Source organism: Hyalella azteca, unplaced genomic scaffold (assembly GCF_000764305.2).
Source record: "Hyalella azteca isolate HAZT.00-mixed unplaced genomic scaffold, Hazt_2.0.2 contig13536, whole genome shotgun sequence".
Classification (NCBI taxonomy): domain Eukaryota; kingdom Metazoa; phylum Arthropoda; class Malacostraca; order Amphipoda; family Hyalellidae; genus Hyalella; species Hyalella azteca.
The window spans coordinates 15,686-87,774 of NW_025943454.1; the positions used below are offsets into that span (position 1 = coordinate 15,686).

At 37.9% G+C, this 72,089-nt stretch overlaps 4 protein-coding genes across 5 annotated transcripts in view; 1 reads left to right on the forward strand and 3 right to left on the reverse strand.

The window, feature by feature from the left end:
* Window positions 1-3,166: 3,166 nt before the first annotated feature.
* Window positions 3,167-20,777, reverse strand: LOC108679865 (regulator of nonsense transcripts 1-like). 2 transcript variants are annotated; one of them, XM_047883737.1, is made up of 17 exons: window positions 20,478-20,777; window positions 20,320-20,322; window positions 13,964-14,236; window positions 13,346-13,518; window positions 12,462-12,674; window positions 12,089-12,261; window positions 11,418-11,497; window positions 10,596-11,276; window positions 10,162-10,296; window positions 9,538-9,772; window positions 8,894-9,120; window positions 7,937-8,170; window positions 7,328-7,652; window positions 6,894-7,060; window positions 6,426-6,584; window positions 5,270-5,434; window positions 3,167-4,954 (listed from the first exon to the last, which is right to left on the reverse strand). In XM_047883737.1, the coding sequence occupies exons 1-17, from the start codon at window positions 20,634-20,636 to the stop codon at window positions 4,946-4,948; spliced, it is 3,411 nt and encodes a 1,136-aa protein (XP_047739693.1). In that variant the 5' UTR covers window positions 20,637-20,777; the 3' UTR covers window positions 3,167-4,945. The 2 variants fall into 2 exon arrangements, with proteins under 2 accessions (XP_047739693.1, XP_018024083.1); XM_018168594.2 differs by lacking the exon at window positions 20,320-20,322 and having other exon boundaries at window positions 13,964-14,233.
* A 710-nt stretch (window positions 20,778-21,487) lies between these two features.
* Window positions 21,488-32,401, reverse strand: LOC108679860 (EF-hand domain-containing family member C2). The gene is made up of 16 exons (XM_047883736.1): window positions 32,375-32,401; window positions 31,037-31,215; window positions 30,407-30,531; window positions 30,072-30,145; window positions 29,583-29,714; window positions 28,495-28,586; window positions 27,922-28,123; window positions 27,411-27,651; window positions 26,927-27,092; window positions 26,311-26,453; window positions 26,062-26,234; window positions 25,036-25,198; window positions 24,419-24,556; window positions 23,634-23,769; window positions 22,518-22,614; window positions 21,488-21,741 (listed from the first exon to the last, which is right to left on the reverse strand). Exons 1-16 carry the CDS (start codon window positions 32,399-32,401, stop codon window positions 21,613-21,615), a joined length of 2,217 nt encoding a protein of 738 aa, XP_047739692.1. The 3' UTR covers window positions 21,488-21,612.
* A 559-nt stretch (window positions 32,402-32,960) lies between these two features.
* On the reverse strand, window positions 32,961-33,765 carry LOC108679868 (histone H1.0). Its single transcript, XM_018168598.2, has one exon. The coding sequence runs from the start codon at window positions 33,695-33,697 to the stop codon at window positions 33,152-33,154; it is 546 nt and encodes a 181-aa protein (XP_018024087.1). The 5' UTR covers window positions 33,698-33,765; the 3' UTR covers window positions 32,961-33,151.
* Window positions 33,766-46,564: 12,799 nt separating this feature from the next.
* Window positions 46,565-72,089, forward strand: part of LOC108679864 (zinc finger MYND domain-containing protein 19) — a 30,526-nt gene continuing 5,001 nt past the window's right edge. Inside the window, exons 1-6 of the mRNA XM_018168593.2 lie at window positions 46,565-46,826; window positions 68,163-68,329; window positions 68,844-68,963; window positions 69,770-69,908; window positions 70,435-70,659; window positions 71,650-72,089. The exon at window positions 71,650-72,089 is cut by the window's right edge and continues 5,001 nt beyond it. Of these exons, the coding sequence (XP_018024082.1) occupies window positions 46,737-46,826; window positions 68,163-68,329; window positions 68,844-68,963; window positions 69,770-69,908; window positions 70,435-70,659; window positions 71,650-71,769 (861 nt within the window). The 5' untranslated portion in view covers window positions 46,565-46,736 and the 3' untranslated portion in view covers window positions 71,770-72,089. The remainder of the gene's footprint in view (window positions 46,827-68,162; window positions 68,330-68,843; window positions 68,964-69,769; window positions 69,909-70,434; window positions 70,660-71,649) is intronic.

Below are 72,089 nucleotides of genomic sequence, written 5' to 3' on the forward strand. Positions count from 1 at the left end.
CGTTGATTCAATCTGACATTGCCCGATGAGATGCTCGAATTTAAAGCTTTGCTTCCACGAATTCCCGTTCATGTCGTGAGCAGCAGATAAATATTTGCAGTAATTCAGTGGACCATCAAACACAAGTATCGATGCTATTTGGAAAAACAGTGAGAATAATAAATAGCAGGCGAGGAGCATAGCATATGTGGATTGCAATGAGGATGCACAACATAGATACACTTACAGGTCACGACCTGTCATTGCAGAGACAGAGATGCGGGTCACGGAGTCAAGGTGACACAGGTCATGCTGGCGCTGTTATGCCGTGTCACAGCTCATGCTGGCGCTGTTATGCCGTGTCACAGCTCATGCTNGCTGCGTCACAGCTCATGCAATTTGGCGCAGCTAAAGAAACACATGTTGAAAATTGGTCGCTCTGTTTCAAGTGGCATTTGGGATCATCGCTGAGCCTGCGGTTGCCGTTGTGGCTCCATGAGAGTGCGAGAACGTAAGATCAACGGAACATCAAACGCTCTCATTGGGGTGCATTTTTACTTATAAGTCAGCTCCAAACGCAGATTTTCAAGCAGTCCATATATTTTTAATAAATCGAAACGAACAAAACGTCTGCTCGCTAAACACAAATAGTTAAATGCAGCGATGTCTGCGTGTTGTTTCCTATAATTTTAAGGACCGGTATTATTGCAGATTAACTACATCCAAAAAAAAGGGTGTTTTTTTTTTTTAATTATATGTTTTTTTGGGGTGTAGATTACGAATCTGAAATTCATTTTTGGCGGTCGGCATCGGAAAACCGATTTTTTTCGCGACTTACTAACATGGGGGTTACGTAACTTACGAGCAGTGTTTTTATAGAAGTGCCTGAACTGAAGAAATAGGCCCATGCCCTGTTGCCGCATATCTTCATAGCTGATAGTTGATACAAGACTTGCATCTGGTACCCAACATGGTAATGCACGTTTCCATGATAACACGGATCATCACTTCCAGCATGTTGAAGGTAATAAGAAAGAGCTAATTGTCAACTATTATTCAATCAAAAACCTAAAATGACACAGAATTTGCTGGCCATGAAACATTAAATATTAAGTACATTTATACAGGCGTGATTACGGGAAGAATACACGTACAATTGGCGGTATTCATGCATCCAACATCGTGAACGGATCGAGATAAAAACATGAACAGCGACTGTGACCATACACTGATGGAACACAATAAACTATAGAAGTCTGAATACGTATTTCGAACAAACTTTAAAATTTAATAATGCAACTATTAAGCAGAAACGTATAATACATTTTTGGGGTTCTCACCTTAGTTTTGGGTGATCAAAGTCGTAATTCTTGATGGAGCCTCTTGCAATTTTGTGTAATGCGTCGCGAGTTTTGAAGATCACTTCTGCCTGCGCGTTGCTGTCGCTAATCACATTTTATAGTTATACTTAGGCACTGTAAAAGCCTTTGGATTAATTTTCTAGTAAGAGTTTTCGATAGAAGCTTTAAATTAAATTATTTAATAACTTGCTAACAGTGCCTGCTCAATCTCTGTGAAAGATGCAAAAACTATGCACCATCGAAACTCGTCTCGTCACTGAGCAGTTACTATCGATTTAGTTTCAATATCTTCATTCTTAACCTTAAAAACATTTTACGAAATCGTCTGAATTTATAAATTTCATAGGCCAGATAATTTGTAAAGCTGTACCGGTACTGAGTAGGATAGCATCCCGAAGTTGAACTCTACGTGCGCATAAATTCAAGCAGCATGCCAAATTCATGTTCGAATTCCTGGAACTTTTTTCGTATTCCTTGTGGAGAAATATATACGTCGTTCATGCTTTGTTGGATACAAAAAAAAAAACGCAAGAAATTGGTCTTTAGTTGTTAATGTCTTTACGGAGCATTGAAGAAGTTAGGTGCAACTAAACCCTCAATTCATAACCCAATTTAGGGAAAGGACATTAACCCAAAATTAATACCCAACACATCGGAAAAACTATTGATGAATTTGACTAATACTTCTTTCGAAACTTGGCAGTATGGCTTTGGTTTGAGTCCGAGAACCGGGAGACACCTGTCATTTCCAACCATTAATTCCATTTTTCAACACTTTATTCTACTATGTGATATATAAATATTGAAAAATGAAGGTTTGTAGTGGCGTCAAAAGTTGGTTGAGAAATGAAAAGGGTTATTAAATTAGTCGAGTAATCAATTTTATGCCACTGTCACCATAGAAAGCGGCAGATCAGAGCGCTGCGCCTTGTACACCTCTCACCACAACTTTACAACAGGTACTGAGTACCGACGCGCGTCCGCGTGTAAACGGCTACGGCCCCGTACGCGAATTTGACATTCTAACCTGGCGCTTGCTGCTATATATCCAAAAATTCACGGTTTAAGGAATACCGATTAGGCTACTGTTTTGATCCACATGATAGCAATAATTATAAATTACAAGGGAATTTTTAACTATTTTGTTTGCTTACCAATGAGCAAGCAAACTGTATTTTCGACATGATTGAACCATGATTTTCGATTCGACAGTTGAAGTTTTTTGCAAGGTTGCGATTACATTTTTCTGTTAAATAAGTATGCATGGAATTTTCATTCTTGACGCATGACAATCTCGATAACTGATTATTGCTTGCCCCTTCGAAATATGCTCGTCATTCTACCTATCAGTAGCGCTTAAAGCGATTAATTGTAGTCGTTTCTTTGCCGGTTGGCTTGAACGACGCGACAAATGGAAGCATCTCATATATATGCGGTTAGTTGAGCGCAAAGCATTGCTAAGTATGATACCAGAGGTGAAACCTACTAACCGTTGTGCTTCAAGTTCAATAGAAACCATAACCGTCCAAATCTCGAGTTACATGCACAACATTGAAATTCTATTATTTAAGCCCATTTAATTCTAGCTATGACCTTCAATGTGTAACGTGTCTGTTGTAATACTTACTGATACGATCAGACAATCCTAGCAAATCTGTGGTCCGTTAACAAGTATGAGCATGGACTCGCAACCGGTAATCAATGGCCAGTCATATAAACTTATCAATTTCTTACCTGGAATCAAAGCTGTATCAGTTTGCAGATATCAAGTTAGGCAAACAGGATTCCTACTTTAGCTTGAAAATAGTGGATTAATAAAATTCACGTCAGTTGCACTGTATATTTAACTTAGAAATCGCACATGAAGAATTCGATCGCTGCTAATGAAAATAATGCTAACTTAATTTAATTAGATAGTTATAACCGAAAAAAAGATTCTCAGTCTCAAAACCTCCAGGGCGCACTCAGGCCGCAGTTAGGAGCATGTCATGATGCGTGACTTACAGAAACGATGTCACGAGTCACCTAGTCTCAGGCTTCAGGACTAGAAGCGTTTCCGTTCCAAGGATCCTTCAGGAGCTCAACATCTACTAAGTACGCTTCCAAATAATGAGGAAATGCAGCGAATTCTCCATTAAAATTCCAGCTCGCGAAGTTGAGCGCTAGCTGGTAGAAACTTCATAAAATTAAAAGTTTACCCAGCGCTCTACAAAGCTTGACGATGACAAGAAATTAAAACAAGAATGAGAAAATCAAGAAATTAAGAATAGAATCAGAGCCATTGGCTAAGTTGTAAAAATTGAGACGATATCGGAGCCAATTAAAACGCACTATAACGAGCGTTATAGATTAACACATAGAAGATCATTCTTCTTTTTAATACCAAAAAAAAGAAAAATTAAAATTCTGCGATTTCCGCCCGGTAAAAAAGAGAGGGAAATTTGTTTATCTTGTCGTTAAACAGCAACAACCTAAAAATAAGAAATCCGCTAAAAGCTCTTAATTCGATCCTCATTAACCATGTAAATGGATGTAAAAAGAGGAAAAAACAAACCATGATGCTTTACATCGCAATCCTTTCAAAAACAGAAGAAGTCCTCGCATAACATAAGTTTAGTCAGAAAAACATAAATTTTCGAGTAACAAATTTGTTGAAGGCTTTCGACTCCTAGAATCAATGCTTCCAAATTATCATGAAAATGAAGTCGACACTAAATGTGCCTGAAACACAAGTGAAAATCTCAATTAAATGAAAAAAATATTCCCGCGCCACACACTTCCATTCATTTTTGAAGGACCCTAATCGCCTTCCTTAATTTCTTCTCTAAAGTCAGTGTTCAAGCCAAGATGGAGGAATCCTGATGGTTAATCTACTTGGTTGAGGCCCTTCGCTTTGTTCCTAAGTCCTGAGCAGAGTAGCTCATTTCATAAATAACTGCAATATTTAAGCCATATTTAGCGCTCCTGGGGTCGTAGCTGAAGTGGTACAATGTATCTGTGAGCTGCTACACCACAGCTTGTCCACCGCCCAACAAAAATGCTCACGTCTTCTTTACTATGGGTCTCGTCATCGATGAAACTCAACTGCGACACCGGCAAAATTTCCAAACAAGAACGTGAAGACCAGTTCAATACAGTTTCAGTAATCGAATCAAGGCAAGAATTCTTTAGATATCTTCGGATAAATGTTCATGTTCACCAAGTTAATGGTTCACTTGCACATGAGGAAAACATTCGAATGCCTTCATTTCGCTCTTAGGCGAGTCGAGCTCGCAATGGCCGGACATTCGCAAGTGTGGCCGGACATTCGAACATGGCGTTGTGTCGGACAATTCAACACGACGTACTAAATGTAAATCGTTCTCTCATGTGCGACCAGCTAGACTGCCAACTGCCACAAGACTTCGTAGACAAGAGTTGACCAAAGAATGACACGAGCATTTAAGTAGATGAGCACAGGCTGTAGAGTAGCAGATACGATGGGTGTTGTGGTGATGATCGTGGCGGCAATTGGCGTGGCATACGGCGGGGTGTGGCGCCGTTTCATAGCCACCACAGGCTCATCCACAAGAGCAGAGCAGCTCGATGATGGCCACCAGTGCGTTTCAGTATGGCTGCAATATTTCATTAATACATTATTTCAAATTATAAGTTCCCATCTTGCAATTAAAAAACACCACGCGTGGTCTAATTTTGATTTAGATTTAAGTTTAAATGCTAAATAATAAGCCAACAGTGCTATCAACAAGCAAGGCAAAAACTTAAGTGATTGCTGGCCATTGCAATTTAAAAAAGACCAAAGGTGGTCTAATTTTGATTTAGATTGAAGTTTAAATGCTAAATAATAAGCCAACAGTGATATCCACAGGCAAGGCAAAAATTTATATTCAAGTGATAGCTGGCCAAGAAAGGAAGGAACAATGCTTCACCTGATGGGATGAGGAGGAAGAATTGTAGCGCTGGGATTGTCCACGTGCCCCAGGATCATCCTGAGAGAGCATCATGCCCACAGGTCCGAAGCCGTCCATGGCTCCAGCATAGTCCTGAGATCCAATGCCTTGGGACAAACCGCTGCCGAGGCCCAACATGCCACCCTGAACGAACATTCACTTAATATTGAACTTTATGCGCGACTTACCATCAAATATGTGCGACTTAACATCAAATATGCGCGACTTGCCATCAAATATGCGCGACTTGCCATCAAATATGTGCGACTTACCATCAAATATGCGCGACTTAACATCAAATATGCGCGACTTAACATCAAATATGCGCGACTTAACATCAAATATGCGCGACTTAACATCAAATATGCGCGACTTAACATCAAATATGTGCGACTTACCACCATCAAATATACTCAAGTTCAAGTTTGTAGGAATTAATTCTGCACGTGAATTGTGAAGATTATCATAGGAAGATTTTATTCAATAAAAATGATCATATTACATATTAAAATGACTGCGATTCTTCAATAAGATAAATAAGCCTAATTCTGTCCATGTTTGGACAGAAAATTCTCTGATAAATGTCACCTTCAGAAAGAGATTCAATTTATTTCATACTGGATGGAATAATATTCGACTATTACGCTCTTTTTGCTGAAAATTCCATTTACAAAAATCGTCAACACAATTATATTCATGAACTCATCATCATCAAAGGAAGAGAGTTCAGTTATTATTATTAAAAAAAATACATTAAAAATTTGTAACAGTCAACAACAGCGCGGTGAGCGCCAGACAGGCTGGCTCGTTTCCAATGCAGTCCATTCACCAAGTTTGCAGGTCGCAATTAAATTGGAGATATTTCGAAACTTTTCACGCTAATCCAGCTATTCATTTCGAAATTTGCACTTTGACGAGTATTGCAAAATTGTGTACAGATTTAATACTTACCACGAAGGAGGACAAATTTGCACATCGATGAAGAAGCAAAGTCTCTTTCCATATTTTTCCCCGTTTTTGCTGTCTTAATATTTTTTACTTGACTCATTGCTGAATCATGACATGCAATAATCAGCATTCTTTGTAATTTAGGAAAAATATGAGTAAAGATGTTGATTTATTCCAAATTTCGAACCTGAGACAAGCCTTGGGTGAAGCCCTGGGAGAGCCCCTGTGAGGCGGCCGTGAGTTGTTCCTGCGACAGGCCGCCTGCGTAGCTCGACTGACTCTTACTGCCTCCGCCCGCACGTCCTGACTCTCCCAACCGTCCGTTCGTACGTCCAGAGTTGCCCATCTTCACGAAAAATAAAAAATTGTTAATTACCTATAATATCTTAGTTTAATCATTTATCAAATCTTTATTTCACGAGGCTGAAAATGTTTTCTCAGGGCCAATACATATTTGATCTAAGTTATCTGGCATAGAGGCGTTTAATAAGAAAGGCCGATTAATCGAGCTTCAATTTATTAGCAACTAAATATTCATTTTAAACAATTGTTCAACGCGACACAAAGACGTAAATTAATGAAGTAAAATTTACAACCCAGAAAAAGACGACTGAAGCAAAATGCAGCCAAAACATAGAAACGTATAATGCCAAACCTGTTGTTGCTGCTGGTACATTCTAGGCAGCGGCATGTGGTTCATATTCATGAACATGTTCACAGGCATGGGGAAGCCACTCAAGTTAGCCTGGGATGCTTCGTTGGGAATATAATCCACGGGGTCATGGATTAGGTTGCCTTTGTTGTACGCGTTCATGTGCGCGCCTGCACAAGAGAACAAGAGAAGATTAGGAGTATAATACGGCCTGGCCAAGTCAATGATCACAATAATCTATAATAAATTGGTTCATTAATTACTTTTGGAGAGCCTAGCAACACTAAGCAATTAAAGTCCTGACGGCACAATAACAGCAATATAAGCTAATTAAACTTAAACTTGAGAAGCAAGTTGTTGTTGTTGGGGTTCCCCGGTCTCCCTTTTACAGGAGACCCCTGAGAAGCAAGTAGCACGTATCGATGAAGACTGTTTACCAGTATAGAAGTGCTGGGGTGGAGGTGGGGCTCCGTGCTGCCGTTGCTGGGTCATCGCCATGTTGCCGTTCATGGTGCCATTGACAGCAGGTCCTGCAGCGTTACGCATGAGACGTGACGACTTCTCGAAAGCAGAGCCAGGCACTATCACTTCCCTAGCATCGTACGTCACTCGACTCATGAAATGACTCCCAGGGTTGGCCAAGTTCACCATGCGCTTGGGCTTGCTGAACATCATCAATGACTCCTGCAAGTTAGACAAGGCTCCTTCAACGAGCAGGTGCTTGTCTTTGAAATGATAGAGCAGGTTGTTCCACAACGGTTGCTGTTGAAGACAAATTAAAAAATAATTAGTCACAAAAAACATTAATATATATATATATACGAATATGTGTAAATATGATTTCAACGGTCATCTCAAGAGCAGTACAAATATTGGACGTGTCGAATAAAAAATTTACGAGAAAGTTTCAAAGCTGAAGGCCAGCTCAAATTTGCAATAATCATAGATGCTCAAGTCAAAAGCAGAACAAATAAATTGTCACAAAAAAAATTTACACGGTTCGAAATATATATATAAAACATATAGCACCCAGAGAATAGTTTTACCTTAGAAAGCAATTTAGGGTTTCCGATGATTATTAGTCCATATTTGGCGCGCGTGAGAGCCACGTTGAGTCTCCTGGGATCGGCCAGGAAGCCGATGCCTTGATGGTCATTCGAGCGCACGCACGACATAATGATGAAGTCTTTCTCGCGCCCCTGGAACGCGTCAACGCTGGCCACCTCCACTCGCTGGTACAGCTTTTCGTTCAGGGTTCCTTGCTGCTTCATGTACTGGCACTGAAACATGACTTCGTTAAGCCACGGCGGTCCAGATAGAATTTTCAACAGTAGTAAACATTGACAACAGTTTATTTAGCCTAAGCATTAAAATTAACTCAATTTGATTGAAAACTAATCCTCAAATGAGGTTTCATAACAAAGTCCTTAGCTTTATTAATAAAATTCATTCGGAAAGCTGAAATTTTTGCCATTTTGCAGCTGTTGCGAAGGTGAAAGTTTCAGGTGCTAATATTTGAGGGCTAAACGGTACAGATAATGAAAACCTAGCAGTATCTATTCATTGAAAAACGTTGACGCAAAAATAACTTGTTACTTACTAAATCATATGAAAGATGATAACCTTTCTGTAATATTTTCCCTAGAAATGATTCGGCAAATTTTTTTTAGTAGATAATAGAACAACTCAGATAATAGAACAACATCATACTCCGAACAACTCAGTTTCACGAGTATGATGCTTCACGCATGCTATTCATAGGATTCGGAGGACAGAAAAAAGTTCCTAATACTACGATTCTACGAATTAACCATCAATGAACGCAGCAAAAGGTTGATAACCGATTAATAGATGAAAATTTGAGCTCAACAATACGTGAAAAGTTCATTGTTGTGTACTAACATGCAATATTTGAGGTACAAACATGGAGGCGAGACTGACAGCCCGATTGATACTGAAAGAACACAGAACACGAAGGTAGAACAACAGAAGCTTTCTCTCACCAGATAGGCTCGTTGTCCCTCGTAGGGAGTGACCACGCCGATCTGATCAGGCTCTATGCCACCTTGTATGAATTTCGTGACGATTTTCTCAGCAATTGAAGCCTCAGTTCTGTTGAGGTAAGATGTACCAGAGCCTGCGATCTCTTCTTGGCCCGACATAACGTAGAAGAACATCGGGTGGTCGGGGACTGGCCATGGAAAGTTCAGGCCCTTCATCGTACGATCAGCTGCGAAAGGAGATTACGATCATTGTTACACCCCTGGGTAACCTATTTATAAAGAGATTCATTGATAACAAAAATCAGCCTAATTAAAAGAAATTTGACATTCCCTGTCCCAAAGAATAATTTATAAATTGAATTTTATCATCTTTTCGTTTCGTGCAAGATCACATTAGTTCGCAAATTTGTCTTGCCTCAAATTGGAATCTAGGGTTGGCAAGCCTGATTTGCAGGCAGGGGATGGTTATGAATACCTGTTGAAATTCGATTTGAAACTGAACAGAATAATTTTCTGGATGGAAGGGTTGTGCAATGCGAATGTCGTAAATTTGGTATAAATTCAATCACCAAATCATGAAAGGTACTGTAAAAATTGCGTTACAAACTGCAAAAGATAACCGTAATTAAGCCTGCATGACTGACCGGCGACAACGCCATTGTGGAGCGATCCCTCATAGAAGAAGTTAGAAGGGAACTGTGCCAGCAGCGGGTGCATCCTGTACTGCACGGTGAGGCGGAAGGGTTTGATGTTGAGCACCACGAGGCGTTCGAACAACGACTGCGACAGGCCCGCCTTCGCTGCTTTCTTGCACATCACGACAGGACCAAGCTGACAGTGATCGCCTACCAGGATCAGCTGCTTTGCGCCCAGAACCACCTGAATTATGTGAATTGATCCAGTTAATACCGATATACAGTGAGCCTAACTAATGTAGAACTTGAATATAAAAGTTAATAATCGATAAGCCTGTTATTATAGAATTTACATTAAAAATAGACATTCTTAATGACGATAAATTTCTTAAAAATTGTCAGAAAAACAACCACGCTCAAAATTTCTCACTTACAAGAGAATCACTATAAGCCTTTTGCAACTAAAATAAGAAGAAAAAATGAAGTGCTATCGTAGCAACCACACTTGTCCCCTTAGCCCACATTTGATTAACTAAAGAAAACTTTCCGGAAGATGATGAAACTTCCCCCCCCAATAACTTAATCAAAAACTGGGTTGTTCTCATAAATAACCAAGCCAAAAGCTGCACTCACAGGCACCATGCACTCAGGCTCAGTGGCCTGCATGGACTCGTCGATCAAGATGGTGTGGAACTTCATCCGCGACACGCGATTGTCGCCGGCACCCACACACGTGCAGCAGATCACGTCAGCAGCCTCCAGTAGTGTCTGAATTGCAGAGAAATTGTAGTTAATTCTTCAGAAAAATTAACCGGGTAAACGCGTGCATCAACGAACAATATCAAAATTGACAGGTGATGAAGTTTCCTACTCTCCAGACAGCAAAAACAGCGACTCCTACATCCTAAGTATATTAACGATTTATTCCTGCTTCAAACGACATTTGTTCAACCTCAGACCTGAAAGTTGTGCTGACATGAAGAATTTTAACAAGTTAACATTACTAGGCATCGGATAAGCTGGATGTATAAGAACAAAAGAAGCTGAAATTAACAAACATTTCTGACCTTTTCGGCTTGCTTCTTAAGCGTCCTGTAGCGCTCTTCATCGTTGTACGAAAGCTCCTTGGTCTCATCTTTGAGTAGCTGTAGCTTCTTAAACTCGGCTGAGTCCGGCATATTCCGGATTTGGTTGTGAAGTGACAGGAAGGCTACAGGCGAGTCAATGGCTTCTCGTGACTTGGCACATAGACGCACGACTTTCAGTCCTGTCTTATGAATTTTTTCAGTTAGCTGGTCAACAGCCGTGTTTGAGGGAGCGCAAACCAATACTTGCCCTGTACTTTGCTTGGCCAACTGATACACTAAACTGGCACTGGTAACGGTCTTGCCCGTGCCTGGAGGACCTTGAATGAGAGACAGCGGTCTCTGCAGCGCATGCTTCAAGGCAAACTGCTGGGAGTTATTGAGAGTGGGCAAGTTAGGTGCACTGAGCGTCTTAGGCATCTTGCAGTGCTTTAATAACACTTCTTCTGTCTCCAAATGCCCCAGCAATCGATGGTAAATGTAAGCTGACACTGCAGTATTATCCAGGGAGAACTTGCGTAGAGCTTGCTTCATGCGATCAAAGCTCGTACTCTTCCACACAAAGTCTATAACAAACTTGTCGCGGCAGCCGGTGGGAGCGTTGTGGCCAGATTTCAATTCCAGACCAACTTCGTCACTAATACTGTCTGGTATTTTGATAACCTGACGGGAAAACAAAGACAGGTGTTAGAGAATCAAGGATATAGTCTATGTGAATATTATATTTAAGAATTCTCAAGTCGAACATTCACAAATACATCTTCCACCTACCAAAAAAACTGTTTCATCTTAACCTAACCGCACCTGGCCCACTCCAGTCCATGGATGCTGAGGATCGCCCAAGTAGCGTATGCGGAGCTCATCGCCATGCATGAGGCGAATATCTGTTAACAAATAAAAAAATTTTTGATAATGCCAAAAAAGATGAAGACAAACAGTCCTCGAGATCTCAAAATCCCTCCATGGAACACGTGCCCAGAGTTTGTTTAGAGACACCAACCCAAAGCCATGATGCAAGGACTACCTTGACAGCTACCAAGCCTAGCCCATCATTAACACCAAGATATGAACTGAGCTTCCCAAAGGTCGAACCCTCAACTCGCCACTGCCTAAAGAGTAGTGCTTACCACTGTGCAACATCATTACAATAAATCACTGACAAAGAGAACTGTATCCTAAACAGAAATGAAGTTAAGTAAAAAGTAAAGTAAATAATTAAAACAATAATCGAAATCTCTATTTAGATGAATCGCCATTAAATAAGTCAATTGTCAATGAAGCTTTAATTCAGTAAAAGTTTATTTGTTGGAGGATTCCACATCACTGGTTCAAAGCAATGACTTGCTGTGTATGCAGTCCGTCAATTTTCACTACACTCGGCAAACCACTTCCCAACACAATGAAAAATATGTACAGTCAAAGACATCACAGAGTATAATATTTCAAACTGATATCAGTTCTAAAGCAATACTGACCATTGTCATTCTTGGGAACACTGAAGTAGGCGCAAATTTTCTTGTTGAGCCCAACATCCCAACGCACATCAATTTTATCCGTGGTTTGTGATTCCTTAAGCTTTTTGTCAAAGTCCGCCTCAAGGTTCAGCAATGGAGTGAAGATGCTTGCGTATTGGTAGCCACTCTCATACCTGTACATGACAAAGACAATTCAACAATATGAATAAAAACCTAGAAACAGAAATTTCCATGAAATGCATGTAGAAATAAACCTCAGTTATCTATCACACGCCCAGTCATAGTTAAAAAAAACAAATTTCATAAGAACAGCATTCTCATTTCTTATAAAAAAAACGGGAAACATCGTAGGCGAGTGCGTAGATGTACATACTTGAGACAAACATTCTGGATTTCTTCATCAACCCCAGGCTTGGTCAGATCTTCGAAGGTAGCTTTAGGATTTTCCTTCCACAAGTCTTCAATCATAGCCATCTGCTGAGGAGAGATCTGCCGAGCTCGCAGCTGCTCCTCAGTTGTAGGCACCCGCACGATCCAGTCCAGCAGGGACCTGTTGCTCACCAGAGGCCGCCACTGCTCCGGGTCCCTGGCAGAATAATAGACAAATGGTTATTTATGTGAAAATTGCGGTAATGGTCACAAATGTACCACAAAGCAGTCGCATTATTGATTATACTCGGGCCTTCTATAAAAAATTATAAAATTATATCATGAAATCGATTGTAAGTCCCAAAATGTTGTACAACTGCCCATGTAGTAAGAGATAAAACTTGAGATCAATTATTAATAATACCAAAATATCAAAGTTCAAAGTGAGACTTTCCATCAATATAATTGAACTGACAACCTTCTTCCCTGTAGTATTTTCATTGGAGTCATAGTTGTGCGATAAATATTAATTATCCTGCACTCAAATGTCAAGATGATGGTTTACAGGTAGTTTTTGGCCTGCTGTAGGAGTCTCCTCTACTTATCGATCCAAGAAGACCAGGTCACGAGTGCAATGGTAACCTTATCTGATAACAGCTGCCACCCTGCTTCTTTGAACAGAAAGGATCTGCTCTGTGGGCAAGTGATAATCCTACTAGTTCATGTCCTTGAAGATGTTTGAAATGATCTGAAGCAGATCAGATCAGATTTGATCTTTTCATTTAGAGGAAAATATCGGAAGCAGATCAGATCTGTTCTTTTCATATAGATGAAAAGATCTGAAGCAGATCAGAAAAAATCTGCTCAGTGGACAAGTGATAAACCTACCAGTTCATATCCTTGAGGTTGTTACGTCCAGCACATGGTTGACGACACATCAACACCACAACACTTTCAGCCTGGGCTGGGATGAAGCCAAGTACAAAGATGTTCTTGACGCCGCAGCAATAGCATTCCAGCACCGTGTCAGCAACCAAGCCATCCTTGTGAACACTGATCTCCTGTTAAAAAAAGCAAATTTTGAATAAATCTCAGGAATAAACTAGGTGCATTTCAAATTGAAAACTTCAGATCATGTTAACAATGACACCAACCATGAAGAACTGCGATATTGAAAGTACAAACAATATAAATAAAACAATATATCGCTACATATGAAAAGGATTTCAATCAAGTAAATTCAAATTGAATAAAAAATTTATGAAAGATTTCATAAATAAGCATAGTGGATAATTTTCTTGATTTTTTGGAATGAAGTTGTTTAATAATAGATTTTGTTACAATAAATTACCAGACAAAACAATTTCAATTTATTTCTGGTATGAATATACATACCGTATCAAAGTCACAACTGCTTGTGAATGAATCTGAATATACTACCTCTTCTTATAATTCATAATTAAGAACATATTAATCCCTCTCAAATCCATGTGCGTTAGTACAAACCTTGTGCTTGGCTCTGACAAGATGAGTGATGATGTGGGAACCAGTTGAGGTGCCCATGCCATTGCAGAACCATTTCTTGCAGACGTTGCAGTGCACTACACTCTTTGGGTCATGCAAGTTGCAGTACTGGCAGGCCCATTCAGGAAGATCCTGGCTCTTAGACTCATCTAAAGGAACTTCTTCATCTTCTTCTTCCTCCTCAAACTGGAGCTGCTTCAGCTCTTCAGTGACTTTGGCCAGGGCAAGGAGGTCATCTCCTCCATGTTGTGACTGCACAATGCACAAAAGGTTATTTCATCATGAAAATTTAGTCAACATGCACAAGTTTAGGTTGAATTGGAGGGATATAAAACATTGATTTACTAACAATGAAGAGCCCATGATGAATGCAAATGGCATACAGAAATATAAGCAGAAATACATAAATTTTCTTAGAATTTTACAAGTCTTTTAGAGGAGAGAAAGCTAATTTTAAAACTTTTTATAACAAAGGAAAATTCTTAAAGAGCTTAGTCCTAAAAACAGTAAAATTAATTTAAACCTATTAATTTACAGAAATCCTATTTATGGCATATATAATTTTAGACATGAGTAACCGATGAAAAACTTTCATTTTGATGGCCAAGAGAATTGTGAGATATAGTAAAATACAAAATTACATTTAACACAGTGGTCAGCATCTCTGAAGATTTCACACAATTGTTCCTGAGATATTAATGCGGTAAGCAAACCGATAACACAGTTGAATTTAAAATATTTTTGTATCAAGCAAGGGTTGTTGAAATCCTATTTAAAATCCATTGTATTACTTATGTATACAACCCTAATCTTAGTTAAGTTTCAGACCTTGGCCATGATAAGTGAAATTGCAATGGGGAATTGATCAACTGAAGGTACCGGTACTAATTGAAATATTTATATCATAATCATTTAGCAAGTTAATTAATAGTATACAAACTTTCTCATACTCATACTGCCAAAAATGTTTGATGGGCTGTTTAAATGTGGTTCATCAACTTCCTCAGAAACTTATCAATGGGTGGAGATCCATGAACAATTATAAACATTATCCCTTTTGCAGGCAAATTACCATACATGGTCACTTTAATGTCCTCCCAAACAGACCCAATAAGCCCCAGGTTGAGTTTGAGGCTACACTAGCATGCCTCTCCCCATCACCAATCATCTGACCATCATTTAGTACATTGCATTACCCCTACCATGCACAAGAATTTTGACTCGGTCAAAAGTTTTGGCTCAAAGAAATTGACACTTTCTACATTGTCTCTACAAAACAAATGTTGCACTATTCATTCATTGGAATCTTAGATTATTGTTCTTTACATTTGTTTTCTTGAATTTGCATTAAATGAAAATTTTTTTGGGTAGTAACCCATTTGATAAATTCTTAAGAGTGCAATATTATTGCAATATGAAAAAAACTATGACAAATACATATGAGAATATTTGTACAATATATCTTATGCTAGTTCATATTTTCCTATACCTACTGGTTTCAGAAACTCATGTTTTTGCATATTATTATGATTGCCCACAAAAGGGGTTAATATCACATGAAATCCTTTTATAAATTGAAGCCACAGTGGGTGAAGTAAAAAATAGAGCTGTGGATTACAGTACTTTGATCTAATATGATATGTGTACAGATTTTTATAGAATTTTATCAGATTAGACTTTGACAAAGAGAATTAATGATCAATATGGCAAATGGTAATTATCAATCTCTGAAAATACAAGTATAACCCCAATCACCTCATGTTGTCGTGTCATGCTACAACCTTGGCTGCAAATGATATCTGCCCTTAATTCTGCTATTTTTAGGTGCATTCTGTTTTACATATGCTGCAATTATTTTACCAGGCATTATGTATATTTTTTCCTATCAAATGCAATTCAAATGCACAATTGTGAAATGGAATTCATTTAATAAAATTATGGGAATGAAAGTACCACAAAATGGGGTAACTTAGACTCCCAGGATAATGGGGTACTTAGACCACTTTCAGTTTTTTTAACAAAAGCCCCCAAAACTCAAAAACTATTTGACATAGAAAAATTTTGTCAATAGGCATTAAAGGCCTAATACTGAGGCTACGTAACACAATAGAAAGATAAAATAATTAAGCATATCTGATAGGATGATAAATGTGTCCTGCGAAAAAGAGCTATAACTTAAAAGCCTGTCATAGAACCCCCTCCAATTTTTTCATTTTTTATTAAAATAACTCCAGGTTTTGGTGCATTGTAGTAGAACTCTTCTAGTTACATATGCAAATGACAAATTTGAGGAAAGTGTCATAGTTTGCAAATGGGGGGCGCTGCCCCCGAATGGGAGAACTTAGATCACCTAATGTCAGCCCTGACGTGGTAACATAGACTGGCTTGGGAATTAATTTAAAATTACCATATTTAACATATTTCATGTTTGATACACCTATTAATGTTTTTTGTTTACATTTCAGACTCTACAGAGTCTTACATATGGCAATTTTAACTCAATTTCCAAGCCAGTCAATATTACCCCTTCACGGCTGACATTAGGTGGTCTAAGTTCCCCCATTGGGGGATGGTGCCCCCCATTTGCAAACTATGACACTTTCCTCAAATTTGTCATATGCATATGTAACTAGAGGAGTTCTACTACAATGCATCAAAACCTAGAGTCATTTTACCAAAAAATAAAAAAATTGGTGGGGGTATAGTCAGATGGGGTAAGACAGGACCGAAATCACTTACAAGCCTGTAGCATCTATACCATGAAAAACTAAAAAACCCTAAACCTATCACAAGGTGTAGTTATGCAATGGGCTTCTAAGCTACAACTCAGAAGTTTTGCATCTAACATAGTTTTCTGTACAGATTGAAATAAGTGACCTGTGTTACCCCATTGGGGTAAGATGGGATCAGGCTGGGGTAAGAAAGGACCAACTGGTAATTCTTATGTTACAAGGTTTTTAATAAAAGTACAAATATGATATTCAATATTATCCATCTAGAAACACATTATTTGATTAAACAACCCCTTGTTACTGTTTTGTGTTGTGGGAAGTCAACTCTAATATCAGTCATATTGAAGTTTTTGTCATGAGAAAACTCTGTTAAGCATAGTAATAGTGGGGTGGTTTTGGTTCATTGTAGAGCACTGCTAAATGCTTCATGTATATTCCATTAGTGTCATTGTCTGAAAAATTTATCAAATTGGTAATAAAACCAATGGATAATAACTTAATTGTCAGACGTCATGTGTTTTCTTGCTAACTGCATTTGTGGTGCACTTCTTCAAACATAGCTCATGCCCTCTCACAGAGTTGTGATCATAATTATTTTTCATGTTTCACACANTTTAGTTAATTCTGCAGCTTCAACCAGTAAGAATGAGCATCATAGGAATGAAAGTAAAACTGTCATTCATACATCACAAATTGAATGACAATGGGATTTGATAGGTATTTTATTAATCCTGTTTATATATAAGAACGGAAATGACGCTTCTATTTCAGAATAATAGAAATGTCCCTACTATTTCAGAAACTGTTCTTGAATACACCTGCAAAAACTAAAGTTCTGTAATCAATGGAGTCATCGAAATGACAAAATCTTTCAATTTAAAATTTTTAGCTATATGAGTGAGATCATCAATCATCATAGGTGCTGTAATAAGAAAAAATTTGTCGTTTTTGATGCCAAAGATTTTTAAATTAAAAAAAATGCAATACTTGACTTTTGGATGCTAAAATTAATGATCCGTATTAGAATTCCATAGACATTATGCTTTCAGAATTAATTTGAAAAAGTTTGTACCCATTTAGAGTTTATAATTTTACAAATTGCATAATGCAATGCACAAATTCAAGATCACCTATGAGTATGAATTTAAGTCTCATGACTGACGAAGAATTCAAAATCTATTGTACTATCACGTAAGCGTGATATAAGCTTTTTGTCCTTTCAATGAAAAAAGTTTATTTAGGTTCTATTGGCCATAATGGGTAGAACAATGCGACATTTTAGCAGCTGATTAATGGGGTACAAATATTGTGGTAGATACATCGTCCAAGAATTTTGATGCAAAGATTTTTTTTAAGGGTAATAAATTGATTTTCAAAAGGTTAATCCATCTTATAGATATAAATAAACCTCATTCAATTTATTTCAAAAGCGTTTCATCATAAATGAGCATTAGAATTAGATTTCCTATGAATAAACCAAGTCAAAGTAACAAAATAATTTGTTTGAATTTTAGATTTATACAAAAATAGTGCAAACCTCTATCAGAAACAATATAATTAAGCATTCTCTTGCACTAAATATACGACTGATAGTCGATTAGGTCGGACTCGGTTACCGTCAAGTGTCAACAATGATTAACCCGCTAGATTATGCACCGGGAGGCGAGAATGAAGCTAGGTATTTAATTCAGTTGCACACAGGCTCACGTGATATGTAGTTCTGCTCGTCTGAACTCTGAATTGCGTGTTTAGTGTGCATGATGAAAAACTCTGCTTTGCAGCGGAGTTGTAATTACTTAATGAAATTCAGTTCATTGCAGTCAACTTAAGAGATAAATTTTCAACTAACTAATACTTTTTATAAGTCTAATTTTAATTGTTGAGTGAAAGGTGCAGGCATACAATTTCCAAGTGATTACTTTATAGAAGCTGAGCAAGTAAGCGTACCTACAGGCTTTAAGCCTTTAAGAAATTGATTTTTTGCCTCAAATAACAATGTTGGGTCAAAAAAGTGGTCTTGGTGAATCAAAATAATATATGAACCTTCAAAATTAGAATTCCATCCTGCTCTATAATGGAGCAAGCATGGAAAACATCTCCCTTTAGGGCCACAACTAGAGCTTTCTCACCATTTCCAGAACCACAAGATTTCTGCCAGATAAATTACCTCTGATCTAATTGTTAACAAAAATGCATGATCTGGCCAAGCATATCCAAATGTGTTAAACATTTGTCATGCCAGAGCTGCAACCTGCAAGATTTCAGGAACAACTTCAACAAGTAGGAAAATTCCAATCCTGTTAAGTGGAAGACTGGAAGCTGCAAGCCTAAGTGAAAAATTTAATTTGTGCCAAAGTTTTTGAGAGAATTCAGTCCTATAACACTTTCACAAATTTATATTTTCTAGCCTATATGACTAGCTATACATGATTACAATTCCTGTGATAGCCTACCTGGCCTTGATTTTTGTCTGCCCATTTTTAAGTTAAGACTATTATGAATTTTTTTAGCCTTTGAAAGACTTGCTTTGAGCATAAAGAATGTTTCAATCCCCAACCGNGGCCCTGCATCCAAAACTATGTCAAGAGAGCTAAAACTTTTGTTTTCTAAGTACTTCGCAAATGTTAATCTTCGTGTCATATTGGTCAGCCATTTTAAAATCGGTTCTTTTTTTAGGTACAAAGATACTCTCCCTGTGCATATGCAAGCATCCCTAGTTTATAAATATAGTTGAGCACGATGTGCATCTGTGTACGTTATGATGACGTCTTGCAATCTTTATTCTAGGGTCGCAGAACATAGGAGCAGGTTACTGTCAGTAAGAGTTGTAGAACTGGTAACTGACTGTTGCGCCCACCTCATTCAGCTGTGCAGGTTCACGCCAAGCAGTGCGATGTTCCAGTTTCTGACAGTGACTTCAAAGTTTTAGCTTCCAGTTCCGGTGTTTCTGATTTGCGCATTTTAGAATCGTTGTATAATTTTAAACAGAGGCCTAGTTAGAATTTAGCTTTTAGCTCTTACCCACTTGAAATTGTAAATAGGTAGGTTTTGTAGCTTAGGTTTTTTATTGTATTCTTGACTGTACTAATCACTGATTTATCTGTGTTCTAGAATTTTCAAACCGACGATGGAGCTGGACTACGAAAAGTTTTCTTTAAAGATACTATGAATTTTTGTGGAGTTTTCTTTGTGGTAAAACTTTAGATTAAATGCATCCAAAAAAAGGGTGTTTTTTTTAATTATATGTTTTTTGGGGTGTAAATTAAGAATCTGAAATCAGTTTTGGCAGTCAAATACGGATTTCAGATTCTTAAACAGTTTATTTACACCCCAAAAAACATAATAATTCAACAAAAAATACCTTTTTTGGATGCACTCATTCTGAAGTAATACCTTCTTTGCTTCAAAGTTTTTAGCCTAGCCTACCTATTACCTATAGATCATTAATAGTAGGTTACAAGATAAGTAGACCAGTTACAAGTAAAGTAAAGTATCCTGGAATTCATGGATACCAGCATCATCACACATAAGAAATGGGTTTAAAATTCAAGTATATAAGGAAATTAAAAATGAAAAGATAGGTACTAAAAAATCTGCGGTTGTCACTGACTGAACGACTCAACAATCACCAATTTCACCATGATAGGCCTATTTATACATTACAATTAAAGATTTCATGCGGTTAACAAAGACAAAACAATATATTTTATATTTTTATACAATAATTCCAAGAAAAAGTACTTGGGTTGCTGAAAAAAACTCACCTGTGAGTTTCCATATATATCAGTCAAGTTTTGAGTTTGACTGGCTCCCAAATGGAAATCAAATTCGGAATCTTGAGTCTCTGCTCCAATTATATTCAAATCAGGTTCATCAGGCTCAAAAAATGTCAAGCTCTGAGAACTTGGACCGTATGGATCCATTTTCAGAGTTTGCTTTGATAATGGTCGCACTTGTACCGCGAGGATTGGGAAAGAAGAAATGGCTTATAGCACGAGCAACGAACACGAAGCATGATGTTTTACGCCTAACGTAATATGCCCAGTGTTGCCATTAGCACTCGTCTCCCTCAAACCAAGAAGCAAACGAAATCACACCAAAAAGCAGTCCAAAATTTTCCCACCTACAACAAAACAATTGAATGTATAAGTTATTTTCGAGTTCTAAAGTAAAAAACGATCTTGAATGAATATGGATTATGATTCCAGTTTATTAGGCTAAAAGTGTCTCCAATCAGATATAATTAAGTGATTTCGAGTATTTAACGAGCGCGTGTGTCTTTTAACGAGTGATGGCATATCACGTCTTATCATCTTATCAGTCGTAATGGAAAAGGTCAAAAATGCAAGACTTACGTATCAGCTGTAATTAGTCTCATGTAAAATTAATTTAAGGTCGACTTTATTTCTTTATTTTTGTATATAGGGTCATGTCAAAATTGCAAACGCAAGTTGTTAAGCCGATAGGATTTTCCAATCATATAGGAGAGTAAATTCAGCATTTTTGCATGGTACATAAATTTTGAATTGAAAAATATTCATATCGAACGTATCATTTAGTAATTATTTTGTCGCGCTCTACTCATAGTTTCACAATGAAAGATTAAAAAGCTCGGAGAATTTCAGTGCGTCGGAGACGACCAAAATTATTTACGTAAGAAAAACGGTCTAATAATTAATACTTGTACCATGATATTGGTGCTTGCAGCTCAGTGCTTCGAAATCGTAAATAATTGACACTTCTTATTTTTTGGAACATTTTATTAGTACGCAAGACAAATTCTTTCCCGAGCTCATGAACTTATGGCCAAAAAGAAAACTTCAAAACCATTTATTAATGATTTAAATCATCAGCTGACACTAAAAGCAACATAATGAGCGTAAGTTTCAAATTCTAAAATTATTTTGTATTAGTATGAGCGAGTGGCTTCAGCAAATCGCGGGCCATCCCAAGGTCCTCCAGCAGAGGCCCGTACAGCACAACGTCGCGCGCTCTCTGCATCGCTGCAGTGAAGCCTGCTTCTGTCAGCTGAGATATCATACATACATAAATATTACTGTTGTTATCGAAATAATCTAATTGAAATAATTGATTATTATTATCGAAATAATTGAATCATATGAATGAAATTGATCATTTTCTTAACGGAATCATTCCATTTAGGATATGATATCCAGTTTTCTGGTCAATTGCATGCAAAGTGACCATTCGATACCTTATGATTGTTTATAATTAGCTTTAAACTACTGAAATTGTTATGATGACTATCTATTCATGATGTTACACAATACTCAATAGCATTAAACATTCCTATTGAAAGTTAAATGCATTAGAAGTGAACAAAGAATGAGTACAGCCTGACGTCGAAGCTACGCGACGAAAAATATAACTCAGTACTCACTGCAGTGAGTGACAGAGAGCGCATTTTCTCGTCGACGAAAACGTGAAGTCACGGACGGACAGACGGACAGACGGACGGACATGATAAACGCAATAGCGCCTTTTTCCATAAATGAGAAAATGCGCTAAAAATTATCATTAGACCGTCGAGTTCATAAGATACTCAGATCATGTTATTTATCGGCTGTCCTAAGTTAGTATCAGAGCAAAAACTAAATTCTTAGACCATAAGGAGAGATCAAATATCTAATAAAAGCTTCTAATTTATACATTTGACCCAGAAAACTGTGCAAGATCAATATTGACACGGTAATATAACGAACATCGTGGGATCAGCCACCCGAGAAAACATTGTTACTCCCACTGAGATGAAATTATTTAAAATAAGATATATATTTACGCACCGAACATGGCAGATTAGAATAAATAGAAGGTCGTTTGTTGTGGTCGACAGCGTCACAGAGACTCTTGTACTCCACGGCGCCCTCTTCGTTGGTCCAACTGCGAAAGAAAGGCATAAATATAGCATACGACTATACAACAAACAAATTTTCATTGGATAAATTATTTGTAAATTTCCCCTATATGGATTTAGTAATCTCGGCGCTGCAGTGTAGGCCTGATGTGGCCTGTCGCTGTTTATTTTTTTTTACAAATAAGGTTATATAGAACGATAACGCTGACGGTGACATTTCCTACTAACTCTCAATTCGTTGTAAAACGACATAATTTGAATAGTTTTAACGACATACGAACTATTATCTATCGTATATGAGTAATAGTTTCATAAGGTTATTAGCTTATAAGTGATCTCATTCCAGTGACCGGATGGCATCATGATTCAACCATGGGATGGCATCATTAGCCTGTGTGTCTATGAAGACAATTGAATTATGAGAGTGAAATATGGAACATGATTAAAAGTTCGGTTTGAAATTCTGTAATGAAGTTGCAAAAGTTGTGTTGAGGTGCCCATTATAATTACATATTTCAACTTTTGTCGTCACAAAGTATAACAAATTTATTAGAAGTGTAGCAGGATTGTACTAACTAAATCCTTGCTCTAATATTTTCAGCGAAGTTGGATACAATTTTGGAACCCGCCACTGCACGACTCCGTTACAAAAAACTTTGAAGCAATGAAAAAAACTTGGAAGTAATGAAAACTCTGCCTAAATAATTCCTAGTGTAAAGATGTGATAAAAAATAAATTTAAAAGTGTCGACAATTTCCCAAAGAATGACAAATGAGGATAAAATGCAATCAATGCTAGCTAAAATAGAGATTTCACATTGCAGCCTATAATGCTAGCAGATGAAGCGAAATGATATATACTGTACGTAACTAGCTTGCACTTTGAAAAGAAGCTTAGTGACCGACTATAATGCGAAAAGCAATGTTATGGGGTTATTTATGAATAGAAAACTGGCTATAGAAGTTAAATAGGAATAATTTCTTACAATAATTAATAAATAATCCTTCTTATAATAAATTGATAGTGTCGGTCATGAGCATCTTACGCGGTGACAAGCGCCGATGCCAGCGATGGCGGCAGGGGTAAGCGGGCGCCCCGCATGACAGCCCGCGCCTCGGGGCCGGACACGCTGCCCCGGCCTGCCGTGTCGCGGCTCAGGAACGACAGCTTCAAGTCCCCAACTATAGACACGTGATATATCCCGAGGTTAGCAGAGCATAGCGCTTTCTGCGTTTATTAGGCCGTAGGCCTGTCGCCGATTCTTAACGTCGCAGATCATTCACAGTTTGTTGCCGTCTCGAACCCACAACTCACTGCTCCAAATTCTGCTGTGTGTTAGTATACTGTATTTTAATGCAGCGTTAAAACGTGTGTGCAAAACGATGTTTCTTGAGATTCAGTGCTTTATATTGTATACATTAATTTGAACACATTTTATGAGTTAAAAGAAAAGTTACCAAATATTTATTCAAACGTTTCCAAAGATATTCTTGAAAAAATTGTATGTTTAATACTGTTCGGTCCTTTATATTATCGTTTGAGATTTCGATGTTGATTTTGCAAAATACACGAAAAACTTTTAACGGCCAAATTCATCTTTGTTCTTGTTTACGGAATGTAGATACGATCGGAGTACAATGAGGCTGAATCAATTGCACTGAAAAAATATAAATAAATTGTGGCAGGTACATAAATAATAAACATGTTGAAAGATATTAAATTATTTTGTTTGGGGTGTTCGTGAAGAGCTTTGAGTATTGAACATTCGGCAATGATTCTAGTGACATAAAAAGCTCGCACTAATTTTTTTTATTCATGGACAACTGATACCGGAGACGTGGTGTTTCTTGAGGTAGAGGGCTGCGAGGTGCGCGAGTTGCTGAGCCGTCAGAGCGTCAGGTCGCCTCGTCCTGTGACGTCGGCACAGCGCGCTTACTTGCTGCGCGCTCAGCCCGCCGCTGCCCGAGCCTTGAGCACGAGACCAAGAATTATGATTCTGATAGGGAAATTTGAAAAAATTAATTGCAGTAAATTGTGAACTACTTAGCTAACAATTATTTTGGATAAGTATTTTAATGAGTTAGTGTTTTTCTAATGAGTTAAATCTTAGATGCAAAATACAAGCAAAATTTTTCATTCATCATTCAGTCAGTACACTCGTTGACATTCGGCATCATTTTTCATGTTGTGTACTTTAGAAAACCTTGGCTTGGGAAAACTATCTTCCTATTATGTACTTTAGAAAACCTTGGCTTGAGAAAACTACCTTACCATTTTGTACTTTAGAAAACCTTGGCTTGAGAAAACTATTTTACTATTATGTACTTTAGAAAACCTTGGCTTGAGAGAACCAACTTCCCATTACTTACTTATGAAAACCTATAAATAGCGCCATCTCACTATTATGCACTTGTGTAGACCTTGACGCTAGAGTACAGTCTACGTACTGAGAGCTTGCGAGAGAACATAGAGTGCGTCGGCCGTCTCTAGCGTCCCGGAGAGCTGAGGATCGCGTTGCGTGAGCTGACGACACAAGTCGCTCAGTGACGCGGGGGATGACAGCTTCGTCTTGGCGGCGGCCAGAGCTATGGCGTAGTTAGCTTCTGTAAACTAACGAGTTGACCCTTAAAGTTTTAACTTAATAATATACGTTTAAAAATTACTTTTTAAAGACAACACTTCCAAAGAATCCAGTGTCTCCAATCTTACAGATGTACAATTAATTTCTCATTTAATTTTCGAATATTGAAAAATTTAATTTTTCAATTTTTTTAATATATAAAATTTTTAATATCTTAATTTTTTTTAATTATTTATTCTATTAATTGATTCATGCATTGCCTCGGACTTCACACAAGTGTGCAAAATTTCAGATAAATTAGACAGGTAAAAGTGTGTCAGATATCAGTTATAAGATTTGTAGCTGACAAAATTACTTTTTCAATTTTTTTGATATTGAAAAAAAAATTTAATTTCTAAAATCATTTATTTTGACATTTGATTCATGCATTGTCTCCAACTTTACGCAAGTGTGCAAAATTTCAGATGGATAGGATAAGTAGAAGTGTTAAATTTTGATTATAAGATTTGTAGCAGACAGACAGACAGACAAACAAACAAACAAGAAGTGAAGTTAAAGAGAAGTGTTGTAATAAAATGATGCGCTTGCGAATAATGTTCAACGATGTATGTGCAAAAAAAATTAGTTTAATGTCAAATGTTGTTAATGACGAATTTATTAACGTTTAAAATGGAAATTGTTATTTTGCTGAAATTAACAAAAAAAAAGTGTCGAAATAAAAACGCACCATCGGCAAATTTCAAACAAGTAATGTTATAGAATATAGAGGAACACTGTTCGTGCCCACAAAATGATGAAGAATAGAAGTTGTTCCGTTCCGTAATAAAATAAGTCATTCCGTAAAAAATTTGAACCTATTTTAACTCATTATAGCTGGTGTAACCCCACTAACTTGGTCAGCGGATTGTTCCATGTAGGCGCACGTAAATTCATCGGCTCCCGTAATCTCAAAAACATGCGAGAAAATGGACACTGTGCCGCCAATGAACAGCGATGTTGGGGCAACGATGTTGCCCTCTGCGTCGGGAACCAAATTCCTACTGAAGAACACGCCCGCACGACGTCCTGTAATGAGGTGATAAGACGCTTCAATAATATGGTTTGTATCAAAAGGGAATACTAAAGTTTAGAGTTCAACAACCTGAGTTGATACGAGGAACTTCATACACGGCGATGGTGGAATCGCACACGAAGACGCTGATAATGAAGCGACGAAGGGCATCGTTTTGATCATCACTGACAAGTCGCGCTGAAAACCGAAGAACTACGTCCTCTTTGCCAGACCTGTTACAAGTAGCTTATTAAGTAATAACTAATTAGTTATTACTTTATATATACTTTATATGTACTTTATAATACTTTATTACGCCGTACAGTATTGAATTACAGAAAACTTACAAGAATACATTACCAATAACTTATTTTAGGCTTGTGCACTCAAATTTTTTCTTTTTCACATATGCAGATCGTCAAAAAATTATGTCTCGTGGCGCAGTAAATAAAATATATTTTCAAATTAAATTTAGAAACATTTATTGACGGGTGCACGCGTGTGTTTGATACCTTATTTTTAAGTTAAAATAATAGGTCAAAATATTATAATAATATAATATATGTCAAAATATAATATAGTCGTCAAAATATTAGTTTACGATAATTCCATCACGATTCCATGTATTTCAGAATAAACTTTAGAACAACGTTTAAATTGTGCATCCGTGCAAATTCATCCGTGCAAAATGCACATCATAACTCACAGTCTGCTGACGGAGCGGTGGGTGGTGAAGGAGACGGAGGTGGGGAGGGGGTGTCGTGGGTCCTGGACCGCCTCCTCCAGCTTGGGGGGGTCCAACGCAACCGATCTCCGGGGCATGACAGGGCCAAGGCTCTCCGTCAGGTACTGGTAACTCGCAGGAGTTTGTTCTAGAAGCAGGAATAAATTCCGGTTAGTTCCATTGGTATTTGCAACCTGATATAACGACTGGAAAGGCTTCAGACATTCATGTTACAGTTTTTAAAGTTCCATCGGCATTTGCAACCNGTTTTCGATTTGGAATTTTATTATCAGAATTCAAGTGGTTTGGGATACTCCCATAGTCGCACCCACAAAAGGCTGTAAACGCAACTTTCCAGGACGGTGAATGGAATTCATATCATGAGTCTCGATTTTCGTCAAACTGATTCAAATGTACAATGTTGTTCTAATTTCAGAACTACTCGGTTGTTTGAACAGACACTTGCCAATTCCAAGCACGTCTTTGCAGTAGGTCGTAGTGAAGGAGTCGCACTCCACAAGCCGCAGGAGCCTGCCGTTGACGCAGACACACGCCCCGAGCACCAGGTCCCTCGGCCCGAGGAACTCTGGCGGTGCGGGAGCGCGCGGGCATCGGTCCATGATCGTGCGGTCCGATGAGGGCGACAGCGATAACACGGGACGGTTTGTACAGCCCAAGCTCGACACGCCACTCAAGTCGCGAGGATTCTGCACTCGAATAAACTTATTTATGTGCATAAAAAATATCGAAGTCCGCATTGAAAAATCTTTATCATTATTTTTCAATATTTAAGTTGGATTAGTTGTAGAAGTGGAATATGGGCTTCAAATTGGCAATGCCGTATTTGTTACACAAATTGATCAGTTTAGAAACATAGTCAAACAATAGCCTTTTAATTATAAATGACGGATGTTTTTCCGAGAAAAGCCCATTAAAATACTAATTTACTTTAGGCACTCGAGCGTTACACTTCTCACTTTAGGAACCAGTGAACGACGCAGTATCCTAGTAGTGCTGTCTGCGCTGCCTCCACCCGCCTTGCCTCCCGTCGCTGTCTGAGGGTGACTGCGGATCTCAATGGTCCCATCTTCAAGGTAACATCGTAGTTCGATTTTTTCATTGAAGATGGTCGTGACTCCACCTATTCGAGGAGTGCCACCCAACCATTCACCGTAAAATCTTGCAATGAAAGAAGAAATGAGAGATATTGAGACACTACTATTAACTTTTGGTCTAACTCTCTTTAACGCAAAATGCAGTTTCTCAGCTGAACATGATGCATGAGTTTAGTAACTTTCAGTACAATAATTTTTGTGACGTTATGCAGTGCAAAGCTAACTCATAGTTACTTCTAATTCGGGATATGAGCATTTTGGCTCGTTTTCCTTCTTTCTAATTGCGAAGGCAATTCTTTATCATCGTGACGAAGGCAGATTTGTTTCATAGTGACGGAGACAATGCAGTTTAATTATTTCTTATTTTTTAAATTTAAAAGTGATTATTTTTATTCAGCGCAAGTCCTAACCATTGAGTAGGTCGAAGATTCTCACCTCAAAACCTTGCCCACGTTCTGCACGTAAGTTTTCAATGGAAATTGTTTAGGCCAAGCAGGAGGGGCGACTAGACGACCGGTCTGCTTATCCTGCCGGAAATAAAAGATATGTTTACAAACAATTAAATTCAATAAGTCGCATGGGAACAATCAGCATAAATTAAAAAAGCTTTAAAGTACCACATAAACAAAATTATTATAAATATTTCAACGTGTTTGATTCGTAGCAAAAAAAACTGAGAAGTAGCACAAACACTTGCCACACTTCGAACAATATTATCCCCGAAACTGTTCGTCAAAAAATGTCAGCATGGCAGGCAACGAGATTCTTCAACAAGCTAATGATGAACTTATTTTTGGCATTTTTTTTTTTGTAATTGATGGAAAATTCAAGCTGTTAGGTTTAAGTGAATATAGTCTGGAATTTCAACAAAAAATCATTGTCCGTATCAAACGATTATGGAGTGCATACGAATGACCCAAAACACTGCACCTGATTTTTTAAACAAATTTATTTAATTATCAAAAATCTTCTTTTTAGAATTTGCTGGAGTAAATTCCACGTCACTTGGCGCAGTTTTGCAAATTCGTCAATACTTCTACGTCGATCTTTAGGGATCAAGTACCTAATTTTCTCAACAGTTTCTTCAATGTGGTATAAATGGAAGGACGGCCTGAACGAAGTTATTCACCAATTGGCATTTCCCTTCTTTTCAAGCGAAAAAAAAAACACCCTAAAACATGCGTTCTTCCTATAGCATAATCCCTGTAGGATGTCTGTAACTTTTTCTTCCTAGTTTTCCAAAGAAAGAAGCAAAATTTTATGGCAGCACGTTGCTTACGAAAATCGTAGCACGTTGCTTACGAAAATCACCCATCCTCAAAAACGACAAGCGCGCAAAACAAGTGTCACAAGAAAATTTGCGACAATGGAACACGGCCTTCTTGGGCAGCGATGCGTATAGCACACTAATGGCATACATTAGCATATGCACATAATGGGAGAATGCGGAATTACCGAATCTGCGCCCATCGTATAATAATATAATAGTGCGTCATGGGTAGGAATTTGTTGCAAGGTCTTACCTGTGTAGGAGTTGGGGTAAACGACACCACCGGAGGAGGCTGCAAGCCCAGTGCCCTGAGGTACTGGAAGGTGGAAGTGTCGCAGCCTTGCACTCTGTACTGCCTACCGCTGATGTAGATGATGTTATCTGCCTGTGAGGTGAACAGTAAACAATGCAATGCTTACCAGTGTACTCGCAGGCAGGGACCGATCACCTTCATAGTTATCGACTCTTTTATCAGCCAAATATTATTTTTAATAATGACTAGTTTGGCGGTGTGAAGGAGGATATTTGATAACAATGAAACGAAGAGTTACTTTCATTACGGTTCACGTAAACAAGGTTCAAGAAGGTACTTGATACTTGATGAAGAAGGAAACGCTATATTCATGATTTTAAAGTATTTATGAAGTACAAGTCTTTGTAATAGGTAGTGTCATGACAAACATTTTTAAAAACTAAAATTTTACAATGCATTTTATATTGTTTTAACCCTAAAAATCAGTACCTGCAAGCACTCGGGAGTGACGTAAGTCGAAGGATCGTGAATAAGCGGAATGCGTTGTCTACTCAAAACTTTTCCTGTAAGGCAGAACAAAATAAATAGATAACTTATGACAAGCCAAAAATATTTTTCTAAATTAGTGTAGGTGTGCAAATTGTCCTCATTAAAAAGTAGTAGTGCTTATGGAATAAATAAATTGATTGATATGTTACTTCAAAAATTTCAAACCAACAAATGAATGTAGAATTTCACACATCTAGCGATAAATTACAGAGGAATGAAAGTTCAGCGACACAATGTTGCCAGTACAGAAGTTGATCGTGTAAGTAATAACTAACTTCCGCTGTAGGAGCCGGTGTTGTGAGCAGGTTGTTGCAGCAGCACAGCTGAGTTGTCCTCGGTGTACAGGAGTAAAGTGTACTGTCGATCATCCAACCCAGCATGCACTCGGTCATCGCTTGATCTGTCCATAGTATAGCAGAGTAAATACAAATATGTTGAAAATACTACCGAATAGAATAATTATCATTACTTTAATTAAGAGAGAAGAAGTATTTCTTTGCTTGAATTCTGTTCAAACGAAATTCTATAGGACGACATTTTTAAGGTTGTACATATAATTCTCCAGCTTCGGTAACGTATCCAATTTCGAGCTAGTTCAAATCAACTGTGATCCGGTATGAAATCCAAGCATCTCTAAGTTCTGGCATACTTCCCTTCATTAATTTCCGGTTTAGTTGCTATGAAAACAATTTTCTTGGCATTTGAATTCTCAGTGTTCTATTTGCCTGATTTAAATTTGCATGATCTCCATAGTCATATTCTGGATACACAGCAACCATGGTGTAAGATTTTTACAAGATATATCACTATTTTCGGGTAATAAAACTGTGTGCGCATCACTATCTCATAAATGGAATCGAATCTATCTTCTCTGATTAAAATGTATTTCCTGTTGCACTACGCACGGCTGCAAGCCAGGATGCAGGCTGTCGTCCCGCACGATGCTGGTTACTGGGGACTGCGCTCGCCGTTTGGGGGGCGAGTTCCGTGCCAAATCCCACGACGCCAAGTCTGTCCCCACGCCCCATGCTGAGGCTGGGGAGCTCTCGCTTCGCGCTCCTCCCCACAAACGAACTCGAAGGATCTGTGGGTAAAAAAGTCGAATTTAGCTTTATCGTTCCATTCATTATTATGAATTGTGTATGAAATATCGTTTGAGTGCATTTATTACACATAATAATTACTTAAATATGATTTGAGTGCGAAAAAAATACATGCCTTCTGATCATTTAGATTTTAGCATGGACTATATTTAGGAAAGAAAATGTCATAGAAATTTATTTGATTGCAAAGTAGCTCTACTTAATTAAGTAGAGCTACTTTGCAATCTTAATTGCAAAGTAGCAATTAAGATTGCAATTAATTTACCGGGTGTGCAATACCAACTCTTCTAGCGAATTTTTTCATTTATGGAAAAAATGCACTATTGTGCTCGCCATGTCCGTCTGTCTCTCCGTCCGTGACTTCACGTTTCCATCAACGAGAAAATGCGCTCTCTGCCACTCACTGCAGTGAGTACTGAGTTATATTTTTTTAATGATTGCATATACTCAGGTTAAAAGCACAAGTGTTCGACGAACAAGGAGGGTAACTTCATTTTGTCGATTTGTCGGCCGAGCACATGGACTGCCTGATTTGATTTTATGTATTTATATTTTGAAAATGTGTTATTATCGCTACGTTTTCGTTCTTTGAAGTGTGTTAGATGCCAGAAAATTAGATTAATAGAGTTGTTGCTCGTACCCATTGTTACAATCGGAAGAATAAGAATTTATCATGGATATATAGCTCACAGTGAATGAGTTTCCCAGTCGGCAGGTTCATCAACATTGTACCAAAATAATGTTTCCAAAAAGATGGAGGAGATAATAATTCAATTTTGAAAAGCATTATATTGTTACTTTAAAATTGCATGAGACATAGGTATAAATTGTTACCTGACTGGACATCTGCAAGTCTATGACGATAGTCTAGACTTCGAAACTCCGCAACTTTACACCGTGAAGCGTCATCGAAGTAACCATGGCGACCAATACCATCGTTTTCTACGAAGTTCAGATCAAAAAGAATTTTGTAAGATAAACTAATTTAGACTGAAAATAATTGAAGGGAAATACGTACTACTGCTTATATTTGACACCTCAAGAAGCAGGCTCAAACTAATAACCATACCAGCGATTTTATGTTTCTCTTCTTTAATCCAGCGTTACCAAAATGGAACCTAATATGACCTAGCAGCATACCGATACTGGAGTACTGTTGTAAGCCATGTCTCGTGAATTTGCTGGAATAAATCAAAATAATGAGCAAGCCTATATACGTACGTGTACGACCAAATGACAAGTTTCGATTTATGCAAACGGTGACGTCAACTAAACTGGGTTTTGAATATACTTGATTGATAACAGTCGCGAAAAACATCTGATATGACCAGATCGATTACCCGATTCACCTCCAGTTTTGAGGGAAGTGACCTACATTCAAGCTCTTCTGCAGTAGTTGCCAAGATTTTCCTTTCACGATAAAAATGATCAAACTGCTTATTCTACCTCATACTTTTGGATTGAACATCAGTAATCTTTATTCAATGTTAGCCTTCGTCGAGGGCAATGATCTAATATCTTGAACCCTTTCTATTTAGGCCTACAGCTTTTTCATTTATTGTCAGCAATCAATCATACGTAACATCGCATGTCTCACAGTAGAATTTCTTCTAATGTTCCCATTGAATATTCAAGCTTACCGCATTTTCACATTCAAATAATGGATTTTGATTGTTCGGTCTTCCTTCCAATTGATACTAACATCGACGGATAAATGAAACGAGAGTAAGAATTCTTAAATTGTATATATACAAATAGATTTCTATCAGGTACAACACTTATGTCAGCTATTCTTCACAGAAGATAAGGCCGTGCGCAGGCCATAGCTGCTAAAATTAGTTATCAGATCGTCGTCAAGTCCGTGTTCAGTAGAGGTGCAAAATATGGATAGGTCGTGAATCGTGTACCGGTGCGAGTCTATTTCTTGGCGGCCTTCTTCGGGGACTTCTTGGCCTTCTTCACTGCGGGCTTCTTGGCAACCTTCTTAGGAGATTTCTTGACAGCCTTCTTCTTGGGGGTTCCAGCAGCCTTCTTAGCGGCGGGCTTCTTGGCGGCAGGCTTCTTCTTAGGAGTGGTCGTCTTCTTCTCAGCGGCTTTCTTTGGGGTGGTAGCTTTCTTATTCTTGGAGCCAGGTTTGCGTCCTCGTTTGCCTCCTGTTCCAGCGGGTTTTTCGTCCTTGGCGATTCTGAATGAACCAGAAGCACCACTCCCCTTGACTTGCTTCAGCACGCCTGCAATAACTTGACGTTTGAGTGCCAGTTTGAGGCGAGACGCAGCTTTCTTCTCATCTCCAACCTTAAACTGAGCGACAATGTATTTCAAAATTGCTTGACGAGAAGATCCACCACGTTCCTTGAGACCCTTGATGGCAGCGTTGATCATATATGAGTATGGAGGGTGTTCGGCCTTCTTCGCGGGCTTCTTAGCCTTGCTAACTTTCTTTGCTGGGGTAGTATCGGCCATTGTTAGGGTTTACTATTGATGGTCTTGATCACAAGAGAGTAACAGTGATTCAGTCTGACGATGAGAGCAGAATGTCAATATGGAGTGACAGTCTCAGACTAGTTGCAGCGGTCCGACGTGAAAGTAAACAGCCAGCTCGCGCGAGCTTCTCGAACAAATTTGCTTCGAAGCAGACAGAATTTGTGTTTGTCAGTTTTTCTAATTCGCAAATTATGTCATTCAGGTGCATTAATCGCGTAAAATAATGCCCAGCTTTTGAAGATAGATAATTTTTCTACTTGGAGCTTGAATATTTCTTCTCCAAAGTCTACAGAAGCGTAATTAAAAAGGCCATTCACAGGAAATTTGCGACTTAGAATCTCGGTTCTCTTGGTAGGATCTCAAATTTTGAATTATTCACTGAAAACTTCGGAAAAAACACCTTATGGCACTGGTGAGAAATTATTTGAGATGACATATTTGCAATAATATTCACAAATGTGCGCCTTGGGTGCGAGAAAAAGATGTATATTTCGCCTCAACAAACACAAAACGGCGTTTGACTCGCTCTGTCGTCGGCATACAGCGTGCACTTATAAGTGATTCATATCATAATTAGAAATTTTTATAGCATTATATATAGATCGTCATGTCTTAATGCTAATATATCATTCAGATATTATAATTTCAATGTCAATTACTTTGAGTAAATGTCTCTTTTCCGACAATATTTGAGAAATATGGGTTGCGCAGGAGCCGCTCTTCACAGGCTCGTGAGCTAGAGCAGCACGTACGAATTAACTTTACCTTCTCGGTCTTTTACAAAAATAAGCTTGATTTTTTAACCGTGAAAATTTGTAATAGAAATATCAGTGTCAAATTATTTGAATTTAGATATTTTAGGGGTAGGAATCAATTGTGAGAGTTTAATTATGATCTCACATCATGGTAAAAGCTTTGCGCGGGGATAGGAATCCGGTGTTGACTGCATGACGATTATTTCACAACATTAATTTTCAGCCAAAAAGTTTGTCTGAAAAGTTACAATCGAGTTAATAATTACTAAACATAAATGCACGTGTGCTTAATCATTTAGTTTGTCATAGGAAAGTACAATCGCTATAGGATTTATAGCAACAGCTCGGTATAATGCTATTTTTTGGATCCTTTGTTGCCTCGCAGAGAGTAAATAACGGACCGTTCAAGAGAGTAAGTAGCTGATCTAAATGAAATTAAGTGTTAATATTATAACGATGACACTTGTACATAATTTGTCCATCATTGCTCATATCATTACAGTGATACGCGGCTCAAAAAAATCATAACGGAATCGAGAGCTACATTTTAATCAGGTCACGCGCATCATGGCTGATGACGAATGTGCTGTAGAATACGAAAAAATTTTAACTCTCATGTTTCGAAAAATTAAAAGCGAGAAGATTACATAAAATTTAATATATAATTTTAAAATGTATAGTTGTTAGGCAAGATTGAATTTAAAAAGTAGCTGTGATTGTTATTGTTCTGATAATGGTTATGAGTTATGAGTTGGAAGAAATCGTGGGAGCTTACATGATCCGTGGACAAGGAATAAAATATTTGTTTTATGTAAATGTACCGATTATAATAATAAAAATTTCAAAGCTGTAACTTAATTTTGAACTGAAAAGAATTTATAGTGCACCACATCAAACTATGCTCTATTTTGAAATACTGGTCTCTCAAATAATTTATATTCACATAGTATTTAATTGAATTTAACTGTCTAATTGAGAAACAATTTGAATAATGTAAAGATTTGATAGCAACTTTTACTTTTGAAATAAGATGTTATTTTCTTCTTATAGATGATTGAGCGTAAACCGGTGTGTTATATGACACTTTTTTAACGTCGTAATTTGGAGCTCTCGAACGTCATGCCTTTCGCCGTGCGACGCTTGCAGTCCTTTTCATGCTGGAGTTCAGTAAAGAAAATCAGTTGAAATAAAGCAAGTTTTCCTTATTTCTGTTCAACAAAATATTCATTCATTACCCTATCTTATTTTGCAACAAATATAAACAGTTATTGACGCTGGTAGATGATTGTTATACGAATATCGTAGATTGAGTAACGAGTCGTTCTGGAATCTAAAATGGCGGCGACGGACCGTATAGCAGGGATCCACAACCCGCCGATTAATCGTGGCGTGCAAACTGCAAAATGACGAATAAAAAAAATATAACTCAGTACTCACTGCAGTGAGTGACAGAGAGCGCATTTTCTCGTCGACGAAAACTTGAGGTCACGGACGGACGGACAGACGGATATGGCGGGTACAACAGCGAATTTTTTCCATAAATGAGAAAATGCGCTAAAAAGAAGATTTGACAGAGTTAAATTTTCAAAAAATTTCTGACTTTTGATGCTTTGCTCGCATAACTGAGCGGACTGTAGTCTGGAAAGAACACTTAACAGAGAAGCAGCTCAGGAATGACCTCAGTTCGGCCGGTGCTGCACGGCATCCAACCATCGGAACGGATTTTCTTTCTGAGCATTCGAGAGCTTCAAAGAGCGCACTGCTTGGTTGCCTTTATTTCAATTATGAGTAACTATTGTCCATGAATAAATACTGAATGATGTGTTGCGATTTGAAAACCATTAACAGTTTATTAATTTCCGTTTCAATGCATAATGATGGAACATGCATGGGGCATGACAACGCAAATTAGTTTATTCGATTTTTCTTCTTGCACGATATGTACCATAAATTATGAGTATGCATTTGTACCAGAATTACTCCAATTACTAATTTTGACAATGGGAGTTGACATTATTTCGTTACCTTTTGTTAATTAATGCAAGTTGAACAGCTGTTGTGAATATCGCCTTTTAGCGCATTTTCTCATTTCTGGAAGAAAATGCGCTATTTGTGCTCGTCATATCCATCTGCCTGTCTGTCCGTCCGTCTGTCCGTGACTTCACGTTTTCGATGAGAAAATGCGCTCTCTGTCACTATCACTGCAGTGAGTACTGAGTTATATTTTTTTACCGTGCTCTAATATTACGAAGTCCAACCTATGTTGACATTGAAATGTCATTGTCCACATATCGATGCACTTTATATCTGTTCTTCTGTGGGTCATCTTGATCCCGTTTAGTCAAGCGAAATACACACGTGCAGCAAGTGTGTCACTATACTTGGACAATATGCCTCATTTCATTTTTCTCAATGTGTTCAACGAGAGAACTCTATATATATGATAATGTTATGTATTTAATTTCATTAACATACTGGGGAAAATGTTTTCTGGTGCATATTTTTACAGACACGTGCTTCAAATACAACAATACAAAGAGATGTAAAATTTTTTGATAAGATAATTAAGGTGAATAAGAACCCAAATTCAAAACAACATTTATATAATAATCTACTATCACATGCGCGTCGTATACCCAATCTTGCTCATGACGTAACTAAACTCAATTGGTGATTCCTGCTGTGTGATGTTGTTAGTATATTGTTTGGACGTTAAATAGATATATTGTGGGGTATAACGGTACCGTTATCAGAGTTCCATCAAAAACGTGATCTGAACTTCCCACAATAATGTGACTATACAGTTTGCCTTGTAATGCATGGTTGACATCATCATGTGGATGAATATGGCTGGTATATATCTTTTTGCTGCAGTGGACGGGAAAGATAAAACAATTAAAGCTTACACATGTTCATTTTTTAAATTAATTTATCGATATTCTTTGTTGTGAGTCAATTTTTAGGCTTTCTCAAGCGATTTTTTTCAGAGGAACCAGTTTATGTTAAAACTTAATTTGATAGTTAAGCAGCTTGTCAAAATCCAGAAATTAAGTTAAGTAATGGTAAAAATCTAGAACTTCGTCCGCTTTCGGTATCATTTAATTAACTGCATCAATCAATCATTTGCATCGGCAAAATCTTTCGAAAAGTTTGCGGTGCTATATAAGAACTGCTTCGTGCTCATAACGCTAGCGTGGCTAGCAGCACATAAGGCGTCGGGTGAACAGCCGCGTGGATCAGCAGTAATTGTTATATTTGCATCACTTCTTCAGTTGTCTAATGCACAAAAATCAGCAAAGAAACTCTAGATATTAAAAATTTTCCAATTAGAATCTTTGCATGTATTGTGTGCCTAGTACGTGGTTATCATAACTGACATGTAAAAATATGCTGCAATAGATAAAGTTCAATTTAATTAAGAAGAGTTAGAATATGTACGGACGACGAGAAATGAGCACGGAACGAATTTCTTCACATCTTCAAGCTGTAATCATTTCGCAATCGCATGTATATATATCAAGCTATAAATGTAGTACTCTTATCTATCGTGTTTTGAATAAATACGTAGAATTGCTTTGGATCTGTAAAATAATTGAAACAATGTTAGCCCTCATCAGTGGTTACCGTATTGAATGGGCCAGAATTAACATCGATGCTGGGGATGAGAGGGAGTCGTGGTGGGGAGAATATGGGGAGAAGTAAGATTTTATGTTGGATGACCCGTTGTGTTGAACTAAATTCCAGCAACTGCCGTCAATCTAACCTAACCCCAAACGTAAAATGAGATCGCGCATGAACCTTAGTATTACATTATTGTTCAGAAAATGACTGTTGGACCGTAAATTTACAGATAATGAGAAGATCAAGCCTTAGCGCTGCGATATAGTCACTGTCGAAGTATTTTGCAGCGAAACGAAATTAAGAGATATAATCTAGCGACCTTTGCTAACTTTAGCTTTTATCAGCAGAGCGGGAATATTCAAACTGAACACTGAACAGCTGTGGGACCACAGGCGCTACACCTGTGCCTGACTGAACAAATCATTATAAGTTTTGTTATTTCCATCAATTCTGGCATGAACTTTATTTTCATAGATTGGTCGCGATATATTATTGTCATTAGCTTTCGTTCAATCTCGCATATAATTCAGAAATTAATTCAATCTTATGCGCAGTATCAGACAATGAAATATTCTCTCGGTTTATGAAGTATTAATAATATTATGTAAGCAAAATGATATTAACATGCACATCATAATAGAGTTGATCATGAGGGTCGTGGCACGTAACAACCGTTCATTTTGTCGCAAAGAAATAGTGGTAAAAAAATCACCCTGTTGTCACACAATAAGTTCCATCGCAAATTCCTATTTTAATTGAAGCTATTTCGGTAGGTGGTAAAGAAGTAAGAAATTAGTTTACCCTTAGAATCAAGCAACGAACAATTACTGTGGGTAACTCATTACTATCGGTACGAGTAAACGATCACAGATAGTCATTTAAACATTCTAGAAGCAATAATAGATTTCAATACGATTTAAGCCCCGGCCTAGCTGGCGTTGCCCTACGCAATAATTAATAATTAACAACTCGGCTGTGTGTGGATTTTACAACAAGCTTGCTTGACTTGTTTGGCGCTCGCCTTGTCTGATATAAACCAACAACTGGCTATGATCAATGAATGTGAGTTATGATCACGAATGTGATATGCGTGATTGGTTATCAATGAATGTATACGCTAGTCATTATACTAAAGGTTATGATCACGAATGTGAAGCATGCGATTCATTATCATTGAATGCTCGCTAGTCATTATACTAGACAAAGAGAGCACACAATTCAAAGAAAACTTAGGCTACAATAAATGATTTTAATTACCACTTTTACTGAAATTAGAACTATCGGTGTTCATAAACTTTTCAGCCCATTTGACTTGTAATCAAATTGAATTAGACTAAAACAATTCAAAACAATTTCGTTCGAAGTTCTACGCGCGTTACCACGCCAAATTTACACTCATGTTTAAAAATTTTCAATAATAAATTCTGTTATATTAAAACGTATTATTTATATGGTTGAACTCATTGAACGTGAACTCATTACGGTTCACGTTCAACGGTTGAATTATAAAAATTTCTGTTCATTTCATGTTGCATTGTCCGCGTCAAATCCAAAAAATATATTTGAGTACATGAAGATTGTTTTTAATGTAACAATTTTGCAACTTGATTGGGTTAAAATGAAATTATTTCGATTAGAAAACAACGTAGAGATTAGAAATTATTGAAACATTATTAAGATTGTGATAAAACATTAATAAATAGTGAATTAGGACTAGTTAGTATTTTGACGTATACTATATAAAAAACTAGTCCAAAATTAGTTCACGTATAAGAAGACATCCTTACATATAACGAATAATTTAGGAGAGCGTAAAGACAGTAGTGTTTTTTCCACTTAAGAAACGATTGATAATTAGAATATAAATGTCACGAACGTGTGTGAAATGATTGATAATCAGAATATAGACGTCATGAACGTATACGAGCTCCCGATGAATGTTTTTGTTCGATCGCAGGCTTGAAAACGCGCGCGCCACGTCAATAGCTTTTTTCGCATTTAAAAAAATGATTGTTAATTAGAAAATAAACGTCATGAACGTGTGTGAAATGATTGATAATCATAATATAGACGTCATGAACGTATATGCTCCCGAGTCCCGATGAAGGCTTCTTTTGTTGATCACAGGCTTGAAAACGCGCGTGCCACGTCGCTATCTTTTTTCGCATTAAAAAATGATTGTAATTAGAAAATGAGCCTCATTAACGTGTGTGAAATGATCAAAAGTCATAATATAGACGTCATGAACGTATATGCTGCCGATGAAGGCTTCTTTTGTTTGATCACAGGCTTGAAAACGCGCGCGCCACGTCGCTTGGGCTGACCAATCGCGGCGTCTATTTTGAACTTCCTCCTCGCGACCAATCACAGCCTCGCATTTTAAATGCGGCCCCACCGCGCTGCTAGGAATAACCGAACGATTAGTTTGTTGCTTATCAGCACAAATGAAAATCATGGTAGATATTATGCGCTCGTTGTGGTTTGTATAATCAGAGGTTAAGAATTAATTTTAGGTCCTAGGCTCGTAAGCCGAAACACTTACGAGAGACTATGAAATGTTTGTTAAAAGTCATACGATGGTTGAAAATTTGATTAATTCTTCCTGAGAAAATTCGATACGTTGGGCGAATACGCACGTAATTCGAAAACTTTCAACCAATTTCCAACAAGTTGAAAAAATATAACTCAGTACTCACTGCGTTGAGTGACAGAGAGCGTTTTCTCAAAATCGACGCAAACGTGGTCAAAGACAGACAGACAGACGGACGGACGGACAGACGAGCGGACATGACAATTGACAAGCACAATAGCGCCTTTTTCCCATAAATGAGAAAATGCCCTAAAAAGAGACGGAAGAACGTACCCTGAATTCATCAGTTACAACACATAGACTTTAATTAGTAATTATTTATAAAATTATTATGTTAAAGCTGAATTCCTTGCATAAAATTGCTGTGGTGTTTTTCAGGCTACGTTGCTCATGCGTTCCATGCATTTCCCAAGAATGTAAACAAATGCTGCAAGTTCCTCATAAGATGCATGGAAAACCTCGACAGACTGTTGATTGGTTAGGGTATATACGAGCATATGAGAACAAATTTAACTTCAAAGCGTATTTTAGATTTCTCGAACTTATGATCTGTAATTCATGATATTCTATATTGTAAGGTCAAAAATAAAGACAAAAAATAACTCTGATTTTAACAATTCCGATGAAACATGTTAGTTTCACAGGTGAGCTTGGCTTGTCTTCATGCAAGTGTAGGGCACTAATACGCTAAGAAATTACTGCCTGATAGCAAACTCCTATCTTCTCTTGAGCCTATACTGAGATAAAATAATTGTTTCCAGCGAGAAGCGGAAGCTTTATTTCAGTATATGCTGCATAATATGCATCTAGTCTTTTCAGTACGCATGATTGTGAACTTGAAAGTAAGTATATCTGCTTATTGTTTAGCGTCAAGTTCGTGATTTTTTAATATATATTGGGACTTAGTGACTGGCCACTTATATGATATTCATTGAGCGGCAAGACCACGTATCGAGCTTGGTCTCCGTTGAGCAGATATAGATTGAAATGTTGAAATTCCAGATATCTTGTCTTCGCTAAGTGGCTAGATCGAAATCTTGATACTCAGATATATCAGCTTATTGTTGAACGGCAATATCGCGATCTTGATGTCACCAAGTACAGCACAGCACAGCCCAGTACCGTACAACCCAGCACATGACAGCACAGCGCAGCCCAGCCCAGCCCAGCACAGAACGACACAGAACAACACAGACAGGAAAGCCCAGCGCAGCCCAGATATTTTTTCACCGTCATCAGAAGCGTCACGCAAGCATTGCTGACATCTTGCTGTTCATTGTTCTTTCTGAAGTTCAGTTCATCTGGTTTCTGTCTTGCAGTAAGATCTATGAATTTCAAAAACCTTTATTTTCTAAATTAGTTAGTTGAATTTAAACACATAATCGATAAGTACGGAACTACATCTTGGAGCCAAGAACATTTATCGTCGTGCACTAATAACTTTGCTAATCGCTCATGGGAGGTTGAAATGATTTAAACAACTAAAAAATCGTATTCATTTACCAGTTAATGGGTGTTGGAAGACGGGACGAAAGAAAAATATTAAGCAAAATAATTTCATTTAAATTTTCAGTATTGTAGTTCCAACTTCTAAGGCATCAAGATTTTACACACAGTAACAACAGTCGTTAGCAAATATGTGAATTTAATCAGGTGAATGAGCTTTTTTCATGCTCAATCTTCAATGAGCTCTTCAATATCACTTAATTTATATGATAGCCTTATAGTTATAGGAATGTTTGGTAACCGTCATGCGTAAATTTTTCTTTACAAAAAGGTCAAGAGTAGGGCAACGTGGGGCAGCGCGCCCCCCACTTTTTTTAAACTAAATTTTTGATGAAGTTTTAATTGATACGAGGTGGTTCTTTGTTTTGTTTAAAGGTGCAACTAATGAGGAATGTATCTGTCTCTTATACACATCTAGATGTGTATAAGAGACAGGTGAAATTNGGGCTCGCTGCCCCATGTTACCCTATATAGGATAGTCCCTCCTACATATATAATTCATAGAAAAATATAACGGGATGACTTGCGTAACTTTTTCGATGTCCGATACCAGCGTCTTCAACGTTGAAGCTCTAATGATCATTAAAAAAAAACTATCTTATATATACACAGTGTAATACAGTGAAGCAGTGTACTAGTTATTGACCAAATCAGAGAAATTATTGCAAATTTTAGTGTTTGAAAACACAGATGATGATTATTGATTTCTCTATTTTATCTCTCTCTACGGAAACGTTCTAATAACATACTCAGATATTTATAATAATACGATAAAATGACAGTTCATTCAAGGATTTAATGAAATAACTTCAAAACGAAAATTAATTAATACCCTTTACTTGTATACAAGATCATATAATAGAATAAATAGTAGCCAGCTTCAGGCTTCTCACATTTCCAGAATATAAAGCAAAATCCTCATGCACGTAAAGATTTGGAACAACGCGTAACTTATGCACAAATAAGGAAATGCAGAACATTACTTCTACTGGAAAATTCGCACTAAAAAAAACCTTGGATCGTTTGAAGTTGGGTTAAGCCAACAGCAAAAAAAACTTATGAGTTGGGTTTAAAACCCCGGAAAACTTTTATTCTATTGGTCTTAGACCCCATCGTCTAAATTCTAAATTAAGAGATATCACCTTATATAAAAGGTGAAACTTTTTTTGCCGATTCTTTTAATCTCTAAAGAGATCCAAAAGTTTACAATATACTATTATTAGTAATAAATATTGAACGTGTCAGTTCGATTCAGAGCCGATCTAAAATGACTGATAAAAGTTATCAAACAATATAAGTTAGAAGAATGAGACTTTTCTTTTCGAACGATAAAAATAAAATTGCAAGTTAAGCTACGAAACAATTTTTTCATAGATAAAATTGAATTTTAACAAGAAAAACTTGTCAAAAATTTGCACGAATGAATAGAAATCGTAATAATCATAAAACAGATAACAAAAATAATTCTATGCGTGGAACGACTAGCATCGACGCAGTTCGTTTCAATACGTTCTACAAACGTGGCATCTGTATACTATGAAATAAAACGAAATAATTGAGAAAGCAAAGCGAGTGCATACGACTTCAATGAAAATTCAATTAACCTATTTCTAGAAATGTAATTGAAATAATTACGATTTCCGGATTATGCATTTCCGTATAAGCAGCATTATGGCTTTCAATTGTAATCTTAAAGAAACGTTCCGCTGCATTGAAATTCAACTCGAAAGTTCCCGCAAATCTATAAATTTATTCAGTTTAAAGCTGTAAAAAGTGTGTTAAAATTTCACGACTATCAGTTCAGCCGTTTCTAAAATAGAATTGGTATTCACAAATCCTGAAATTCAACTCGAAAGTTCTTGCAAATCTAGAAATGTATAGGGTCCGCCATATTTAGGGCAACGGATGTTTGTCATATAAAATAAACATATAAAATAAATTGGTTCCTAGGAGACTTTTCTTTTATAATGAAGCTTAATATCATTTATTACTTCATCTATTTTATATTGCAGAAGTTTAAGGTGCCTAAATTTACTATATTACTTATGACAGTAGATAGAAATGCAATTGTAACTCTTCATGAAAAGGGCGAGAGTAATTCAGTCATTGCAAATAAGCTTCAAATTCGTCGTAAAACTGCGTGGTTAAGGTGGTAACAAAATTCAAGGAAACTGGTGAAACATGCAATCGACCTGGTCAAGGAAGGAAACGAAGTGTCCGAATAAAACAATTCGTCAAAAACATGAGGGAGAAGTTGAGGAGAAATCCTTGTCCCTTAGCTGCAAAATTGGCTGCAGAAGCAGGAGTCAGTCAGACNAGCCTGTCTCTTATACACATCTAGATGTGTATAAGAGACAGGTCCGTGACCTCAAGTTTTCGCCGACGAGAAAATGCGCTCTCTGTCACTCAGTGCAGTGAGTACTGAGTTATATATTTTTTTGTGTGTCTGTGAGGTTTCGTTTGAAGTCTGACGTCGCCACAATATAAATGCTGTTGGGGGCGCGTATCCAGGATACTTTAAGTGTCGGGATAGTTATTGGACCTGAAATTTAATTCTTCATGGGAGAACAGTAAGGCGTTGCAATACTGGGAGGAAAGGATTAAAAATTGAAATTATAATTTTTTCAATGGGCAATTATAAATTAATTAAACAGATGCAGAATAATTTTTTACATATTTTGAAATTTGAATAAAATGGAAGTCCTATCTTCTCCATTAAATATTGGTTTGAAGGGTCATCCATTAAATTACAATTCAAAAGTATTATTTTTATTAACCGGATATAGGATTAGGAGAGTAATAGGATTTGGGATTACAACATTGCAGGAATTATCAAGCCTCTGTAACGCTGGATCAGCTCATAATTAGTTCGACCATTTGAGATAACCTGCTATATAGCTAGAGATTGAACCCAAAAACATTGCCCCTAAGTAACAGTATTTGTGGGATTATCGGCAAGTGAAAAAGGAATATTTTTAATTATTTCGAAATTTCGTTCGGTGATGCCGCCCACATAGATAGAAAGGCACTAAATGTGGTCAAAATTTCGAAATATTAAATCGAGTTTCCCTTTTCACACAATTGTATATTTTTAGCAACGCAGGCATCAACAGTCGGGAGGTCTTATTTCATTAAAGCTTCCCATTTTTAATGTTCGGAAATGCGACGCAAAATGTCAACACTTCACACGAAAAATTTACTCACTGAATCATCACTATGCTCATACGTTGTCGTGCAACGAGAACGCGCAACAATGAATGACGGCCAAATCGACAAATTCCTCTCGAATTTAACCCAAGATCGATAAATATTTAAATGAGTCCATGCGCAAAGTTTAATTTCGTGGACATAAGCAGGTTCGAAAAAATTTCTTGCTCGCAGCCAAATCCCTCTCCACTTGTGAATGTATCCAAAATTGAAAAAATTTTCATGACCTTTATTACAACGAAATTGTTACTAAATTTATTTCAATGTTTAACTAGAAACTGTGTAGCAGTTAGGAGAGTAATTTATCGGTCGCTATGAAATCCAGCCTTTATGTCAGTGTAGCATTAGTATGAAGACAAAATCATCAATTTTTTAACAGCCATAACATTAGTGAAGCTTTATAGTAATATTAGGTATAAAGTTTAATTTAAATCCGTTCAGTAATTTAAAAGATTTTTTTATTAAGTACAGCCGTAGAACTTGTCAAAATAAAAAAAAACGTGTGACCTAAATACAAATTTTGGAATAATTTGATGATTCTGGCCATGGTTGAACTAGTATAAGGTTAAACCATGAAATGCTCATTTTCGCGGATGGAGCTTTTTCTTCGTATGTAACGTCACTGATTTCATTGGCGTCACGAACATTAACCAATCACCGAAATGTGTACAAACTAGTCAACCAATCCGTCATGGGAATGACGAGTTTGTTTACGTTTTTCGATCTACGTGACGTAACAAGAAAGCTGAACTGAAAGGCGGAACGTCTCGTTTGTCAACCTTCTAGCTACCGTAACTGGCCGTAGAACTGCCATATGGGTCCATAAGTCAGGCAACGTAATTTTGCTGAGGAAGAAAGACTGACTACGTACATTGTGATTGATTCAAAAATAATATGACAATAAAAGAGCATAACATAATCAAGTCCTGACAAATCAACATAATCACGAAAAATTTGGTTTGTGATTGATTAAAAATGATCGATTCACAATGATTATTTCAGAAAAATTCTGACCATAAAAGGAGAGAATATAATCAAGTCTTTCAAAAAATTTGATTTCATCCCAAGAATTTACAATTGTACTATGAATTTACAACCAATTTGGTAAAGTTGGCTAGCCTACCTGACACAGGCGTGACGTCACGCAGCGAAAGATAAACACACAGCTGGGAATTGCCTGATAATTCAGTCGAGGCTGATCTCTCGTGTAAGTGTGACTGTGCGCGTGCGTACGCACCGTGATCTAGTTTAGTTGATAGGGAAATAGCTTAAGCTTATTGTGATATTTGATCATTAGTTCATCTTATGTGGAAGTGAATATTCAAAGCCTTGGTCCACAATGAAGATGACACCGCCACCATCCTCCCCAGTCCGGACGGGCAACAATCTTAGGCTTGGAATTGTGAGGCTTGGAAGAGCTGCTGGAAAGGTACGGGGTCTCACAGTCACTTCTGTTTACGTTGTGAATGACTTTTCTCTCGGAACAAGATGATATACCTTATTAACCTTTACTCTCAACACTTGCCCTACTTTGAGTTAATTGTGTTCAAAGTTGTTTGATTTGAATTACTAATTGATGTTCAACTGTTCATTTTTTTCAGAATTCCACAGAGTTTCTTGGATGAATAGTCAGATTATTTTGTTTCAGTTGCTAATTGGGTGAAAGAAATATACTTTTAAAGCCACATAGACATACCCACATCTGCATTTTTGGTGCCATGACTTTCTTAAGCTTATGTCCATGAATTCAATTTCTGAATGGTGAATGCATTTTCTGGAACATGGAATTTAATATTTAATCCTAACAAGTTTAAATTCAGATCTTTACCTATGCACTTAAACTAGAAACAAAAATATTTTGCACTTGTTAAAAGCAGTTAAGCACATTATAATACAATGTTTTTGTTTTTGGCCAAGATCTGTCAATAAGAAGATTATAATTTCATTTCTGTTACTGTTAGCATTGTTAGCATTTTACGCAGTTGCAAAGGCGCCAGGCCGCCAGCCTGCTAAAGTTTGGGAACCACCAATGTAAATGAACACAGTGGAACTATTGTAATGACAGCAAATTCTTGGCTAAAATCACATAAATTAACAACTTTTTGGCATTTAACTAATAAATGAGTAAGCATCAAAATTAGAGAATCAAAAGTGTAGGTAAGGCAATTGAAATAACTCATGAAAATATGATTCTGTTAATATGCTATTTTGAATTAAAAGCAAGCCAATGAATTAAATTCATGAGAAAATGTGCAAACATAAGCATAACAATAAATATCCTTGACTGAAATTCTAGAACATACCTGGTATTAACAAAATACCTGCTTTATGAAATATTTATTATAAGAAGCACTCGCCAAAGCCAATGCTAATGGGATGCCAATCTACCAACTCCTTCTATTAGTTACAACACATCACCAGGCTGCAACATGCATGAATAATATCATTATTGCAATTTTCCATGCTCCTGAAAATATAAAGAGCAATGAAATATATAGGCCTAGTGAAGTATAATGTATAAATTGGCTTCAACAATTCTTAACAGGTATAGTTTGTGATAAAAAATACAAAAAAGTAAAAAAAGTGAAAAATTGCTACATCATAGCAACCAACAGAAAATTTTTACTTTCCAAATAATGACTGAACACTGAACATTCTTGCCATTTATGGAGCCACCAGATTTCTGCTGGATAAATTATCTTGTATCTAATTGTTTATATAAAAATGGAATTATGATAAATTTCAAATTTAACAAAGTATATACTGTAAAATGGGGGTAACTTTGACCACTTTTTTTTTCAAAACGATGCCATTTTTTTACTAGATAAGTTAAACTTAAATTGGAACATGCAAAATACAGGTCTATACTCTAGCTTCACTTATCATAAATTGCTGGCTCTTTCCTCTCATAGTTTTGATGTAATTTCAAAAAAAGTGATGGTCTTTGTTACCCCAGCTCTTGGGGTTTCTTTGACCGGGTGTTAAAATCAATTTTATTTTTTGGTAAAATAACTCCAAATAACTCCAGGTTTTGGTGCATTGTAGTAGAACTCTTCTAGTTACATATGCAAATGATAAATTTGTGGGAAGTGTCATAGTTTGCAAATTGGGGGTGCTGCCCCCAATGGGCAAAATGTGACCACCTAATGGCAGCTGTGATGGGGTAACATTGACTGGCTTGGAAATTAAGTTAAAATTACCATATATAAGACTCTGTAGAGTCTGAAACATAAAAAAAACATGGTGTATCAAACATAAAATATGTTATATAGGTACCTATGGAAATTTTAACTTAATTTCCAAGCCGGTCAATGTTACCCCGTCACGCCTGCCATTAGGTGGTCAAAGTTCCCTCATTGGGGGGTGGTGCCCCCCATTTGCAAACTATGACACTTTCCTAAAATTTGTCATTTGCATATGTAACTAGAAGAGTTCTATGACAATGCATCAAAACCTGGATATATTTTACCAAAAAATAAAAAAATTGGAGGAGGTACTCTGACGGGCTTTAAATAATAGCTCTTTTTCATGGGTCTGGGGTCACATTATTAATTTTTTAACCTATTAGATATACAAACTTTTCAAATCTTTCTACTGTGTTACGTAGCCTCAGTATTAGGCCATTGATGGCCATTGACAAAATTTTTCTATGTATAATAGTTTTTGAGTTTTGGGGGTTTTTGTTAAAAAAATGAGAAGTGGTCAAAGTTACCCCGCAGGTCAAAGTAACCCCATTTTACGGTACTTGACTAATAGAGACATATTATTCAGTAAGAAGTTTGACTTTCCCCATTTTCTTGTAGTAAGGCAAGTGTCAATAATATATAATTTCTTAGTATAATTTCATTTCTGTAAATTTTTAATCCCATGAATCAGTTTTAACAGCCATTGATACCATCAAGTGGGGTGTCTTCAGCCACCAGGGGTGACTTCGGCCACCACTACAACAGAAACAAATGGCGGCAAAACAAAATAATTAACGTTGGCCAAAGTCACCCTGCTGGCCAGATTCACCCTCAGTGGCTGAAGTCACCCCGCTTGACAGTACCTACTCTATTTGAATTGCTAATTTAACCTAAATATAATGTATAAATATATATTTTTCTTCATTTTAATTGCAATTTACTGCTTGATGATGGGATATCAGTCAGAGACCAACACTGCCCAGCACCACATGGACTGAAATAATCCATCCAATAAAGTGGCTAATAAGTGTTCAAAATCGGTGGTTCACAGCAACACTTCCCTTGATAACATGTTATTCTTGCTTTTGTCTGAGGTATGTAGTGGTTTTATGCAACTCTGGCCAAACTTTTGAAAGGACAGCATATGTCGTGCCACAAATTCACTGGCTTTAGGATACCAAGGTAGGATTTTGGCATGCACCAGTTGCCTATTACTAATCCCATCAAATGGCAATTGATTATCATTATGAACTATGTGTGTCTAACAATTGTCATGGAAAAACAGTGTTCTATGGTCAATAGGGAAGATGTGGACTCTTCAATTAGGATGTTAGCTACTAATAAATGCAGCATTGATTGATAAACTATTGATAGTTTTTAGACTGCAATTGCATGAGGACCTTTGACAATGTTTGCAATGAGCAAGAACCAGTGATATTTTCTACCCAAATTGTTAGTGGGATTTGAATCAAACTGCGGAACTATATACCACAAACTCTGAATACAACATAAACGAGATAATGACAACTAATAATTTAAAATTGCCAAAAAAAAAGAACAATGGTGGGAAAAATTTCCCACAACTTTTGACTATTGCATTGATTATTATTGGACATTATCCAATGCATTCCCTATAAACATGTATGTTCTGTTGAGATGTCAAATCTCAATAGATGTTCCCACAACAAATCCAGACATTCTGTCTTGACATTCTCAAATATGTATTCTGAATAACATGAATATTCAACTTTGACTTCAGTCAGTTGGAAAATGATGGTGATTGTTTAATTACTGAAAGATCTATCACTAAAATATTTCTTATGGGCTGTCAATTAGTTGACAAACTTTTAGGCTTTAAATACTGTCAGTCTGCAACCAAGAATGCAATTCCAGTGCAAATGACTGTTGGAAATGGCCGCGAGTATATTTTATATTAGCTGATCCAGCCGTCTTTGCTAGGGAGGTTGTCCATACATTACAGGAAAAAATCGTGCTAAAGAACACGAAAATTCAAACACATGAACTTTGTAAAACGTAGGTAAGGCTTGATCTATCCTAAACAAACCGGAAGGTAGGAGGCTATCAGTTTATGAAAATGAACGTGCTCACTATTAATGCTTAGATTATGAGAGACATGGATAATCACCAATTACATCCAGTATATATAGTTGAAGTGTAATCAGACCGCTTAATTTGCACATTAACAGTTGGTTTTATTAGTATCTGTGAGGATAATTTTAAGCAAATCTGTTAAGTATTTATAAAGCTAATTTCTAGAGATTGTGCCACAATAATGTCCGATGAATTAATGGGAACACTTGAGAAACCATTGAATAAATGTTAGCCATACATATACAGGGTCCTTCAAAAAAATGTCCCTGATTTCAATAGGCTTTTGCAAAACTCATACGACACATATAGAACAATTAATTTTATTTGTGAATAGCTTATTTGATGCCATTTTATATCACTTAGTACACTTTACTTGGTTTTTAAAATTTTGTTTGATAAATGATCAAACCCCCATTGTTAAGACATTCACGAAGTCTTTCCCTGAAGTTGCCCATAGCTCTTCGTGTAACTTCCTTTGGAATGGCTGCCACTTCCTGCCTAATGGCATGTTTTAGTTCTTGCAGATTTCTGGGACGATATTTGTACACTTCAGCCTTTAGGTAGCCCCACAGAAAGACTCACACTGCTCGCCGGTCCATGGAAATGTTAAGAGAGTTGTTTTCTGGACGTCTTGTGTTTTTAAGAGGAGACATTTCCTGGCCCCTACGGTCACCCGACTTATCACCTTGCGATTTCTTTCTGTGGGGCTACCTAAAGGCTGAAGTGTACAAACATCGTCCCAGAAATCTGCAAGAACTAAAACATGCCATTAGGCAGGAAGTGACAGCCATTCCAAGGGAAGTTAAACGAAGAGCTATGGGCAACTTCAGGGAAAGACTTCGTGAATGTCTTAACAATGGGGGACATCATTTATCAAAAATAATTTTCAAAACCAAGTAAAGTGTACTAAGTGATATAAAATGGCATCAAATAAGCTATTCAAAAATAAAATTAATTGTTCTATATGTGTCGTATGATTTTTGCAAAAGTCTATTGAAATCAGGGACTTTTTTTTTTGAAGGACCCTGTATCAAGTCTTTGGGATTTTCGAAAACTTAGACTTTTTTCCATCTTTAATTCAAATGAGGTCAAATTTCGGAAAGTCTCGTCCGTTAACTATATTCCTGAAGCCCTGATTTCGACTCTTATAATTATTATTCTCACTCTCGTCCAAGAAACAATGAGACACGCGCGGTAGTTATGCTAATTGTCAGGTACGTCTGTCTTGTGCTGTACGTGCGAGTTATGCGCTATGCGGAACACAGCTATTTTATTAAATGCAATTTAGGACCTGAAAACAAATGTTGTTCCTTTAAAGTTTAAAAAGAATTTTCGCGTACGTTATACATATTTGTGGGTGACTTCAGCTGATATCGCTTGTAGGCGTTATAGGCTCATACTCTAACTTCAATACTAACAATATATATTGTTGGTGTGCTATGTATGCTCAGCTTAGCTCCTGAACAAAGGCGTTCGGTTGCGCGTAGTACTGAAGTAATTGAAGCCCCATGTCTGTTGCATGGTGGGCTCAACGCAGCATAAGGATCAAAAATCGGGACCAGTTTTGCACAGCTGCTGGAGGCTCACTTCTCTTTGATGGACGAGTTATCGATCGGTTTCAGCTGCTGTGTCGCGGCCGCCGCTGTTCGATCTTGTCCCATAATACCATTATGCCTGTTCTTTTAGAGCGTTCCCTCCCCCTGTAAGCACGATCACTATCACGCTTAGTGAATGCAGCTATGCCCTGCTATAGCTCTTTATTGTGGATGCGAGCGTCGGAGCAAGAAAATATAACGAATTTTCCTCCAATCATACGACGGGTCGTTGGAACCTCCATTTTATTGAAAACAAAATTTGCTCTTATTTTATTATGCCCTAGATTAGAGCATAGCTTTCAAATTAAAGTGAATAGATATGATTATAGATATGATTATATGATTATATATATGATTATATGATATGATATGACAACAAACATTACCTTGCGGCGCTCATTTTATGTAATTAGGCTGATAAGAAAAATGTTTTAACTGAACTATCTCGTCTTCGCTTTTATGCACTATATTTTTCAAATGACTGATCTGTGCCTGATAAATGAGATTTGACAATTTGAGTTCAATTTATCGCTGTGCTTTATAGAGAGACGCACTCAAATAAGTTTTAATCAATAGTCTTAAATTTATTCGCTAAGTTTCTGTACTTCTGTTGCTCCTTATTAATTCGTGCGTCAGTATCCATGTTCTTGGACGTCCTGGATCTGTTATCTACAGTCATTTGCAAAAGTTTAAGACCACCCACAGAATTTGACCTAAATCAGGAAATAACCCTTTTTGGATGAGTGGTGTACAAATTTGAGACTGCGGCGGGCGTAACGGTAGTCGCAGGCGATCATAGAAGTGTGTTCGTGGATCAGTTATCTCCCAGCACTCGCATGAGAAGATTGTAGCTGCAATACAGCTGAAAATTCATTTATTAGAAATGGGTAGAAAAGCTTCTCTTACCGAAGTTCAGAGGGCTCAAATTGTACTCTCACATGACGAAGGATATTCTGAACGCCAGATTTCTCTAAAGATGAGATGCAGCAAGACTGCAGTTAACAATGCAATACACAAGTTTGAACATGATGGCATGTATTCAGACAAGAAAAGGCTGGGACATTCGAGGAAAACAACCAGCCGTGATGACAACATGATGAAGTTCACTGTTGCAAGATCTCCAACAAGTTCCTGTAAGAAAATTCGAGGAATATTGATTTAAATAGGATGTGAGGTGAGCATCAGTTTTCAATTTCACGCCGTTTAAGCAATGAATTTCACCTAAAGAGTTTCCAGCCTGGTTAAAAATCAAAGTTAACTGCAGCTATGAAAATTAAGCGATTGAATTTTGCTCGGAGACATCAAGACATCAAGATTGGACGGTTGCCAAGTGGAACACAGTGCTGTTTTCTGATGAAAGTACATATCAGCAGTTTGGGTCACGCCATCAACACACTAGGCGCCCAGTAGGTAAAAGATTTGATGAGAAATATGCGGTACCCACCATGAAACATCCACCCAGTGTCATGGTTTGGGGGGCATTTAGCCAATCTGGGACAGCTGGATTGTGCTTGCTGCCTCAGAAAACAACCATGAATGGAGCAAGGAACCTCAAGCTGCTTCAAGAAAAGCTTATACTACACAAGGGCATGCACCAGTGTACTATTTTCATGCAGGATGGTGCTCCATGCCATCGGGCCTGGCAGGTGAAAGATTTTTTGACCTCAAACAACGTTGAATTGCTGTACTGGCCTGGAAATAGCCCAGACTTGAATCCCATTGAAAATTTGTTGTCAATCATGAAGGATAAGGTAACAGCAAAGCAGCCTTCGAATTCGAAGTCATTAGAAGAATGCATTAAGCAGGTATGGTGCAATGAATTTTACAAGGAGGACTGCCAGCAAGTTATCAACAGTATGCCACGACGAATTCAGGCTGTTATTGGCAATAAAGGGGGACACACTAAGTACTGAATCTATCAAATGTATCATAAATTTATTGTTATTTCTTTACTTTGTCTCATCACATACAAACAATTTGAATATTTTGCCTCATTATCCTTTTGTAATGCAAAAAACTCAATTTTGGGGGGTGGTCTTAAACTTTTGCAAATGACTGTAGATCAGGAGTGCAACGACCAACATTCCTGGAGACAATAGAGCGTGGAAATGTCTGAATGAGACAAACATCATCTTGAAATTGTTAATTATATTATATGTGTGCACAGCTCGTAAATTTTAACAATGTGGTATCACCGTGCGAAATTTAAACTAATTCTCCTCTTACGCTAACAAATCTGTACTAAATTTTCATTGTTCTTGTTTTTACGAAGCTTAGTGCTATACGTATATATCTAGTTCCAATATCTTGCTTTATATATATATATATTTTTGCTTTATATAATCTAAAAATGCTTTTTATCTTGCTATATATAAGCCATGATACTTGAAGCTGTTCAATGTCTGGCGTCCCTAAATGCTTTGTTCAGATCAGTATGAGCTTTCGAATCGACACGCGTGAGAGTGGAAAGCGTTGCTTCGTGTTCCGTCAAACATGTTGCGTTCCTAGTGCTTCATTGATTTGTCTTGTCGTGTTGCACACCAAAGATGTAGAAAACGTGGGTGTTTGTCTATGTAATATAATGCAAACAAAAATAATACATGTGTACAACGTAAATATTGATTCATTTACACTTACGTGTAAATGAATCGTAAAGTGTAAATTCTAGTGTAAATTCATTTATAGGATTGAAATTTGAAGTGGGAATAATTCTTACCTGGTAATCCCACATTGCTCTTCTCCTGAATTACTACAAATAATTTTAAAGTTTCTCAATTTACCGTTATTTTCTTGAAATATGCGAAAAATTTCTCGGTTCGCTGCACGATCAAAGTTGGTGGTGGTTCCGAGCGAGCGCTCGCGAACAGGAGAAGGTGGAGGATGCGCTCGCGAACAGGAGGATGCGTATATACGCCTGCATGCAGTTCGTTGACTCCAGAGATAGACAAGCCTGCAGTTGGTTTCCTTCGTAACTGGTTGCTGGGTTTCTGCACAGTTCCGTTACTGCAGCGCTTCCAGTCTCCTCGTTCCCCACCCATGCTGGTATGGGGCTAAAATCTCACCCCGCGGAATTCTTTATAATGAAAGCTACTTTGTGGTAGATGAACTGGCGTAATTATTTATCGGGCTAAATTATAACATGATATTTTTTATACTATTGAAGGAAATTTTTGAGTATATTCTATCGCAATGTCAAATCTAATACAAATATTACTGTGATTCAATAATATAGATATTACTATATACTGATACAAATCTTGGCTTTTCTTTGCGTTGGGTGATGACATACTTCAAACTCATTTTCGTCATTGAACAAGCTGGGCCAATCAAATTCTATCTCTGCGAAGTGGATCAAATTCTATCTCAATGCACTTCACGTGTAGAGTACTCGCTACACACTACTTCACGTAATGTGTTATACGCGTACTGCGTATAGTGTGTTACACGCGTAATGTGTTATATGCGCAGTACGTGCGTAGCGTTATAAGCGTAGTGCGTTATTTGCGTAGACAGCGAGTGCGTTATTTGCGAATTATGTTATACGCGTAGTGCGTTATACCTACACATAATGTGTTACGCGCATCTCTAAAAGAACATGTAGAGAAGACGGTGGGGCGGTAGCACTACATGGACGTGGCAGTGAGGACGACAGGCGTGAGTCCAGGTGTTGCAGCGACACGCTCGAGCAATCAAGTTCTATCTCTTCGAAGTGGATCAAGTTCTATCTCTTCGAAGTGGATCAAGTTCTATCTCTTCGAAGTGGATCAAGTTCTATCTCAATGCACTTCACGTGTAGAGTACCCGCTACACACTACTTCTCGTAATGTGTTATATGCTTAGTGCGTTGTGCGCGTAGTGTGTTGCACGCGTAGTGCGTTATATGTGTAGTGTGTTATAAGCGTAGTGCGTTATATTCGAATTGTGTTATAAGCGTAGTGCGTTATATTCGAATTGTGTTATAAGCGTAGTGCGTTATATTCGAATTGTGTTATATTCGAATTGTGTTATACACGTAGTGCGTTATACGCGAATTGTGTTATACGCGTAGTGTGCGTTGTACGCAAGTGCGTTATATGCGAAGTGTGTTATACGCGTAATGCGTTATATGCGTAGTGCGTAACACTCATAGTGTGTTATATGCATAAAGTGTTACGCGCATCTCTAAAAGAACGTGTAAAGAAGACGGTGGGGCGGTAGCACTGGACGAGGCAGTGAGGACGGCAGAGGCGTGAGTCCAGGTGTTGCAGCGACACGCTCGAGCAGAAGCTCCTGCCCGGCGGTCTCCTTCCTTTGTCCTGCCGCAACGACGCTCCCTTCAATAGCTCTATTGCATCCTTCACAAACTCATCGATCCCTTCAATTTCCTATGATATCCATTCATGCCTCCCGATTATATATAGTCATCAATTTATCTCTATTTGATTTACATGAATATTCATGTCTCCTTTCGATATGTTTCAATATATACATGTAAATAGATCGATTTGTTTAAATTTAAGGATTTAAAGTTCTAATATTTATTGGAGACATCCCTTCTATCCCTTTTTAGTGTCTACTAACCATCGAAAGAACACTAGCCATCCATTACCATTTTGTCTGTTTTCTCCCCTAGCGCCGTTATCTAGTTCATTTTAAGTCTTAATCAACTTAAACCTCCTTGTTGAAATTTTATTGCACAGAATATCAAGGAATATTATTGATGCTGTTTGTTCTGAATATCGATTCAATCTTGAACTTGTATTTTGTTATATTTTGGATAATGACCATTCAGTTCGGTTGATTATTTTCTTGATTCACATTGTCGAAACATTATTTCCATATTCCTCAAGTTGACCTTCCTTCTTTCATGCGAAAACCACCACGATTCGGTCTTTTCTTTATTAATGCCGCAACTTTCATCTGTACATTCACTATTGAAACTAGCACTTTCGTGGTTCACTTCTTCATTATCCTCATTTCTGCATAGAATTCCGCGCTATTAAAAAACTGAAGCCCTGGTGTGCAGCCTGCGCAGCTGTCGGTTGTCGGGCCGATGACCCTGTGTGTGGCCTTCCGTCCGCCGCCGCTTTGCAACTTCCGTCTGCTCTCTGGGCGAATTTTGTCTCAATTACCTACCGATCTTGCCTTCCCGCAAACTCATAATTTCATCTTCTCAACGTCGAAGATGTTGTTGTTCTAGCATTCAATTTTAGACAGTATTACAGACCGTGTCCCGGGCTTATCCTTACGTGCACAATTATCCTTATGACAAATTGACCTTATCACAAATTATCCTTACATGCTCAGACAATGCAAGGGTATACCTACCCGTTATACTGACTGCTAATGGTCATGAAACAAATATCGTTTGCCCGCGTACACTGACGTGATGGTCATATAAAATATTCTACTGATTTGCCGTTTATTCTTGAGGGAGTTTAGTTTTCGTTGGTTCTTTTGCCGCTCGAGGATTTGTTGTGCATGCATGAGAACTAACTAAAAACAACCCAATTTTTTCCCTGAAGGATCTTCACACTTTGTGAATCGACTAGGATTTATTGAAAAATTGAACGTGCAACTTGATCTCAAATCATTGAGGTGTGGACATGGTTCACGGAACGAGAAACTAACTTCCTTACACTATACACATGTTCAGAATTTAATATTTTGTATCTTTTCTCATCAAGATTGTTAAATTATTCACTATTTTTGTTGATTTACATGGATATTGACACAGTTAATTATTGGTACTGTTTTGCGATGCTTTAATATTGATGCAAAATCAGCGTTGTTTATTGTAATATTTTATACCGGAGCATTTAAGACAACCCTGTACTATTACCGATTAAGGTTCTGTTTACATGTTAGCATTCCCCCTCCCCCATTTCGTTGGAAGAATTGCTAAAAAATTTTCCCTGCGTGAGTAACGACTTTCGAAAAATAAGAGCATAAAGAAGTCAAATTTACTGTTTACGGCGATGCGTTGATGGATATCTCCTCTAAATATTTCATGCAACTACGAGTGCCACATAGTGGCCGGTCACAAAGACGTCTTTTTGCACGATCCTACCACTTTTAATTCCAGATATGCTACTCTTTTCACCTCCATAGCTGCATCAAGTAGCCACATCCGCGATAACCACCACGCATATTTCAGAGTCAACCTCCTCATTTCAGATAGCCATCACATTTTGTTAAACCCTATCGAGACCTATGATTTTTAATGCAAAGTTTGCTTGAGCTTCGCTGCCTGACTTGGGCTGAATGTTACAATAGTCGTGTTGGACACGCGCAATGCTGAACGAAGCTAACTATTTTCCACTTGACAGCTCCATTGCGAGAGTGGTGACCGTGAGTTATGTTGGTGCTGCAATGTATACGTAGGACGCATAACCTGCATGCTAATGGCCGCATTCCCGTCTAAAAGCGATTAATCATAACCTCGATACCGGGAAGTGTGAAATTGCCCCAAATCTTGCTTGCTAATAAGATTACCGTCGCTAAAACTACGCTTGATATCTAAACGCATGTCGAAGCTTGTCGAAATTTTAGAGTATTTCTTTTAATGTACCGGTATATGTATGTAACACGTCTCATTTGCAACTACGTAGTATTTAACTTGTATTTAATATTTTTGCATGTGTATAAAAAACGATGTTAGGGACTTTTATTTACGTAATTAAAAGCTCTCTCTTTTCGAATCGGGTTCGCATTTTGAAAATAGAAGTTCCGATGTGTTCTACTTTGCTCGTCGCGCTGTAATCCAGGAGTAACCATGAGCTTATGTTACGTTGTCAAGAGCTATATATAAGTCTCAAACATGAAATGTTAGGAGACAATGGCTTGAAGCAAGAGGTCTCTTAATTCTTGCTCAAGTTCCCTGCACCGGACGAGTTGCGTGCACAGTCATCGTTAACCATTGTTTCAATATCGAATATAGGACGCGGCTTGGTCTCGTGATCGGCAATTAACCGCTAGTGTTTTAACATCGATTGCACGCATATCTCCCGCTTGTGGTATTCTTCCAGTAGTATTCCATGATTTTTGGACCCTTTTACTCACTCCTTAATGATAACGCAATTTATCAATCTTACGCCAGGTTTTAATCTATTTTAATAAGGCTTCATCGTCGTTTCATATATGACCCTCGGGTTTCAACTTATTTATTTTATTGTCCTCTCACAAAATTAAAAACTTTCAGTTTTTAAATTGTATCTGTAAAATTGTCTAACAAATGTAGAAATGAGATGCCGCAATTTCACATTTATTTTTAATTTTCACAAAGATGTCACCAGCACACTATGTTGAATATCTTTTAACTCCCAACGTCGAATAAGATTGTTATTATTTGAATAATTTTCACCGTTATATCGATCAGCTGACACAGTTGTGCTCGGACAAACAGACAGTAAATGCAAGCAAGCCTTCACCTGGCCTTCAGCATCACATGCACCGCCCAACCCTGCGTTAAATTCTGGTTTGTAACTTCCAAAACTTCCCGTGTGAGGCTGCCTAACACGCTTATTGTGTTTTCATGCTTGAAAACATTGTTTATTTTAGAATATTTGAGCATTTTCAATGTTATTTTATCCCTTAAATAAAAGTTTAATGTAATAAAAACACTGTTAAGTAATCATTATGCGTTCAACTATCTTGATGCTCTTATTCCAAACATCCTATCAATGATTTATCGTTTATGCACGGGATATTTTTTCATGATCGCTTGCAGAGATTATCATTTCCTCTTTTTATATTTAGTCATTAGACTCATTACATAGTTGGTTTTTGCATTAGCGTCCCATATTCTTTATCTTTTACTAGTCTATATTTGGTTGTGTTATATAGTATATGCCCTCACTTTCGTTAAATACTTCTATGTTAGTTAACAGCTGTTTTTGGGGACACCTGTGCGTTTTTTGCGGAGAACGCGCACGTATTTTTGTCCGGCATGAACTAGGAAACACTGCAAGGCTCGCCGCAGACGTGAGGTTGCAGGTGCATTACAAGGTTATTGCTTAGGCTATCCAGGCAATTTTATTCACAGGCTTGTCTTCCAGCTCTCGTGCAGCCCCTTTGAAAAAATCCTGGTTATAACGATCGTTTAATGTTCAATGATCGGAAGACAATGTTCCCTATTTAACCCTCACGCTTGCGAGGACATTTTTAACTTTGAAGCATGACGCATTTTTCAAGATGGTGTTTCGTTCTCTGCAGCCGTGAAGAATGTGCAATTTTTTATTAGAAATTTGGAATGATATATCTTGCTGAGGTAATCAGCGCGCGAGTGGTGCTTGGCATCGTGTCCTTCTTCCGCATTTTTGTATTCATTTCCGTTCTTCAGATTCACCTTGACCGTTACTGTATTTTTCTGAATTTCGTTCCGTCATGAATTCGAGAATGTTTTTTTCCGTTTTTTCTTTGACCTTGAATCTCTGACATCTCTTGAATGTCTCTCTGTCCCAAGTTTAAACCGGAAAACTATTTTTATACTTTGAAGGTCACTTCAGCTCCTAAGTTTGTCGAAGATTTCGTGTCTTTGCCATTCTATCAGAACTTTTGATCTATTTTTTTTTCTCCAAGATTTGTAGAATTGCACGCCGTGTGCGCTTTCATGTCTGCTTACTAAAAATTCATTGCGTGCATTTGTAAAATTGAATGATTAGCACCCTCAAAGATGTCAAATAGAATCAGTAAAACCAAGCAATGGACAAAGCGATTGATTTGCTTGTTACGTAATTCTCATGGCTTCAATGTAATTTGAGAGGTCCATTTGCTGATGCCCTGAAGAGTGGATGATGGAAGCATTTGAGTATGACATCCTGTCGTTGTGCATACAGAAGAAGCGACTGCCTAGAACTGCTTAGGACTTATCTATCACTTGTGACAATGGCTAGTGATGTATGGCTCACTATGTATCATGGATGGAATATTCTTGTGGTTGACGTTCTCGCGGAAACAAAATAATGTACTTCAACATTCATGTTTGTATTTGTGTTTGTTTTTGACAATATAAAATTTGATGATGTTGTCTGACTCAATTATAGCTTTACTCGAAGCCTCCGATTGTTCATCATTCAAGAATTATGTACTTATGGTTCTTTGTATTCATGCCCGTAAGCTAAGCGACGAAGCTGTCCAAATCTGTGGTATCCATGCGATCTCTCTTCACGGCGGGGGAGAGGGCGAACTTGACCGCATTACTCGGTGGCTCACTGCAGAGTTGCTCTACCATAGACCTTATTTGCCTCAACTTACTGTTGTGTCTAAAACTAAAGCTCTGTTGCTGTCTTACTACCTTAGATTTCACTGTTTGATTTCGGAAGGCTTTGAAATGCGGTTTTACGATATAAATTGGTTCGTGCTACACGCGACGCGTCAATGAACGTGTTAGAACTCCGTGCTGTCGCCTCACCGAGATTGTGTTATCAGTTCATGAGTAATTTGTTAATACTTAAAATTCATATGCTCTTAACTTACAATAATCTTATAATAATAATTTTACAATAATCATTGAAGTTTAAATTTGTTCTATGGCGCGGAAATACAATTACTTTCAGCTTATGTACAGGGCGATTCACGGAAACATCCTGATTTGAAAGCTCAATAGAAAAAGAACTAGTAAAGATATCATTACCATAAAAATTTAATTAAAAAAGACAATACTACCTGAACTTTGGTATCCCTTAGTTTGAAGATGACATCGTACAGATGACGGCCCCCATTGTCAAGGCATTCAGTTAGCCTATTTTCGAAGTTCCGTTCAACTCGCTCAAGCATATTGACGACTCGATCCTTGGCCGGCCCGATCCCCCCCCCTCCCGCATTTGCCCCCGTGGTGTGATTTTTTATTGGGGTATCATGAATAAATTGTTCACAATGACTGTCCATGGATCCTACCTCATTTGAAGAACAACATACGCCAAGCCATCGCCAACGTACCCGTCAATACGCTTAAGTTCATCGAGTTGAACTGAACTTCAGAAATCGACTGAATGCATTGACAATGGAGGCCATTTGTTCTGAGGTGATTTGGGAGTCATTTGTTCGATGTCATCTTTAAAACTAAGTGATACTAAATTTTGGGTAAAGTTTACTCCAGTAAAATTTATATTGTAATCATATCTGTAATAGTTCTAATTTTATTGAGCTTTCAAATCAAGAAGTTTCGGTGAATCACCCGTATATGAAAGAATGTTGACCTAATTGCTTACGAATCATCCAGCAAAATCTTCTACACATTTTGACTGCTGTTGTCGCTATTTGGTGCTGTTTTTCCTCTGTAATTGAAGGTTTTATGAAGTATGTTTAGTTATGTTTAACGCCAATTTAGTTGAAAGAGCTCAAGACCCTCTTGCGTCCTGCGAAGCAACAAAGGAAAGAACACAAAAATAAAAAATAGCAAAGTTCTTGCCGCTCGATCGACTTCAGTTCGAGGCTTCCTGCCATGCGATGATGTCACTGACCTTCGTCGCCTGAATCTTCTTCTTTAAGTTCCATTGAATTTGCGGCCGCAAGCCATTGTTGCTGTACGGTGTGAGAGTCGTCGTAATGCGGGAGAGTCTATCTAATCAAGCCATAAGATTTCCAAAGCTGCGATTCTTTGATATTCATGCATGAGCTGCAATAAAAGTGATTGCGTTCTAGAAGCCGGCGGTATGCATCGACTGTCCCCGTGCGACGGAATAGAGCAATGAAACGAGTTTCATACGGTTTCGGTAATTTTGTTGCCACTCACATAGTTTGCAAATGGGGGGCGCCGCCCCCCAATTGGGGAACTTAGACCACCTAATGTCAGCCCTGACGGGGTAACATAGACCGGCTTGGAAATTAATTTAAAATTACCATATATAACATTTCATGTTTGATACACCTATTAATGTTTTTTCTTTAGGTTCAGACTCTACAGAGTCTTATATATGGTAATTTAACTTAATTTCCAAGTCGGTCTATGTTAACCCTGTCAGGGCTGCCATTAGGTGGTCAGAGTTCTCCCATTTGGGGAAACTTAGACCACCTGGGGGGCGGGACCCCCCATTTGCAAACTATGAAACTTTCCTCAAATTTGTCATTTGCATATGTAACTAGAAGAGTTCTACTACAATGCACCAAAACCCGGACTTATTTGGAGTTATTTACCAAAAAATATAATTGATTTTACCAAACAGTCTAAGATACCCCCAGAGCTGGGGTAAAAAAGACCATAGATTTTTTTTAAATTACTTCAAAAGTATGAGAGGCAGTAGCCAGCAATTTATGGTGAGTGAAGCTAGAGTATAGACCTGTATTTTGCATGTTTCAATTTAAATTTAACTTATCTAGTAAAAAAATTGCATCATTTAAAAAAAAAAGTGGTCTAAGTTACCCCAGTTTACGGTACGTATTCTCGCAAGATATTTCATTATCCGATAAACTTCTTTTATATAAGCTTTTCAAAGAAATAATTATTTCAATCTAATTTTCTTGGAGTAATATTCAAGTCGCCAGTTTAAAATTACTATTAAATATTTCAGCACCGATAAATTGTGGTTGATTGGGTGCTGTTCCAGTTCAGTGCTTCATCACATTATTCGTGAACTATGTTCAATACGTCCAGATCTGTTCAACATCTGCAAACTTGCCAAGACTCCTTGACCTGCCGTAATTCCTGCTCGCGACGAGCCAGTGAATGTATTAGCACGCTGAGCAACGCTGTCACCCAACCTACAACGCTGACGTCGGCTAGAAATAACAGCGTCCAGACTTCCCTACCTCTTATGTCATCCTCAAACGTTCTCACACTGCCGTCACATTAGCTTGCTGAAAATATGCCGAAAATTCTGACCTTTTTCGTTAAGAATACAGTATGTGGATAGCGTCATATGCGAAGTCATTTTTTTAAATATAATTGAATAAATTAGAGCAAAATTTACTGGATATTCAGTTTTTCATGAATCAAAGGTTCAAAGCCCCCTTTAATTGCATCTTCATTACTTGGAGTATTTTTAACCAATGCAAACGTGCTTAACTTAGTGCTGGAAGGTATTTCTAGTCCCTGACCTAACAGAAAATATATTTTCAAATCTTGAATTGACTCATTACCTGATTATAATTGTATTTAAATCTCAAACTGAATTCATTACGGTCGGTTTTTATGAGTGAAATTTTCGTACCGGATTATCTGCATGCGCCGTGTGCGCTAACGAGCTTTACGACGAGCGTGTGCCGCTGTGGTGGGAACTTGGCTCCCCGCCGCTGTGCCGTCGCGCGTTCTTTGTGCGCGCGGTGAAAGTCGGGGCCTTCCTGCACGCCGGTCGAGGCTTGCCTCTAATACTGCAGCAACTGCTGCTTCACCTTAGGCTTTTATGCTTGTCTTGAGATTACTGTAAGAGTGTCATGAATATGGGTGTATGTGCCTCTTAATAGAGTTAAATATAGTGATGACTGTTCATATAGTTTGCTGGTGCATGTGGCTTTTGTGGCTCTTTTAATTTTGCCATAATTATTACTATAGTTCTGGAAACAATACCGAGTGTTACTTTTCTATAAAATCTAACTGTGAGGCTTGGCTGCTAGAAATCTTGATTTATATAATGTATGTTATTCATGGTAAAGTACTATTTAAAAGTAAATATTATTGAACCGGTCAGTAACTGAATTAGGTTCTTATTTTTCAGTTAATCTGACTTCGATATTTAATACGGAGAAATGTTTAATTGATCCTTTATGTGTTGTTTTTACTGAAGCGTCTTTCTGTCGTGTAAAATTTACAAGCGGGCTTGGACTTTGATTGATAGTTACTCGTAAAGCGTTCCTATATGCGTTTTGGCCGTTACGAGTGAAATTAAAAGACTTAATTGTTATACACTTTTCCGAGACTCGTGTTTACAAAAGAGTATCTCATTACTGGACTCTTGACTTCTACACCTTATGTATGGTAAACATTTTATTAAATTCTACTTACAGGGTTCAATGTTATTCAAACAATACTAATGTTGAGTGTTGTCAATACAAGCCTAGTGAAAAATCTGCAAGAAACTCCCTCTTTCTTTCGAACTTTCAGTTGCGCCAAATTTGGGTATTTTTTTCTTGAATTTTTTGGTTGAGAAACCTGACTTTAGCCGTCGTGATGGCATGAATGTTTGACAGAGAGTCAACACAAAGAAGTGTTATTGCTTTAGTGAAAGTTAGCGTTGGTCTGAAGATGCGCTCAATGCATGGGGCTCGTTGCACGAAGCTGCATTGCTGAGAAAGCTGAAATGTATTGCTGCTAAGATTCTCTAAGGGTATATTAATATTGGTTGATGCTTTTCAATGTATAGAATTAACTCCTTGGATTATAAATAATATTGTGACACTTCGTTGACTAAAAAATTGTCAAATGAATAAAATGACCAAAAATGTCATTTTTAATGTTTTAATGAGTTCACCGCGTTTTACTTGGCATTCACATGGAATTCGTAGCTTTCGTCTAAAGGAAAGTGTAAAAAATTATAATCACACTGGCAGTGTATTGATGCGCCAGAGAGTTCCTTATCAGTTGTGCTATTTGTCTCTGATTTTAATGAACTGATTTGGCTTTTGTCTGCAAATAATTATACAATATTGATGTGTTCACAATATTTACTGTGGTCCATCCGAAAGAATGAGTTCTGTGATTGTAATGCCATTTCTACTAAAATTTAAGGATGACGTGTGTGTAATAAAGACTTTTATAAAACAACTGCTAATATTTACAGGATTGCCTTGTATTTTAGTGCCTCGCCTGCAACCCATCTACACGATTTCATAAAGGCATCATTGCACGAGACTAATGCGATCACAGTTTATAAAAGGTATTATTACTTTTTCAGAACCAACGTCGAACGCGAAACGTTACGAATCTTTCTTGTGATGATTGCTTACCGATGGTAAGCCAGAATTGTCGTGTCATCGTTCTGAGTTTAGTGGTCTGGGATGGAGTACATATACTGAAGCTATGGCTGATCTCTGACGTGTCATCGTTCTGGGTGTAGTGGTCTGGGATGGAGCACATGGACCGAAGCTATGGCTGAGCTCACAGAGGAAGTATCATGGTTACCGGCGCGAGCAGCTGTTCAGTGTGTGACCAGGTCATCTGCTCTTGTTCGAGATGGCGATCCCCTGAGCACACGCCGGAAGCTGAACACAACTTTCTTTCTCCATGACCAATGCTATACGGGTGCTCTAGTGGCTGTGTTCACACTATCATTTTGCTGCTGTTGCTGATATTAAGATCCCTATCTGAAATGCCAATGACGTGGGGCTATTGCTTTCTTACTTTACTACCTCAATGACCTTTTATTACCTTAATGGCCCTCAATACCTTTCTATTTAACTACCTTTATTTTATGGCCTTGATGTTTGCAACATCATATTTTGCTCGCATTGATGCTGCGCTTTGCTCAAAAATATTCCGTTCAACAATGTACGGGAGATATCGTGCCGTAGAAAATGTGCTTCTGGCAACAAGCGCTCTAATTTTGTCTGTGATCTCAATAACCTGATGCGGGAAGCGGCGATGAATACGTCGCGATGTCATCGTAGAATTGCAAAGCTTCGCGGCCGTTGTTTTGCTTGTGGCAGTGTGCGGTCTCATTCTGTCAACTTTTATGTCTTCTTCGAAGTTTGAGCTCTGCTTATCTGCACAATTTTCTGAAGAAATTACAAAGCACCAATTTTAGACGAGTTATAATTGTTTATTCTGCTCATAGTTGTTTGTATAAGCGATATCGATGTACGTTATGTAAATATAAAGAATTCGGAATTTAATGTTAATAGTATAGAATGCCACTCTGTTCTCCATGGATGGTAATATCCAACGAAACAAAGCAGATCAGGAATGTACCAGGAATGGCAACAGTTGAATATTATTATAGAAGACGAACAACAGCAAGAGTTTGCCTCGATGTACAAGGGTGGTGCTCACACGCTCGTTGCGGCAACGGGTTATGGCTAGCGCCTGCGAGTCTCTGTCTGGCCTTCACAAACCCGGCGTTCTATGTTCATTGAAAATCGATATGACGCTTCGTGTGAACGCCAACCGTGCTCAGCTGCACCCTTTACGCCTGCTGCTGCGGCTGATGATAAGCACACGCGCTTTTTCAGCAGCTTACGTTTGGTCGTTAATGACATGGCTCATATTTTTTGTTTTGCCTGCTTGCTCTAATGTGTACTGCTTCGTGCCTGCCCGGAGTTCCTATGTTTGATGTTGTGTAATAATTGTGATCAGCGCCGAAACGTTTTGCTCGTGAAGTTCCATTCATTCCATGATTGTCACATTGCAGCTCAAGTTGAATAGTTACAGAATTCTGGTTTTCTGGTTAATTACTTCTGCAGTGCTCTTTTGATTTAGGTAGATATCCCTGTTATTTGATTCAAATATCTCGGCTCGTCATACGTATCTAATTTGCGCTGCTCAACTGGCTACAAACAATATCGCGTGACCGGCGAGTTTTGTTAATGTTATGAGAACGAACTAACATTTTAAGTACCGTTGAACTTGAAAGTTTATCCATTGTCACTCTGTTATAGACATTCTTCGGTCATTTTGCAGGTTTGTCACTCGTTCTTATCGGTTTGGCACAGCCGCGGCTATAAACTCAGTTATATGACCTAAGAAGATATCGCCGTGCTCTCGCTTAGCGTGCTACAGTTTACAGTTACAGTGCTGATTTCTAGTGGAGCTTTTGTTCCCCTATAGCCGTACGCAAGTGAGCTGATTTCATGTACCGTACGTATTGTAGGGGTTGTACGTATTTCACAATCAACACGTATTACTCAGTTAATACGCCGAACAGTCTTTGAAGACCATTAAATAATTGTTTTTCCCAAATGTCATTCTAAAGTATGTTTACTGTGCTTTCGACAAGGCAGTTGATGATGTTGAATTGTGTACAGATGAAGTACGCGTTGCTGGACGAGGGGGACATCAGCTTGGTGCAGCAGTACGCCTTCGAAGCTCGCCTCGAGGTCGACCCCAACGGAGACGGGGCCGCTGTCTATGCCTGGGCCTACGACATCAAAAACGGCAGGCATGCCGGCCAATACCTGCACACAATGTTGTGGTGAGAACCTGCTCAACTTGTTACTATAACGACTAGCATGCCTGCCAATACCTGCACACAATGTTGTGGTGAGAACCTGCTCAACTTGTTTGACCAAAACGACCGGCATGCCGGCCAGTGCCAGTAGTTCCTACAAGCGCAATCCAGTTAATCTCCTAATTGTTGGAAGATAAAAACTTACATTCGCACATTCGCTCTCTATATGCTCCTATTCCGGCTCTATTGTAAACTCAACGCATTACGAATTTTCGCAGTTGTATTTGGCTGATGAAAATAGTCAAGTGGTATACTTTTGATCGCAATAATTTGCCTTCTTATCTCGAAGCATGTCAATGAATTTAAGAGTTCGTCGTCACTGACGTTCAAGCGTTGATCAATAATTCATATAGGGATAACTTAATTGCATAAGCAATTGTTAGTTCTACTGTGCAGTAATGAACTCGGTTGACAATAAGGTTGTTGCTTATATTTCGCGTGTGGAGGTAAGGTTTACTAAAGACGTAATGATGTGCAGGGAGCTTCACAAAGGAGGTATCGCACCAGGCTGGCAAGTGGTGCACGTCAACGGCGTCACCGTCGACAACAGACTCGATAACCTCGCACTCGTACCTGTGGGGGCCCACGACACCGCTAGGCACGTACAATGACCTTATCGTACCTGTTCTTCTTATCTTTTCCAGCTTCTGTTCTTCTTGTCCCTTTCAGCTGCTGTTGTTCTTCTTATCTCTTTCAGCTTCTGTTCTTCTTGTCCCTTTCAGCTTCTGTTCTTATTGTCCCTTTCAGCTTCTGTTCTTCTTCTTATCTCTTCCAGCTTTTGTTCTTCTTATCTCTTCCAGCTTCTGTTCTTCTTCTTATCTCTTCCAGCTTCTGTTCTTCTTGTCCCTTCCAGCTTCTGTTCTTCTTCTTATCTCTTCCAGCTTCTGTTCTTCTCATCTCTTCCAGCTTCTGTTCTTCTTCTTATCCCTTTCAGCTTCTGTTTTTCTTCTCATCCTTTCCAGCTTCTGTTTTTCTTATCCCTTTCAGCTTCTGTTCTCTTCTTATTAATTTCAGCTTTTGTTCTTCTTCTTATCCCTACAGCTTCTGTTGAATTCGTTTTTCGTGCATATCTTTTCATTTAGTATTATTTCTTAAACATATTGGCTTAGTTAATAGCTGCCATTTATATTTCTCTTGTGTGATACTCCTTGCATTGTATGTCTGGACGAACATTTACTTTTTTATTCGTTTTGAAAAGAAATTTGTTGTGGATGCTTGCTAACCAGTTGTAGAATTAATTAAAGCTGGAATACAAGAAGGCAGATTAAAGAATAATATATAATTGAGTTAGATTTGATTGGTTTTATGCCGAGCAAATCACTGAAATCAGTCATCGTGCGCAAAAAACCTTCTGTAAAAATCTTTTAAACTATTCTTGCTAATGATTTTATGATGGTTTCTCAGGCGGGGATATAGCAGCAGCAACAGCAGCATCGGTGGCACCAAAAATTGTCCTGCGAGACGATCGTTGACGCCGCAGGAGAAAGAGAGATGCCTTTACTGGGTCGCCATTGCCCAGCTGCCTGTAGATCCTCTCGAGGAGGTGACGGTTTAAGACTCTCGCATTAACTTGACATCATTCTTTTTAAGCATTGCAGAGGTGTTCCTATAAGATAAGTTGCACTTATTGGAGCTTTGCCAGTTAATTTATAACCACTAGTTGATTCTATGGCAATATAGTAGACTTCATTCTTTTTAAGCTATCATTGTAAAGGCGTTCTTATAAAATGTATATCTTTTTTTGAAGCTTTGCCAGTTAATTTACAAGCTCTACTCGATACTCTGGCAACATAGTAGACGTCATTCTTTTTTATCTATCATTGTAGAGGTGTTCCTTTAAAATATGATTCATTTATTAGAGCTGAGGCAGTTAATTTACAACAGCTAGTTGATACTATGGTAACATAGTAGAGGTCATTCTTTTTAATCCATCATTGTAAAGGTGTTCCTATAAAATAAATTTCACTTATTGGAGCTTTGCCAGTTAATTTTACAACCTCTACTTTTAATTTAAACCTCTAGTTTTAACTATGGCAACAGAGCTGTTGAATGCCTCACTCCGCCCACAGTACAGCCTGGAGGTGCGTGAACGGCTGCACCAGCAGCAGCCCGGCGGTGTGGTGCGGACATGCCTCAACCGCAACGGTGAGGTCGAGCGCCTGGTGTGTGAGGACCCCGCGGTGCAGGGAGGCGGTCTTCCCACGCCGCCCTACGGTTACTACGAGTGCCGTAACCCCCCGTGCACGCAGATCGAGCAGCACCTCAGGCAGTTCAGCATCTGTGGACGTTGTCAGGTCTCAAAAACGTTAAATTAAGCTCTTCCAAATTAAATTGGTTCGTCGATTATATTTATTTGAGCTCCGCTTGAGAAAAGCTCTTCTTGAATATTTGTACTAGATTTTGTCATCGATTTTATTGCGTCGAGCTTTATATTAAAGAAAAATCTTGGACATCGAATTATTTGGCCATATTTTGGCTGCGCAAAACGTCTTCAGACTTTTTGATTTAATTCTTGGTAACAATTGGGAACCAACATTAGCTCAAGTCTACTGCGCCATATTTGCTTATGGAAAATATTATTTAGTCCTTTGTAGGCATATTAGATTTTTTTCTGTATCAAAATTAATTATTTATTAAATAATCCTGTAAACAAATAATTATTGTTATTATTTTATATTGTTTATATATAACGTAATTTAAAATGATCTATAATTGAGAAAGATTTCCCTCCTCAGCTTACGAGTTTAATATTGCTTGACTGCTTTGTTTCACTTGGGGGGGGCCTTCATCTTGAAACCAATTTCACAGTTTCATATGTCAACCGATTCCTAATGTTGGTCTAGAACAGTGGTTCTCAAATAGTGAGTAGTTTGCGAGGGCTTTCCAGCTACGCGACCGTTTGCGTGCTCGTGAACAATTTTAGTTCACTTTTCACTTGAAAAAATTCACGATAAATCAGGTTAAGATTTGCAATATATGGCGTGCGGTGCACTAATCTTCCCAACTGCTCAACGTTAAATTCAAACACCACATTTGTCTCGTGCGCTAAGTATTATTACATTGCATTATATAAAATATTACCAACAGTAAATAAAAGCAGCTAATGCAATGTTCGTTGTTTCGCGGTTTTACGCGGCTACTTTACCGGGATTTCGGATCAAAGTAGTATTTAATCGATCATAGGGTCTCGAACCACTGATCTAGACTGACGTCTCGGTTACCATGTACCACTCATGTACGTTTGACGAAGCGACTTGTTAACTAACTCCTTGCAATGTTTTCAGGAAGCTCGTTATTGCGGGACATTTTGCCAGCAGCGCGACTGGCCCGTCCATAAAAAGACCTGCCAGCCTAAGGCCAGACCAGCAGCCTCTGCAGCAACCGATAAGTCACCGGAGCGATGAACCTCTCAGCCTGTACGCCCCCCTCCATAAGTTAACCTCGTGGCTTATAATTGGGTGCGATTGCTGCTTAGCTTAAGGTGGAGATTAGAATTTCCATACAAAAAGAAAAATGCATGACTACCATCCTGAATAATGAATTCTTTGTAAGTTTTGAGAAATTTGAGATTAGATGTGATTTGGTTCCATGTTCTGAACTCAATTAGTTCTAGAACTCGAGAAGGATTGCTAGTAATATTTTATACCGAGTTTGTGTCGGCATAGAATTTGCTCGGTAGGATTAACGTAAGGCAGTTAGTACGTAACATGAAATTAATGGGAAA

Excerpts from the sequence above, each read along its gene's own strand:
- LOC108679865 (XM_047883737.1), bottom strand. The coding sequence starts at position 20,636 with ATGGATCCATACGGTCCAAGTTCTCAGAGCTTGACATTTTTTGAGCCT. Across the intron at positions 11,277-11,417 it reads CATGGACTGGAGTGGGCCAG|GTTATCAAAATACCAGACAG; the intron begins GTGCGGTTAGGT and ends TTTTCCCGTCAG. Across the intron at positions 7,653-7,936 it reads ACCCTAAATTGCTTTCTAAG|CAACCGTTGTGGAACAACCT; the intron begins GTAAAACTATTC and ends TGTCTTCAACAG.
- LOC108679860 (XM_047883736.1), bottom strand. The coding sequence starts at position 32,401 with ATGGCTTACAACAGTACTCCAGTATCG. Across the intron at positions 28,587-29,582 it reads TTACCCCAACTCCTACACAG|GATAAGCAGACCGGTCGTCT; the intron begins GTAAGACCTTGC and ends TATTTCCGGCAG. Across the intron at positions 26,235-26,310 it reads AGTTCCTCGTATCAACTCAG|GACGTCGTGCGGGCGTGTTC; the intron begins GTTGTTGAACTC and ends ACCTCATTACAG.
- LOC108679868 (XM_018168598.2), bottom strand. The coding sequence starts at position 33,697 with ATGGCCGATACTACCCCAGCAAAGAAAGTTAGCAAGGCTAAGAAGCCC.